At 50.1% G+C, this 71,596-nt stretch overlaps 2 protein-coding genes and 1 pseudogene across 4 annotated transcripts; all 3 read right to left on the bottom strand.

Moving 5' to 3' along the window:
• Positions 1-28,016: 28,016 nt before the first annotated feature.
• Positions 28,017-36,958, bottom strand: LOC136464128 (autophagy-related protein 13a-like; annotated as a pseudogene).
• A 20,213-nt stretch (positions 36,959-57,171) lies between these two features.
• On the bottom strand, positions 57,172-58,025 carry LOC136464126 (RING-H2 finger protein ATL79-like). The gene has a single exon (XM_066463086.1). The coding sequence runs from the start codon at positions 57,897-57,899 to the stop codon at positions 57,357-57,359; it is 543 nt and encodes a 180-aa protein (XP_066319183.1). The 5' UTR covers positions 57,900-58,025; the 3' UTR covers positions 57,172-57,356.
• A 4,094-nt stretch (positions 58,026-62,119) lies between these two features.
• LOC136467480 (kinesin-like protein KIN-7C) lies at positions 62,120-68,181 on the bottom strand. Of its 3 annotated transcripts, none has more exons than XM_066466196.1 (15): positions 67,903-68,181; positions 67,125-67,425; positions 66,477-66,566; positions 66,290-66,390; positions 66,024-66,149; positions 65,869-65,950; positions 65,702-65,769; positions 65,556-65,621; positions 65,153-65,277; positions 64,739-65,066; positions 64,409-64,507; positions 63,668-64,321; positions 63,039-63,355; positions 62,604-62,947; positions 62,120-62,527 (listed from the first exon to the last, which is right to left on the bottom strand). In XM_066466196.1, the coding sequence occupies exons 2-14, from the start codon at positions 67,369-67,371 to the stop codon at positions 62,614-62,616; spliced, it is 2,637 nt and encodes an 878-aa protein (XP_066322293.1). In that variant the 5' UTR covers positions 67,372-67,425; positions 67,903-68,181; the 3' UTR covers positions 62,120-62,527; positions 62,604-62,613. The 3 variants fall into 3 exon arrangements, with proteins under 3 accessions (XP_066322293.1, XP_066322294.1, XP_066322295.1); XM_066466197.1 differs by having other exon boundaries at positions 66,036-66,149; XM_066466198.1 differs by lacking the exons at positions 66,290-66,390; positions 66,477-66,566; positions 67,903-68,181 and adding an exon at positions 67,522-67,669.
• Between the last annotated feature and the right edge of the window lie 3,415 nt (positions 68,182-71,596).

Genomic DNA, 71,596 nt, shown 5'->3' with positions numbered 1-71,596 from the left:
GCGTTTGGTTCCCTTTCGAGGGCAGCCCGGATTGCACGAGCCAGCCAGGCCCCTAGCAGCCAAGCTGAGCGCGTGCGTGCGGCCTTGTTTTTGGTTCGCCGTATACCGTGAGCTTGGTCGAGTAAGGCCGCGTTTAGATCTTTTTTTTTTTTTTGATTTTAGCTACTGTAGTACTTTCGTTTGTATTTGACAATTAATGTTTAATTATGGACTAATTAGGTTCGAAAGTTTTATCTCACGATTTCTCATCCAACTGTGTAATTAGTTTTTTTTCATCCACATTTAGTACTCCATGCATATGCCACAAGATTCGATACGATGGGTACTACGTAAAATTTTTTGGGAACTAAACAGGCCCCAAGGTTGTTGTTTGGTTCCCATGATGCACAGACGTCAGAGCGGTGTCAGCCTCGCAAACGGACGCCGCGCGCGCGTGCTTGCACCCCCGCGGCCAGGCTCGATTGGAACGGACGAAAATCTCGTACGTGGAGAGACAGGCCCGGCAGCTCTTTTGCACCGGACCAGCCTGGCTAGAACGCGCGTGCACCCAACCAATCACGTGTGGCTTGCATCAGGTGAGCCTGGCTGGCCCTCGTACATGGAACCAAACGCGCACGCGCCCTAGGAAAAGCGGCACTACTAGAGAACAGACTTTAGAATGATGTCTCAATTTAGTATTAGCTTCAGTATTTTTTTTTTGTCTCCGGGACTAAAGGTTCCTTTACTCCCGGTTGGAGCCACCAACTGGGACTAAAAAGTCCTCCAACTTTTAGTCCCGGTTGGTAATACCAACCCGGACTAAAGGTACACCCTTTAGTCCCGGTTGGTAACACCAACCCGGACTAAAGGACCCTTTAGTCCTGGTTGATAACACCAACCGGGACTAAAGGTCCCCCGATGGGTTAGTTCAAAAGGAAAGCATCCCATCCATTGTTAGATGTGTTGTGTAGGTGGGGTGGTAAGCTCCGCGCAAGGCAGTGCATGAGGCCTTGGGTTCGAATCTCACGGGACGCAGCGGTGGGAGACATTATTTTTTTTAAGCTGGAAGGATCTTTAGTCCCGATTGTAGTAAACCGGGACTAAAGGTCCCCACCTTTAGTCTCGGATTCATAGTCCCTGTTGAGAAACCGGGACAAAAGCCCTTTCCCAACCGGGACAAAAGCCACATTGTGTAGTAGTGCGGGCTCGAGCTGCTGCTATTGCACTGATGCTGAATGAAAACAGAGCTGGAGCTGCTACTGATACGGCGCTACTTCTCAGCCAACGCAAGCCTGCAAGCCAAGCTGCATCTGTTAGTTAGATCCAACGGTTTATTGGGTCCTTGGATTTGCGTCCTGATCGGGAAAGCCCAACCCTAATATGATTGGTGGACCTCTGTCGCACAGCACTATAAGAAGAGAGGTGGGGATCAGGGCTCGAATAACGAGGTTGACCGGAGCCGCCGTGACCCACCAACAGAAAATCTAACCCGATCTAAAGAGGGTGCTGCCAGCGACGGGAAGACCCACTGACTTCGCCGCCACCAACTGGACTCGCCTCTGCATCGCCACTGGACCTCGCCACCACTACGCTAGACTCCACTGCGCTGAGCTGCCACGACACCGGCGTCCACGCCGCTGCGGCGCCATGGACCGAATGATGACCTAGTGCGAGGTACATCAATAGTTTCCCCATCTAAGTAAGTTGCTTACCCCTGATCTACAGTTCAGAGGTACTATGTTTCTTACAATGGTATCAGAGACAAGGTTGCCAGTGTATAGATCAAGTATGGTGTAGAGCATTGAAAAGAAATCAAAGAAAGAACAAGGGTTCGATCCGTTTCGGATTGAAACCCTAACCCTAACCAGGTAAAAGAAAATAGAAAATAGACCGGGAGGTGGCGGGCGTCACTGACTGTCGGTCACCACCGCCACCGTGTGGGGAAAGGTGCCGCACCGCCATCTTCGTCGGCGCGCAGCAAGAAAAGAACAGAGCCCGTTCGGATCTTAGAAGAGAAGAGAAAGGGGTCTCGGCACTCCAAGCCAAACCCTAACCCACGAAGCACTCGCTGGGGAAGATGAATAGTGACTCCAGTGAGTCAAACCCTAACCTAATTGGGAAAAAAATCAAGATGCAGAGAGTTCAACCGAACCCTAACCCGTCGGTGAAGAAGAACAGTAATCCCTAACCATAACCCTAACTGGGTGAAGGAAAGAACAAAAGAGAGGGATTCGGCCTAGAAGAGAATCAAAGCCGAACCCTAAACCCGTGAAGACCCTCTGGGGAAGAAGAATAGTGGGTCGGATTCCGAACCCTATCCCTAGATCTAAACCCTAATCCCCAACACCGGTTCGAATAAGAGAAGTAGAATCCAAATCCAAAAGAAGAAGGGGACGGGGAAGAAGAGGAAAGGGACCTACCTCGCCGTGCGTCGGGCTGACCCTTCGTCGGCGCAGGAGAAGAAGGCCGAGTCAGGGGAGCTGTTTCGCTCAGGCTCAGCCAAGGGGGTGCTGCGGCCAGGCCGCTCGACGGCGGTGCGCTCACCCGCTGCGGAGCGCACATGCCGGCGAGGGGGCCGGCGACGGCGCCATGGCTGCCCGCTTTACCGCTTGGCTCGCTTGGTGCGCCGCGCGGCTAAGAGAGAAAGGCAGAGGAGAAAGAAAGGAATGGGGCTAGGGTTTTCCGGCAGACGTGGCCGAGCGGGTTTTTGATCCTCTCGAAGCCTGCGCTCGACCGTCGGATGAGATCCGACGGCGAGGTTTCAATGGGGCCGCTCTCGGCCCAGGCGGGCGAGCGCGCCAGGCTGCTTTGCCGGCCTAGGCCCAGGTTGCGACCTGGGTCAGCGCAGCGCACGCGCACGCGAGTGAAAGGGCAAAGCTGGGCCGGACCACTGTGCGAGTTCCAGCCCAAGATCATTTTTTCTTTTTTATTTTCCAGTAATTGCTTATTTCTGGAAAATGAAAAAAATATCTCAAAGAAAATAGAAAAAAGTAATTTTTCGCTGCTAAAGAAATTGTTTATTCTCCAGTTATTTAATTTTTCCTTATGGGTAAAATTCAAGAAATTGAGTATACATTTTCCGTTGCTAAAGAAATTATTTATTCTCCAGTTATTTTGAACCAACGTGATATTTAATTGGAGAAAAATAGATTTTGACATGATTATTATGATGTTGTTATTTTCTGACCAACGTTGTTAATAACAATTTCGTAATTTTAATGATTTTATGCATTAATTCTATTTCTGCCCAACGGTGAGGTAGAATTAGTGTATAAGAATAGTTGTACAGTTATTTTAAACCAGCGTGATATTTAATTGGAGAAAAAGAGATTTTGACATGATTATGATGTTATTATTTTCTAACCAATGTTGTTAATAACAATATCGTAATTTTAATGATTTTATGCATTAATTCTATTTCTTCCCAACGGTGATGTAGAATTAGTATATAAGAACAGTTGTGTGTTTTAATTTTGACCAACGTTAGAATCAAGGCATGCAATTGTTGTTATTTTTTTATATTAAGAAAAAGATTGACCTGGCCTTTATATTGGCTGAGGTGGACTGGGTAGTCACCTCACCGTGTCCCACTGAGCCTGTGGCACCGGTGAGGGAGACAAACGAGGCTGATGCCGCTTGGGCAACTAAAGAGAGGGATTTTGAATCTCAAAAGATGTCATATGACTTTGAGCATAGGAAGTGGGTCACTGCCAACAAAAAATGTTTGGCTGTGATAAAGAACACGATTAAGCCTGCAATTGTGGGCTCAATCCTAGAGTGTGACACGGTCATCGAGTACCTCGATAGAATAAAGAGTTAGGTCACTAGCTCTTCAAAGACATATGCTACCCAGCTGATAAAGCAGCTGGTGACAGAGAGTTACTCTGGAAATGGTGACATAAGAGAGCGCACGATGTGTCGTCGAAATTATAGCACTATCGTTTAGGCCATATTTTAAGGGGGGAATAGAAAGACTAGTTAAAAATACTATTCTTCTTCCATTAGAGCTCTCAGATTTAGAACAATGCAGAGAATGCATAAAAGGAAAGTATGTAAAGAAAATTAAAAGAGATGTCAAACTTAGCGCAGGAATTTTATAGATTATTCACACAGACATCTATGTTCCGTTTCCTGTAAAGAGTGTGGATGGTTATGATTCATTTATAACATTCACAGATGATTACTCCTATTATGGCTATATTTATCCAATCAAAGAAAGAACAGAAGCATTGATAAATTTAAGATATTTAAGGCAGAAGTTGAAAACCAACACAATTTTAAGATTAAGATAGTCAGGTCTGACCGTGGGGGGTACTACGGTCGGCATACCCCATATGACCAAGTTCCTGGACCTTTTGCAAGGTTTTTATAGGAGAATGACATAGTAGCCCAGTATTCTACACCGGACGAACCTCAGCAGAATGGAGTAGCTGAAAGACGCAATCATACCCTGATGGATATGGTGCGCAATATGATAAGTTACTCTACCTTATCGTTGAGCCTATGGATGGAGACGTTAAAAACCGCCATTCATATTCTCAATAGAGTACCAAGTAAGTCGGTGCCCAAAACACCGTATGAGTTGTGAACAGGAAGAGTAGCCTCACTATACCACTTACGTGTGTGGGGGAGTCCTGCTGAGGCTAAAGTATTTAACCCAAATATTGGGAAACTAGATCTCAAAACAGTAAGTTGCCATTTCATTGGCTACCCAAAAAAGTCAAAAGATTTTTGTTTTTAATGTACAGAGAGACATACAAAGTTTGTAAAAACGAGACACGCTGTCTTCCTAGAGGATGAAATGATGAGGGGAGTATGGTAGCTCGAGAAATTGACCTTGAAGAGAAGCGGATGTATGCGCCCACTCCGATAATTCATGAGCTATTTTTCTCACTACCTGCTATCGTTGCACCGACAGTGCAAGATACTGTGGTGCCAGCACCTGTTGTTATTCCTCCTATGGCAACAATGAATGACAATGAGGAACCTTTTCTTCAGGATCCTATAGAACCTTGTCGGGTACCTTAGAACGGGGTACCCCAAGCAAACATCAAAATAAAGCTTGAAGGTAAGCCGTGGGCCCCTCACCTGCCACGACCGAGCCCTCCTCCACCTCGCCTCGAGCCTCGAGCAGGAGGTCTCGGAATAAACTCCACCTCGCGCGAGGCTCCCCAGGGTAGGCCTCGGCAGGAGGCGCCGAGCCTCGGTAGGGGGCACCGTCTCCGTCTCGCCCGAGGCTCTCCAGGGAAGGCCTCGGCAGGGGTACATTCTCCGTATCACGCGAGGCGTCTCACGTGAGGCCTCGGCAAGGAACCCGATCTCCGTCTCGCGCGAGGCCCCAGCCTCCGTGTCGCTCGAGGCCGGGTCGCCCGCAGCCCGTCACCCCCCGCCTCGACCGGCCCTCCAGACAACATGTCATGTCCCATTAATGCTTCAACCACTCCTGCAATCTCAGCCGGACGACAACTCAACGCCACAGAATGGCCGACGCGACCCAAGGTCACGTCAGCGCCATACCGGCTGGGACAGGGTATGGCGGGGATTACCGGCCACTGTGTCCTAACGCTGTATCCACGATTAGCGCCATACCAGCTGGGACAGGGTACGGCGGGGATTACCGGCCACTGTGTCCTAACACTGTACCCACGATCAGCCGCCCACTCGAGGCCTCGGCACCATACACCAAGGTCTCGGCTATCTTGGGGATTGTGCCTGCCGAGACCCCTCCACCATGGCGCGTAGTCCGTCCACAGTGGCTTGCACGTCCACCACCGCACCCACTCCGAGGCAGTCCCGGGGCTCCCACGACGCGCAGGATCTGGTGGGACGGCCACGTCGCCCTAGTGCACCAAGGATGGACCACTCCGACGGCCACATCGCCATAGGAACAGGCTACAGGGCCCGGACACGCCGCCTCTGTTCACACGACGCCGTATAGTTAGCTCATGTACCGTCCTAGTCCTCCCTTCATGCTATAAAAGGAGAGGACCTGGGCTGTTTTAGGGGGGGACACCTTGTAACACCCACCCACACACACACACACACTCCTGCCGCCTGAGAGCAACGTCTCAAGCGGCCCGCACGACACCTTGCCGAGACCTGGGACCAGCTCCCTCTCTCCTTTAGCTTGTAACCCCCTACAACGAGCACCTCGGTGCAAGGAATACAAGATCGATCTCTCAGACTGGACGTAGGGCCTCGATTGCCTGAACCAGTATAAACCTTGTGTCTCTTTGCATCACCATCCGGAATCGGGAGCACGCAGAACAAATTCACTGGTTGGTTGAGGACCCCCCGATCCGAAACACCGATAGTTGGTGCGCCAGGTAGGGGACGCTGCGTGTCGATTTCGTCATCCCAGCAGGTTCCGGATGGCAGACCCCGTACGACCATTGCGTCTCGGCACCATGGTTTGGTTCGGGAGCCTAGAGTTCATGTCTCTAGGGCATGAGTACGACATGGTGCTCCTCACTCCTCGAGCCCCACCAACCAACGATGAAGTTATGCCCCGGCAGCCCAGGCGCAGGCGGCGTCCGGGCGGCCGCTCTCGCCGCGCTCGCCAAGCACGGCACGAACAAGGCCACCCCGACGCTACGTGAATCTAGGGCGACACACCACCCCCCGCCGATATCCTACGACCAGCTGTTGGCACAGGGTCCCTGGCTGGGGACCTGTCTAGCCTGAGCTTGGACAAAGGAAACTCGCCTGTGGCATGCGGCGATGCCCAGTCGTCAAGCTCCGCTCCACCACTCCCTAAAGAGCCAACCCCGGCGGGGCAGAATCTGGAGACAGCACCGTCCCCATACCCCTTTGGGTTGAGAGATGCCGCCGCCTCTTACGCCTACGCTTACTCTGCCGCTCACGAGCACCCCTCGGAACGCCGCCAGCGCTTCGCTCTCGACCTGAGCACCCGCTCCGACTCCTCGGACGAGGACGAGGCATGGCCTGGGGTGGATTTTTCCGGATTCCACAACCCTGTGGCTTTGCGCTAGTTCTTGGCTGCAAGCGACTACTGCTTCGGCTACTCCGACTCCGACGACGAAGGCACCTACAACCCCACTCGCGAATGTTTTCATGTCAGGGTCGGGATGCCGAGAGCAGGCGAAGAGGACGAGGGGGCATCGCTACACCTCCACGCGCCGTCCTGCTGGCCGCACGAAATCAGAACGTCGCTCTTGCGCGACCTCAGCGACCAGACCTAGAACAGCTCCGTGAGCTCCAGGCCAAGGTCGAGCAAGACCAACTCCTTCTACAGCAGCTTCGAGACTCTCTCGAATAGGAACAGCGAGGTCGCGGCGAAGGCAGGGGAGCCCGACGGAGGGCCCTCGACGTGCATCACCGCATCCATAACGACGAAGGGAGTGAGCAACCCCCGATCTTCAATCGCGCTAGCCAGAACGTCGCGGCTGCGGCGATGCTGGTTCATGTAATGCCCGAGCCTTCTACCGCGGAGGGGTGGCGGGTCCGTGGTGAGCTCCGAGATCTCCTAGAGACCGCCGCGGTTCAGTAAGCCGAGAGTTCTGCCTCCCGACGGCACAGGGGCATCTCGAACCTGCCCGTGGCACCACCTCGGCAGGACAGGGAAGCCTCGGCTCGTCCCGAACCTGCTCGAGCGCCGATAGCTCACAGGGTCCCCATGCTCCTTGACCGCCTCGACAATCGACACGAGGGGCAGGGAGACCACGAGGTGGTCGGTCGACGACGACGCCACGACGGTGAGGGGCCCGCCCGAGGCTACCATGTGCACCGAAGTGGCCGCTACGACAGCGAGGAAGACCGTAGCCCTTCTCCTGAGCCACCTGGCCCTCGAGTCTTCAGCAGAGCTATCCGTGTCGCCCAGTTCCTGGCCCGTTTTCGGCAACCAGCCAACCTCGCGAAATACAGCGGTGAGACCAACCCCGAACTCTGGCTTGCCGACTACCACCTGGCCTGCCAGCTAGGTGGCACGGATGATGAACTGCTCATCATCCGTAACCTCCCCTTGCTCTTGTCAGGCTCGGCGCGAGCCTAGCTCGAGCACCTCCCTCCCTCATAGATCCACGACTAGCGCGACTTGGTTAGGGTCTTCGTTGGGAATTTCCAGGGCACGTACGTATGTCCTGGAAACTCCTAGGACCTTAAGAATTGCCGTCAGAAACCAGGCGGGTCTCTCCGAGATTTCATCCGGCGCTTCTCCAAGCAGTGCACCGAGCTGCCCAGCGTCGGCGACTCGGAGATCGTCCAGGCTTTCCTCTTCGGCACCACCTGCCGGGACCTGGTGCGGGAGCTAGGTCGGAACGTGCCACGCATCGCTGCTGCGCTCCTCGACATCGCCACCAACTTCGCCTCGGGCGAGGAGGCCGTCGGGGCCATCTTCCCCGACAGCGACGCCAAGGGAAAACAGAGGGACGAGGCCCCCGACGCCTCGGCCTCCCACCTCCCTAAGAGAAAGAAAAAGGGGCACCTAGGGAAGCAGGAGGTCATGGGGGCCGATCTGGTTGGGGCCATAGAGCGCAAGAATCCCCGAGGCCCCAAAGGCCCTAGGCCTTTCGACGACATGCTCAAGAAACCATGCCCTTATCACCAAGGCCTGGTCAAGCACGCCCTCGAGGATTGCTCCATGCTGCGACGTTACTACGCCAGGCTCGGGCTCCCCGACGATGACGCCAAGCAGAAGGGCACCGGTGATCGGGACAAGGACAAGGACGATGGGTTCCCCGAAGTACGCAACGCCTTCATGATCTTCGGCGGACCCTCGGCATGCCTTACGGCGCGGCAGCGCAAGAGGGAACGCCGAGAAGTCTTCTCGGTCAAGGTAGCCACCCCCCAGTACCTTGACTGGTCTCGAGAGGCGATCACCTTCGATCGAGATGACCACCCTAACCATGTTCCGAATCCCGGGCAGTACCCGCTGGTTGTCGACCCAATCATCGGCAACACCCGACTCTCCAAGGTGTTGATGGACGGAGGCAGCGGCCTCAACATCCTCTACGCCAACACCCTGGAGCTCTTGGAGATCGATCGGTCGAGGCTCCGAGGTGACGTCGCACCCTTCCATGGCATCATGCTAGGGAGGCGCACGCGACCCCTCGGGCGCATCGACCTTCCTATCTGCTTTGGCACCCCCTCCAACTACCGCAAGGAAGTCCTCACCTTTGAGGTAGTCGGATTCGGGGGAGCCTACCACGCCATTCTGGGGCGGCCGTGCTACGCCAAGTTCATGGCAGTGCCCAACTATACCTACCACAAGCTCAAGATGCCAGGCCCTGGCGGTGTCATCACGATTGAGTCCACGTACGAACATGCATACGACTGCGATGTTGAATGCATCGAGTACGCCGAGGCTCTTGCAGAGGCCGAGACCCTCATCGCCCACCTCGACCAACTCAGTGGCGAGGTGCCTAACTCCAAGCGTCGCACGGGGGCGTTCAAGCCCGCGGAAAACATCAAACTCATCCCGGTCGACCCCGTCTGCCCCGACGACCGGGCGCTGAGGATCAGCGCCACCCTCGACATCAAATAGGAAGCCGTGCTCGTCGACTTCCTCCGTGCGAATGCCGACATATTTGCATGGAGTCCCTCGGACATGCCGGGCATACCGAGGGAAGTCGCCGAGCATGCCCTGGACGTCCGTGCCGGCTCTAGACCGGTAAGGCAGCGCCTGCGCCGCTTCGACGAGGAAAAGCGCAGGGCCATCGGTGAGGAGGTGCAGAAACTACTGGCGGCCGGATTGATCAAGGAAGTATCCCACCCGGAGTGGTTGGCTAACCCCATGTTAGTTAGGAAGAAAAGTAGGAAATGGAGGATGTGTGTAGACTATACCGGTTTGAACAAAGCTTGTCCAAAAGTCCCTTTCCCGTTACCCCGAATCGATCAGATCGTTGACTCCACTACGGGATGTGAAACCTTGTCTTTCCTTGATGCGTATTCTGGTTACCATCAAATCAAGATGAAAGAGTCCGACCAGCTCACGACTTCTTTCGTCACACCATTCGGCATGTACTGCTACGTGACGATGCCCTTCGGCCTCAGAAACGCCGGTGCCACGTATCAGCGGTGCATGACCCAGGTCTTTGGCGACAACATTGGGCGGACCGTCGAGGCCTACGTAGATGACATCGTAGTCAAGACCAGAAAGGCCGACGGTCTCGTCGACGACTTGACAATAACCTTCAAATACCTTAGAGAGAAGGGCATCAAGCTCAACCCCGAGAAGTGTGTGTTTGGGGTTCCCCGAGGCATGCTCTTAGGATTCATAGTCTCGGAACGCGGCATCGAAGCCAACCCAGAGAAGGTCTCGGCCATAACCGGCATGGGACCAATCAGGGACCTCAAGGGAGTACAGAGGGTCATGGGATGCCTTGCGGCCCTGAGCCGATTCATCTCGCGCCTCGGCGAAAAAGGTTTGCCTCTGTACCGGCTCTTAAGAAAATCCGAGCGTTTTTCCTGGACTCCCGAGGCCGAAGAAGCCCTCGACAGACTCAAAGCACAGCTCACGAATCCTCCCGTCCTAATACCTCCGGCCATGGACGAGACCCTCTTGCTCTACATTGCCGCAATGACCCAAGTGGTCAGCGCCGCCGTAGTGGTAGAGAGGCAGGAAGGGGGGCACACTCTGCCCACCCAACGACCTGTTTATTTCATCAGCGAGGTGCTCTCCGAGACCAAAACACGCTACCCCCACGTCCAGAAGCTGGTCTATGCCGTGGTCCTGGCCCGGCGCAAACTACGTCACTACTTCAAGTCGCACCCAGTGACTGTGGTATCATCTTTCCCCCTGGGCGAAATAGTTCATAACCGGGAGGCCTCGGGCAGGATAGCCAAATGGGCTGTCGAGCTTATGGGGGAGACCTTGACCTTTGTGCCTCGAAAGGCGATCAAGTCTCAAGTCTTGGCCGATTTTGTGGCTGAATGGACAGATACCCAACTGCCACCACTCAAATTCAGACGGAATACTGGACCTTGTACTTCGATGGATCCCTGATGAAGACCGGGGAGGGCGCGGGTCTGCTCTTCATTTCGCCCCTCGGAGTACACATGCGCTACATGGTGCGGCTCCACTTCGCCGCCTCCAACAACGTGGCCGAATACGAGGCCCTCATCAACGGCTTACAAGTCGCCATCGAACTTGGGGCACAACGCCTCGACGTTCGAGGCGACTCGCGGCTCGTCATAGATCAAGTGATGAAGGAGTCAAACTACCTCGACCCCAAAATGGAGGCTTACTGCAAGCTGGTACGACGCCTAGAAGACAAGTTCAACGGTCTCGAGCTAAATCACGTCGCGCGGAAGTACAACGAAGCCGTCGACGAGCTGGCAAAGATGGCCTCAGCACGGGTCCCGGTCCCCCCAAACGTCTTCGCTAGAGACCTCTACAAACCTTCCATTGGATACACCTCGACAACAGAGGAGGGCCCACCTGTGGAACCCGCGGCGAAGCTCGGCGCCCTCTCTGCTGCCGAGACCCCCTCGACCAAGCCCGAGGTCATGGAAGTCAACGCCGAGCCTCCACGGACTGATCAGGACGCGGATTGGCGAGTCCCGTTCCTCGATTGGCTCGATCGGGGGGAGCTTCCTGACGACAAAACCGAAGCACGACGGCTTGCACGGCGAGCCAAGACCTACGCCCTCTACAACGGCGAATTGTATAGGCAAAGTCCCTCAGGTGTCCTCCAACGGTGTATCAGCTCCGAAGCGGGCCAAGCCCTGCTTTGGGACTTACACGCGGGCGCCTGTGGGCACCATGCGGCGCCTAGGACGCTTGTAGGGAATGCTTTTCGCCAAGGGTATACTATGCCCGGCAGACACATCTCCCGGCCCTAGCCCTGCAAACCATCCCCATCACCTGGCCATTCGCCGTATGGGGTCTCGACATGGTCGGGCCTCTGCAAAAGGCCCCAGGGGGCTTCACCCATCTATTGGTATCAATCGACAAGTTCTCCAAATGGATCGAGGCTCGTCCGATCAATCGAATCAAATCCGAGCAGGCGGTGCTATTCTTCACTGACATCATCCACAGGTTTGGGGTCCCCAACACCATCATCACCGATAACGGGACGCAGTTCAGCGGCAAAAGGTTCCTGACGTTTTGCGACGACCACCACATCCGTGTGGCCTGGTCGGCCGTAGGACACCCAAGGACCAATGGCCAAGTAGAGCGTGCCAACGGCATGATCCTACAAGGCCTCAAGCCAAGGATTCACAACCGATTGAAAAAGTTTGGCAAAAAATGGCTCGCCGAGCTCCCGTCGGTCATCTGGAGCCTGAGGAACACTCCAAGCCGAGCCACGGGATTCACGCCTTTCTTCCTAGTCTATGGGGCCGAGGCCATCCTCCCCACCGACTTGGAATATGGTTCCCTGAGGCTGCAAGCCTATAACGAACAAAGTAACCGCACCACCCGAGAGGATGCCCTTGATCAACTGGAGGAAGCCCAAGACGTCGCGCTACTACACTCGGCCAAATACCAGCAGAGCCTGCAGCGCTATCAGGCCCGACGCGTCCGAGGCCGAGACTTGAAGGTAGGCGACCTGGTGTTGAGGCTAGCACAGAGCAACAAGGGTCGCCACAAGCTGACCCTGCCATGGGAAGGACCGTACATCATCGGCCAAGTGCTGAAGCCCGGGACCTACAAGCTGGCCAACGAGAAGGGCGAAGTCTTCACCAACGCTTGGAACATAGAACAGCTACATCGCTTTTATCCCTAAATTTCCAAGCATTGTATATGTCGTTCCTCGAAATACAATTAAAAAGCGTTCTTTAGCTGGTCTAATTTTTTGAGAAACCCCCCGAGCCCATCGTAGGCCTCGGCAATATGGTAACATGGCAAGGGAAACTCGGTTCTGCCTCGGCAGAACCAAGCCTCCCTCGGGGGCTAGATGGGGGACTCCCCCTAGGTCCCACGCAACATTCTTTAAGTTGCTTTTTCGCAAAAATTCCTACGCCAAGAACTCTAGCAGGCTCTGACGAATCATTTGTGAAGACTCCTCGGACCAAGGTCTGCTTCCTAAGCAAGAGGCCGGTAGAGTCGTGAGACGGCCTACGCCCCCGGGCTACGGCACTCCCTCACTACCTCTCGCTCAAGGAACGGCTTAGGCCCCAAAGGGGTGTTTCGCAAATGAAATCTGATCAGAAGCAACAAAGGGCAAAGGCTCAGAAACATGAGAAAAACAACTAAGAAACACAAGTACTTCAGAAATAAAGGCCTCGATGGCCACAAACGTTATGATACAAAAATAACCCCTATTCTATCTTTACATAGCCCCCGGAGCCCAGATCAAGGTTCAGGGCCTTCAGCACCAGCAGATGGTAGGGGGGGCACCACCTCCTCTTCGAAGAGTGTCGCCAGCGTCGCGCTAGGGCCTTCCGCCGCCACCATCAGCTTCGCGACCGCCGCGTCAGCCTCCTCCTCATCATCAGGCAGAACGTAGCCATCACTGATGGCTGGGAGGTCGACGCCAAGGTAGTGAGAGGAGATGATGGCCATCGCCCGCTTGACACCCATGTGCAACGCCCCTCGGAGCCGTTCGCGCATCTGGCTGCTCAGCGCAATCAAGCGGCTCCCAAGGGAGCTGCCTAATTGAACCCCCTCGACCTCCAAGGCCTCGCAGGCGGAAAGGGCAGCACGCTTCAGCGCCTCATGCTCCCCGATCTCGGTCTCGAGCACCGTTTGCACCGCGCTGGAAGCCTCGGTGGCCCGAAGGATCTCCGCCTCCGACTCTACACCGCGGAAAATGGAATGAAGTCGAGCGAGAGAAAGGACAACCTAAGTTGGGGATGGAAGCCCACGGAGCTCACCCTTGGCCTTCTGCTCCCAGCGACGGGTCTCGGCCTGACAGGCCTCGGCCTTCTCCCTCAACCGTTGGGCCTCGAACCTAGAGGCCTCGGCCGCCCTGGAGGCTTCACTTCCCAGCTCTGCGTCAGACAAGGAAGTCAGGGAGCAAACATAAGGAAAAGGAAACAAAACAAGGGGAACTCACCCTCGACCGCCCCCTTCAAAACCACAGCCTCGATCTGCGAGGCCTCAACCGCGACAAGGGCCTCGTTTAGAGCGCCTTTGGTCAGCCGGTGCGCACTCTCCTCTGCCCCCAGCTGCCCGGCGAGGGCCTTGCCTGAGGCCGTCGCCTCTTCGGCCCGGGACCTAAAGGCATCCCGATCGCCGACCACGCGGGTAAGCTCCTCCTCCAGCTCCTTGACCCGCGCCGCCAAGGGGGCAAGCTGCGCCTGGACCGCGGCCGCCTCGACCTTCGCGTCGGCACAGCGAAGGCGGAGGTCCTCCACCTCCACGCTTCGCGCCGACAGAAGCTCGTTAGCATTGGCAAGAAGGCCCTTCTGCCGGTGAAGCTGGTCCTAGACGCCCCTCTCCCACCGGAGAAACACCGACTTCCCAAGCGACCGGGTCTCGAGCTCCTGGGGAAGCAGAGCGAGGGTCATTGGTCGCAACAAAGTCAGGAAAGTAAACGTCGCACGAGAAAGAAAAGCACGAACCTGGGCGACTCCGGGCAGTTCGTCGGCCACCACAGATAGCGCCGTCCGTAGCGACCGCTCCGCCAGCTGGCGATACTGCTCAAAGGTGTTCCAGTGCCCACCCTCAGCCGTGTCCTCAAGGGCGAACAGAGGCTCCCCCTCAGGGTCATCCCGGCTCCACCACAATACCCGCGGGTGATCCCACCCGCGAGGCTCGGGCCGGACCCGCACGAGGGCTGAGCTTCCCTCGTCCAAGAACGGCGCTGGCTGCTCCACGGCATCGGTCTCCTCGGCGTCGACCACCTCCCGCGCCCAGGAAGTATCGTCGGAGGAGATCGGATAGACCAACGGCGGGCCCTGAACCAAGGGCACCACCGAGGCGGCCGCTGCCTACATCTCTGCCTCCTGCACAGACGGCCTCGACGCCATCACGACGGTCTTGGTGACCTCGGGGGCTCTGGTCTCTGCAACTACGGCCTCGGTGGTCTCGGGGGCTCTGGCCTCCGCCATCGTGGCCTCGGCAAACGCAGAGACGCCGACCACGGCCACCACGGTCTCAGCGGTCGCGGGCGCTGTAGCCTCCGTCACCTCAGCCTCGGAGACCCCAGGAGCCTCGACAACAAAGGGCACGACGGCCCCATCCGACTGTGTAGGGGCCACCTTGGCGACCCCTCCATGGGCGACCGGTCCCTTTGGGTCGTCCCTCGCCGACACCGCGCCGCGTTGGATAGCGGCTTGTGCCTCCGCCACCCAGTGGGCGGAGGACCCGGGGCTCGCCTTAAGCGCCTTAAGGGGCGCCAAGGGGAGGTCATCCGCAGGCCGCTTCCAACTAAAGGAAATTAACCTACAGGGTCAACGCAAGACCAAAAAAGCGAACGGAAGACACTACGACCCTACCAAAAATACACTTACTTAGAACGGGGCGGCCCCCGCTTCGCCACGGCAAACCGCATTCGCAACGGCGGAGGCGGCGGCAGTGGCGTCGCATCCGTATCCATCGGCGCCGGTCGGTCCTTAGCGGACCCCGGCGCCCCTTCGGTCCTCTGCGGGGGCGGTGGCGTCGCCTCCACCGCCACCTGCTTTGCCGCGGCCGTCGAGTCTACCAGGCTGACGGCGCGTTTGCCTAACGCCCGCGCCTCGGGCATGTCGGCCTCGGCCCCGGAGCGGGCAACCGCCGGCCCCGGGTCCGCTTCTCCTCCCCTTCCCGAGGGTGCCGGGCTGCTTGCCGATGCCCCGGGCGCCACCTCCACGACGTCAGGAAGGTGGTCTAGGGGACCTCGCCCTCCCTCGCCCTTGTCGTTCCCGTCCGAGGCCTCCGTCGACAACGACGTCGATGGGGATTCCTCCAACGGGAGACCATCCTTCCGTTGCTGACGGCGGCGCATATCCAATGCCTCATGCGCAAGGATGTGCTTCGTGCGCTTCGCCGCCTTAGCATCCTTTCACTTCTTCTGTGCGTCGGTGTGAGCGCGGTTGATCGCCCGCTGCCCCGCGTCCTCGGGAACGGGCGGCGGGGAGGAGCGTACGTCCCTAATCCCCTGAAGGAACGACAAACGCGTATAAGGAAACAAGGGATAAAGGGAGATTGAGGAGGCTCAGAGGCCCCAGCGGCACTCGACTTACCAGCGAAAGGAACCCCCGCGACGGTCGCATTGCGAAGGGGGTCAGGTTGCCGCCCCTCAACTTCGCGTCTACCGTCTCCCCCACCCGACGAAGAATTTCCTCATCGGAGAGGGTAGAGGAAGACATCCGGGTGCCTTCAACGGGCTCACCCGGCCTCATCTCGAACAGCCACCGCCGCCGAGCCATCAGTGGCAGCACCCTCCGGCGATGGAAGGCGGCCGCGACCACAGCGACCGTGAGGCCATGGCTCCGCAGCCTCGCCAGCCCCTCCAGGAGCGGCTCCAGCTTGGGCTGGTCGACCTTTGGGACACCCCACTTCCATTTCTCTGGGCAACTCCCCACAATCTGCCCGGTGTAGGGGGGAAGTCCTCCGTCGTCGTTGCGGAGGTAAAACCAACTCGTGTACCACCGGCGGTTGGAGGACGCGAGTTGGGCCGGGATGTAGAGGTGCAGGCGGTCCTGACGCACTTGGAGAGTGCAGCCTTCGGCCCTCGACGCCTTCCTCTTACCCGACATACCCGACGGCTTGGTAGTGTGCCCCGCCCGGAACAGGTGGAGCCACAACTCCCAATGGGGAGCGATCCCCAAATACCCCTCACAGACGGCAACAAAGATAGCCGCCTGAGCGATGGAGTTGGGATTAAAATTGTGGAGCTCCACGCCGTAGTAGTGCGGGAGCACCCGCATGAACCGGTCCGCCGGGACACCGAGGCCGCGCTCATGGAAAGAGACGAAGCTCACGACGTAGCCGTCACGGGGCCTTAGCTCCGGCTCGCCATACGGAGCAATCCACTCCGGCCTACTAGGGTCTGTCACCGGGCGGAGGAGTCCACCGTCGACAAGCGACTGGAGCATTTCCTCGGTGACGTCCGACGGATCCCAAGGGTCCGCCTCGACAACGACGACGTTGCCGGCCATGGGTGCGATGGAGGAATCGGGCATGGCGGTGAGTTTTTTCTCTCTCCCTCCCACGCTCTCGCTTTTTTCGCTTTCCACCTAGGCTCGCTCTTCTCTCCTCTTCTTCCCGGCACCCGCTGCTCTGGCGACGGCTCGACGGAGGTGGTGCTAATGCAGGCAAGGTAAGACGAGGAGGGGCGAGATTCCTCGGGTATTTATGCAGGGAGGAGGCGAAACGAACGGGCGACGAAATCAGGGAGGTTTTCCCCCGTCCGGCGCGGTTAACCATGAGCCAATTTCAGCGGCCCACGCACCCACGTCTCCTGCATTAAATGCGAGGACGGTTGCGTCCCATCCACCACACCACGCTCGGCCATTACGGCAGTAGGTACTGTTTCGACTCCCAATAAAACTGCCTCAAAAGGCGCGCCGCCCGAGCCAATAGGGAAGATATTCCCTGCGGCCTATTCCTTTCGTATGAAGGAATCCGGCTCTGAACCTATTACGATCTAGGGGTTCGAAGGCTGGACCCCAAAGGGTTTCGACAGCCGCCCCAGGATAACAGAGTCAGGGACGACCGCGGGCGAGCCCATACGGGGCCGAGGCCCAAGTAAGCGAAACGCTTGGGACGCCCAAAGTTGTGTCCGAGACCGGAGGAAAGTCTCCGAATGGGATCCCACCGTAGGGAGGCACCGAGCCACCGAGGCCTAGCGAACGGCCTCGGCACCCACTAGAGACATCCTCTGGTACTCTTGGAGTGTGTCTCTGGACCGCTAGCCATCCCCTAGCGAACGGGGTACGGGCCTCCACTCGGACTACCCGATAACAGCTCACCGGAAGTGCCACCGCTCGTGCCCATCGAGGGTAGCGAGGCACATTCCACCCCTCCTTCCGAGTGAAAAGGAAGCGTGAGGGTCGTATAAAAAGATAGGGGAGTCCCTGACGGCTCTCTCACCCTGTGCAGAGGCTAGGGGGCTCCTCCTGCAAATACGCCGAGACCCCACAACTCGGGCCCATGCCCAAAAGGGGCCTCGGCAAACAAACCCTCACGCACGAAGGGCGTATAAAAAGTCAGGGGAACTCCCGATGGCCCTCTCGCTCTGCGCAGAGGCTAGGGGCTCTTCCTACGGCCTTGCCGAGACCAGAATGGGCTCGGCAAACAAACCCTCCGTCCGAACGAAAAGGATATGTGAGGGGCGAATGAAAAAGTCAGGAGACCCCCGACCATCCTCTTGCTCCAGGCGGAGGCTCGGAGGCTCCTCTTGCACCCAAAAACCAAGACAAAAACACGATAAAGGGCACCGAGCCCAGTATGGTCCAGGGGTTCGAAGGCTGGGCCTCCAAGAGGTTTCGACAGCCGCCCTAGGGCAACAGAGTCAGGGACGACTTTAGGGCGAGCCTACGAATGGCCTAGGCCCGAACGAACAGTCGCTCGGGGCGTCCTAAGTCGTGTCCGAGACCAACAGGAAAGTATCCGAATGGGATCCCACCGTAGGGAGGCACCGAGCCACCGAGGCCCAGCGAACGGCCTCGGCACCCACTAGAGAAATCCTCCGGTACTTTTGGAGTGCGTCTCTGGACCGCTAGCCGTCCCCTAGCGAACGGGGCTCGGACCTCCACTCGGACTACCCGATAACAGCTCACCGAAAGTGTCCACGCTCGTGCCCATCGAGGGTAGCATGGCACATTCCACCCCTCCTTCCGAGCGAAAGGAAGCGTGAGGGACATACCCAAAGTCAGGGGGACCCCTGACGAACCTCTCGCTCCGTGCGGAGGCTAGAGGACCTTTTTTTGCAACCTCGCCGAGACCCCCGCAACCCGAACTTGCGCTTATGGGCTCGGCAAATGCAATAAGAACTGATCACTCAAACGCGAAAGTGAAGAAAGCCCCTGGAGGAGTAACTCCACTCCTCTAGGGGCTCGGGGGCTACACCCGGCGGGTGCGCTCGCGCGCACCCACCGGAACCTCAGAAAACAAACCAATTCCTACGGAGCAGGCATAAACCCAGCCTCGACGAACCCTCAGGGAGAGTGCACGCACTCACCCTGAGGCTCGGGGGCTACTGTCGGGTACCTTAGAACAGGGTACCCCAAGCAAACATCAAAATAAAGCTTGAAGGTAAGACGTGGGCCCCTCACCTGCCACGACCGAGCCCTCCTCCACCTCGCCTCGAGCCTCGAGCAGGAGGTCTCGGAATAAACTCCGCCTCGCGCGAGGCTCCCTAGGGTAGGCCTCGGCAGGAGGCGCCGAGCCTCGGCAGAAGGCGCCGAGCCTCGGCAGGGGGCACCGTCTCCGTCTCGCCCGAGGCTCTCCAGGGAAGGCCTCGGCAGGGGTACATTCTCCGTATCACGCGAGGCGTCTCGCGTGAGGCCTCGACAAGGAACCCGATCTCCGTCTCGCGCGAGGCCCCAGCCTCCGTGTCGCTCGAGGCCGGGTCGCCCGCAGCCCGTCACCCCCCGCCTCGACCGGCCCTCCAAACAACGTGTCATGTCCTATTAATGCTTCAACCACTCCCGCAATCTCAGCCGGACGACGGCTCAATGCCACAGAATGGCCGACGCGACCCAAGGTCACGTCAGCGCCATACCGGCTGGGACAGGGTATGGCGGGGATTACCGGTCACTGTGTCCTAACGCTGTATCCACGATCAGCGCCATACCGGCTGGGACAGGGTACGGCGGGGATTACCGGCCACTGTGTCCTAACACTGTACCCACGATCAGCCGCCCACTCGAGGCCTCGGCACCGTACACCAAGGTCTCGGCTATCTTGGGGATTGTGCCTGCCGAGACCCCTCCACCATGGTGCAGCCTCGACACCGACCGAGTCTCGGCCTCACGCGCAGTCCATCCACAATGGCTTGCACGTCCACTGCCGCACCCACTCCGAGGCAGTCCCGGGGCTCCCACGACGCGCAGGATCTGGTGGGACGGCCACGTTGCCCCAGTGCACCAAGGACGGACCACTCCGATGGCCACACTGCCACAGGAACAGGCTACAGGGCCCGGACACGCCGTCTCTGTTCACACGACGCCGTATAGTTAGCTCATGTACCGTCCTAGTCCTCCCTTCATGCTATAAAAGGAGAGGACCTGGGCTGTTTTTGGGGGGGACACCTTGTAACACCCACACACACACACACTCCTGCCGCCTGAGAGCAACGTCTCAAGCGGCCCGCACGACACCTTGCCGAGACCTGGGACCAGCTCCCTCTCTCCTTTAGCTTGTAACCCCCTACTACGAGCACCTCGGTGCAAGGAATACAAGATCGATCTCTCAGACTGGACGTAGGGTCTCGATTGCCTGAACCAGTATAAACCTTGTGTCTCTTTGCATCACCATCCGGAATCGGGAGCACGCAGAACAAATTCACTGGTTGGTTGAGGACCCCCCGGTCCGAAACAACGACAAACCTATTGCCACACATGAGGGAGAGCAACAACAGCCTCAAATAGAAGATGTGCCAAATATGGAGACCCCTAGAATGTCTCAAAGAGTTAGAAAATCAGCTATTCCTGCTGACTATAAAGTATACAACACTGAGGAATTTCAAATGAAGGATGATTCCACCTCATTTAAAGAAGCCATGAGAAGTGATCATTCATCAAAGTGGCTTGAGGCCATGGAAGATGAAATGAAATCTATGAATGCCAATAAAGTTTAGGACTTGAAAATAATTCCTAAAGGAGCCAAAACAGTAGGCTGTAAATGGGTCTACAAAAACAAAACTTGACTCTCAAGGGAATATAGAGAGATATAAAGCGTGACTTGTGGCAAAAGATTTTACGTAAAAAGAAGGAATTGATTACAATGAGATATTTTTTCCAGTCTCATGTAAGGATTCGTTCAGAATCATAATGATATTAGTGGCACATTACGATTTAGAATTATATCAGATGGATGTAAAGACGACATTTCTCAATGGGGACTTAAAGGAAAATGTTTACATGGCACAACCGAAATGTTTTGTCATAGAAGGAAAAGAACGAATGAAATGCCGCCTAAAGAAATCCATTTATGGATTAAAACAAACTTCAAGACAGTGGTACTTGAAGTTTGATCAGACAATAAGAAATTTTGGGTTTAAAGAGAATGTAGAGGACAATTGTGTCTACAAAGTTTAAGAATGAGAAGTTTATCTTCCTTGTCCTGTATGTGGATGATATCTTACTTGCTAGTAGTGATGTCAGTCTACTACTAGAGACAAAGAAATTTTTGTCCTTAAAATTTGATATGAAAGATCTTGGTGAAGCTTCGTTCGTTCTAGGGATCGAGATTCACCGAGATAGAAGTAAAGGGGTGTTAGGACTATCATAAAAGGCATACATAGAAAAGATCTTTAAGAAATTCAGTATACACAAATGTAGTCCCTCACATACTCCTATAGTCAAGGGCGACAGATATGGAAATTTTCAATGTCCTAGGAACCAGTATGAGATCGATCAAATAAAAACGATTCCATATACTTTAGCTGTCGGAAACTTGCAATATGCTCAAGTATGTACACGCCCTGACTTGGCATTTGTTAGCGGGTTACTTGACAGATTCTAAAGCAATCCTGGAACAGAACACAGGAAAATGATAAAAGAAAGTCTTGTATTATTTGCAAGGAACGAAAAGCCTCATGATGACATATAGATGATCAGATTCACTCTATATAGTGGTATATTTTGATTCTGATTATGCGGGAGATGATAGAAAATCCATGTCTGGATATGTATTCACTCTCGCAGGAGGAGCTATTTCATGAAAAAGCTCAAAACAAACCGTCACTATATCGTCCATAATGTATGTCGAGTTTGTAGCATGTTATGAGGCAACGGGGCAGGTGAACTGGCTAAAGAAGTTCATACCCAGTTTGAGGATGGTTGACGACATCTATAGGCCACTTAAGTTATATTACAATAATAATCCGACAGTACAGTACGCTCACAACAATAAGTCAAGTGGTGCTGCCAAACACATTGACATAAAGTATTATGTTGTGAAAGATAAAGTCTGGGATCATGTCTTAAATCTTGAGCATATAAGTACCGAAAAGATGCTCGCGGATCCGCTTACAAAAGGCTTATCACCCAACGTGTTCAAAAAACATGTAGCTAGCATAGGTTTAAGGAAAAGCCTAAAATTCCTGGACAAAAGAAGGCCCAAAGTTAAGTATCTATTTCAGAACAGAGTGGTGTGTTGTAGCTGTTAAATCTATCGGCAATTGACCGTGACAATGAAACATGCTCTATGGGCTAATCTGTAATGGAATGAACAAAAGTAAATTATATGAAATTAAAAGATGACAGTGAGATCAAGGGGGAGAATGTTAGTTGATCTCCACCAACTCTTGGATCTGCGCCCTGATCGGGGGCGTCCAACCCTAATATGAATGGTGGGCCCCTGTCGCACAACATTATAAGAAGAGAGGTGAGGATCAGGGCTCGAATAATGAGGTTGACCGGAGCCGTCGTGACCCACCAACAGAAAACCTAACCTGATCTAAAGAGGGTGCTGCCAGCAACGGGAAGACCCATTGACTTCGCCGCCACCAACCGTACTCGCCTCTGTATCGCCACTGGACCTCGCCACCACTACGCTGGACTCCATTGTGCCGAGCTGCCACGACACCGGCGTCAAGCTGCTACGGCGCCATGGACCGAATGATGACCTAGTGCGAAATACATCAACAGTTTTCTATCTAAGTAAGATGCTTTATGTTTCTTACAGCACCTGCATATTGAAGTTGCCACAAAAATAGCTGCTGTCCCTCTGCTCCTGCTGCTGCTGGATTCCACCCGCTAGCGCCACCACACAACGAGCAGCGAAGCTGCAAAGCACGAACGGAACACAGGAGAGGCCCGGGCTGTGGTGCTGCACGCCGCCGAGCAGAAAACACGGACGAGCAGGCCACCTAGGCCCCACGGGCAGGCACCGCTCTGGCTGGCTACGACTGTGCTCGAGCAGGCAGGCCAGGCCGCTGGGCGACTGGCGCCGCGGCTCTGCCTGGGAGCGGATGGGGCCCGAGGACCAAGGGCGAGCGCCGCTCTTGAGACTTGAGAGCGCGCACGGCGTCTGAGTACGGCGTGGGTCTGCTCAGTGCTCACGCACCCGATCCGCAAACAACGAACAGGGATCAAGCGCTCCTGACTGCCACGAACAGAGAAAGGCCGGCACCAAAAATTGAATGAAACTCGATCAAAACCGCATGGTTCGTTCCCAAACTTTGCATAGATAATCACAACGAAGTTGTCGAGCTGCTCCTACAAGATCATGGCCCGATTCAACCTCAAACTCTGGGAAATTCAGATCACATGCAAGAACACAAGTTCTCTCCGCAAAAACGAAATTTGGATCGATTTTCGAGCTCGTGCAAAAATAGTTCGATTTATTAGAAACTTTAGAGCTAAAGCTCTCAACAAGTGGTCTAAAATTACTTGTAAATTTTAGCCTGCTTTATATTAGAACTTTAGAGCTCACAAGTGAACTAAAGTGTCCTGAAACTTTTAGAGCTCTAAAGTTTAAAGGAGGGATAAACAGGCTCTAATCCTCGTACTAATCCTAATTACAACAAGTTATCATTTTGCAAAAGCTTGTAGCGCCATCCCACTTCATGCGCCTCACAAGTCACGTCAGCAGTTCCGTGCCAATGGTTGAATTCCGTTAACACGGTTGGCCTTGGCTCTAACAGATAATGATGCCAACACACAATTGGCACCTCGCCGCCTGGATCATAAAGCAAGTTGTTAGAGAAATACCAGACCTATTTCGCGTTTAGGTAACGCTATAAGCAAATGGTTTAATATTTAATTTTTGTCTTCTCTACCAACAAGACCTAAAAGAAAATTATTTCTGCAAATAGATCTTCAGAAGAGAGAGGATACTTAGATTTAGGTTATACCTCTCGTGATACCTAAAATAGGTCTTTCATATAGCTATTCTGTTAAGATAGGTCTACTGTTAGCGACAGCTTTACTCTCGCCTCTCACTTAGGAACGGTCGTGAAACTTGTGGGAGCTGATCGCACTGCTTTTCTCAGCAACGATGTGTTCTGTCGTAACGAAGTCATAACAAGCAAACATGGTACGAGTAGAAAATTTCGGGATATGGATTGCAAAAGGTGCATGGCGTCGCTTTATTCTGATTGCCGTTTCTTCGAAGGAAGGCACAAGAACAGAAGAGAATGCTGAGAAGATGAGAGGTGATCTCCTGGTTGGATCTCGAACAGTCGGCATCGAAATATGGAACGAAAAAGAACATGCAAAAACCGGGACAGATCACAAGACATATTAATGTAGGAGAAGCTAAACGAAGCAACAACGTTCCAAGAATTCATATTTAAGTTGATGCATTTCGGTTCCAGGGCATAAAAATTACTAGGCAGGCAGGCGCGCTAATCCGCGCCCGTATTGGCTGCATAGGCCTATAGCTGTTTGTGCTTTGTGAAGTCTGAAGTGATACTCTTGCATCTCAAGGGAAGGTAAACAACAACGACGGGATGGTATTCGTTAATTTAGATATGTACAGCAGAGTGAACTCAAATATACATTAGTAATTCGTTATGGGTACATAAATGTATATGCTTTCAGAAAAAAAACAGAAAACAGTTTGCAAATATTCGAAATGGTTACAAAAAGTACAGATGCTTGGTATGTTGTGTGGATTGTAAGAAAACAATGGCCCCGTTCGCTTCGCTGAAAAAAGCCGAAACACTGTTCCGGCTGATTTGTTGTGAGAGAAAAACATTGTTCCGACTGAAAAAACAAGCTGAAAAGCACGGATTATAAGACAAGCGAATAGCAGCTGGACCCTCGTCTCCAAATTAGTTCAGCAAGAATGAAGCCACTGTTGATGCATGACCTTTGTGCTCTCCGAATGTTCTCCCTTCAATCTCTTCGTCCAACTGTATTTTAGATACACTTGTGAATAGGCTTGTAAAGCAATTAAAATTGTTGGTCAATGAAAATTTGGGATGAGCATTTCAAGCCAATTAGAAATAATTTCAACATCAGTAAGGTTGCCACTGACAACACAGATAATCTAAACATCAGAGGGGATGATCTCAAAATAGGGCATAATAGTCTTTGAATGATAGAACCAAGAGTGACGCCTTCTGCAAATTAGAGGCATTTCATTCTTTCTCCTATAACAGATGGACTGAGCCTCAACTGACAGAATTAAAGTACTCACCTGCAAGTATTTAGAGTTGATCTCACTGCTACTGAATATGAATCTCTGTTGAACAGGGAGAGGTCGTAGTTAGGAGGGAAGCAACATAGGGGTCAACACGGACTCACCAATTCTGCTCATATAGAAGAATATAACAGCATTAACAAACAAAAACATGCAGTACCTTGAGAAGGAATTTTTCTTGTTAAAAGAGACTTATCAAGTCTGTTGTGCCATGTGCACAAGGTAAACAAAGATATGGTGCAAAAAACTGAACTACAAAAAAAATGAAGGTCAGAACAACGCTAATAAGAATATATATGGTGTGTGAAAGTAGCGCTACTCACGCATATTTGGTGTGTGAAAGTACACATAAAGGTATTGTGACACAGTATAACTTGAAAACAAAAATAAACTTTTGCCATAAATTAGTCATTTCATTGTTAGAAAAATTATCCAAGATACAATCGACGCAAGAAAAAGAGTGTAAGGGCCTGTTTGGATCCTATCAATTGAAACCAATGTCTAAAGAATGTTTTCCATTTCATTATTAGATTCCTAATTTCTCTCAATTCCTTGGAAGCAAACAGACCTTAAGTAGTAATATTTGAAGAACATCTCTCTCCTTGGCATCCAATCTCTGTTGGGCGGAATACCAATTACAGACATGCAGGAAACATAATCAAGGATGCATAGAATGCAGATCCAATTAACATCCTAAGGTAACTAGTTGGCAATTCCAAAGCTAAACTCAAAGGATGCACTGAAAATCCATTCACTTAAAGAACGATGGTAAGGTATGAGGTATGACAGTGAGCAATAAAACGAATTGAATCGTAGCAGAGTACATGTTGTCCAGAATGGCAGGTCAGTGTCATGTGCGATCAACACGCATTACAACACCCTTTCCACAATCTGAAAAGGAAATGACCTGAAATCAAAGGGAAAAAACATCTCAGTTGAGATTGGATCAGTCATGAAATAGCAATTGTATGAAGACATGGGACTAATATACAAAGCAGGTTGTTTGTCCCAACTTCACAGGTGAATGTAAATAATATTGCTTTGCGCTGTAACTGTTTGTAAATATCAAGAACATGGAGGCTGGCATAAGAAACATTAAGAACCAAAGGTCACACTGAGTCTGTTTCATATAAATTGTAATCTGCACAAAGAAAGAAAAAGACAGTAAATGTTAATGGGTACATAAAATTTTCAGTTAACAGAAGCAAAGTTATAAGACATAGCTTCAGTGTTACCTAATAAGAGGCTGGCAAGTGGCAACAACAAAGAACAGTTCATTGCCCTCACCAATTAGTTTGTATGAACTCTGCAAATACCTATTCTATCATATTTTGGCAATAGGATTTAGCTAGCTATTGGCCAATGTATATGAAAGGAAAAATGATGTAAAGTCATTAAGGTAATAAACTAATCTATCATCTATTATGCTCAATAGAAATTGAACGCTATTTACAAACTCTCAATCTCTAAACATTTGTCACTAAAAATCTCACAGCCAGAATCTAAAAATGGCAGGCAACACAGGGAGCAAGACGACAAATGCCGACACAGATGTGAGATCTCTGAATGTTTTGTAGATTGGGGGGGGGGGGGGGGGGGGGGGGGGGGGGGGATCAAACAGGAAGAGGAATACATCTGAAAGAGTACTTCGTATAGACTTATCTTAGGCAAGTTTCATCTAAATACACTACACTGCTACAATGGTGCAAATGAAATCTAGATAATATACAAAATAGCTAAATATATACAATACCTTAACATGTCGAAGAAATCACATATGCTTTCACCTGTCAGCGCTTAATAGGACATTTCTTTGTCAATTAACAGGCAGGGTATCCTAGGTGCAGCAAAACATCAGGAAAGCACCATAGATCAGAGAAAGCACAATAATTGTGTCACCGTTGAAGATCAGAGCACGGTGATGGCGCCTGCACATGCTGGAGAGCTGCCGACTGAAGAAGGAGAGCAACTGACTGAAGAAAACAGAGAAGATGGCATTCAGGCTGGAAGGTATCACGGCCCTCATCGTATAAGGAAGCCCAACACCAGGCTGGCTGGACCGGAATGGGCCAAGTGAACTGGGACCCTGCGTGGCCCAAGATGGGAGGCGGTCTTGGACCCCTTCTTGTATCGTTGAGAGAGGAGAGGAGAAGACGAACATGAACATTTACCTGAACCGTACCTGTGGGCGACGGCGGCGGCGAACACGGCGAGTTGCCGGAGTTCGAGTTCGTGTATCCACTGAATCCTACCTTGATTATCTACAGATATCTCGCTATGGTTACATCTGGTACCAGAGCCGTTCCGATCCACCCAATTTTTCCCTCTTCCCCACTGCTTCGATCTGGAGCTGTGATCCCCGACGGCAGGCTCTCCTCTGTGATTCGCTCTAGCAGCGTCAATCGCGAGGATCCATAGGTCCGTGCCGAAGTTGACTTGATCAGTAGCGGCGGTAGAGTACATCTGATATCCTGGCCACCCACCCCTATCTCACGCGTCGGCAGATGGCTATGGCGACGCCTGAAGAACAGCTCGGCCAAATCCTCGCGTTGCTGAGCGAAAACTCCAAAGGTATCAACGAACTCAAGAGCTCCATGTCCGAGATGAGGACTTTGAGGACGGAGATCCTCACTTGGAAGCCCGATGTCGACCACCGTGTTCACGAGCTGGAGCACGCGGTGCTGGATCTCGGCGAGCGCATCGATCAGGCATTGGGGGCTCTCCATCCTCCAGCGCAGCTGACCGATCAGTCCGAGGGCGAGCCGCCGAACGCGGTCGTTGCTTCACCAACACCACTCATGGACGCGATTCGAGAGGACCACTTCGCCTCTCCCAGTGTCAAGGTGCCGAGCTCCGCCCATCTGGAGCTTCTCCCACCACGGGCGGCATTTGGGTCGTTAGACCACGGCAAGCGATCTACTCACCGGGGTCCTGGTTTCAGGGCGGTGTACACCATATGATCTACTCTACAGTTTGGACCCTTGACCTTTCACCTGTTAAGCAACGGAACCACAGGCTGCATCTACACTAGGGTTTATCCAATGAATCTTGCAGCCTAGATCTACTACGCGCTAGCAGGTTCTCCCTTATTTCTCTGAAAGATTCGAACTCCTCCAGTGCGTCGGATGTCCTGCGGGACATGAAAGAGCTGGTGCTTCCTGCTTCGATAGATTCACCCCTTGATGTATGGGATGAGTAGCTAGAATCTCGCAGTGGACGTGCAGATTTCAGCAGGTGGACAAGATACCCAACAGCAGCATCTTGGGATTTGTGGGATGACGAACCAGCCTGATCCCCCTGTGTCTTTTCCACCACTACTCCTGTAAAGTTGCATGGTTTAATCAGCAAAGATTTACTAATGAATGTTGCAGTTTCCAAGCTATGAGACTGCCAATGTTGCTTAACAAATTCAACAACCAAGTCAAAAAAAAATGAGTTGACATATACAGAACTATTGCACAGAATGATCAACCAAAGATGAAGTAGGAGCAGAACATACCCTGGCCGTGAATCTGGATCAACATCATCCACAGCAAAAGGAAAATCTGCATCATCAGTATCATCCTGCATGGACAATCTGCTTGAACTTCTTGAGAAACCAGGTCGTGGTGAACCAGTAGAAGAGAAGACACAGAGAACCTGCCAGATTCATCCCTACTGTCCTTAATCTGCACATATATACCAAGAAGGTTACAACCAACAACAACAACAACATAGCCTTTCGGTCCCAAGCAAGTTGTGATAGTGTAGAATTGAAACCCAATAAGAGCCCTAAGTCACTGTTCAGACACTTCAATAGCTGCTTTCCAAGTACTCCTATTTAAACATAGATCTCTAAATATATCCCAAGCTTTCAAATATTTTTTTATTGCCTCTCTCATGTCAATTTCGGTCTTCCTCTACCCCTCCTCATATTATTAGTTTGGCTTAGGACTCTATAATGCACTGGTGCCTCTAGAGATCTTCTTTGGACATGGTCAAACCACCTCAACCGATTTTGATCAAGCTTTTTTTCAATTGGTGCTACCTCGGCGATCACATATATCATCGTTCCGAACTCGGTCTATTCTTGTGTGACCGCAAATCTATCGCAACATACGCATTTCTGCAACAATCAGTTGTTGAACATGTCGAATCTTTGTAGGCCAACATTCTGCTCCATACAACATAGCCGGTCTAATCGCCGTTCTATAGAACTTGCCTTTTAGCTTTTGTGGTACCCTCTTGTCACAGAGAATGTAGAAGCTTGTCGCCACTTGATTCACCCTGCTTTGATTCTATGGCTAACGTCCGCATCAATATCTCCATCCCTCTATAGCATAGATCCCAGATACCGAAAGATATCCTTCTTAGGCACTACTTGACCTTTCAAACTCACATCTCCCTCCTCTTGTACAACTCCGCCAAAGTCACATCTCATGTATTCGGTTTTAGTTCTGCTCAATCTAAAACCTTTAGACTCAAGGGTCTGCCGTCATAACTCTAGTTTCCTATTTACTCTCGCCTAGCTTTCGTCCACTAACACTACATCATCAGCGAACAACATACACCAAGGGATACCCCCTTGTATGTTCCTGGTAACCTCATCCATTGCCAAGGCAAAGAGATACGGGCTTAAGGCTGACCCTTGATGAAGTCCAATTTTAATCGGAAAATAATCTGTGTTACCATCGTTTGTTCGAATACTAGTCACAACATTGTTGTACATGTCCTTGATGAGGGTCACGTACTTTGATAGGACTTTATGTTTGTCCAAAGACCACCACATAACATTTCTTGGTATCTTGTCATAAGCCTTCTCCAAGTTAATGAAAACCAAGTGGAGGTGCTTCTTCTGCTCTCTAAACCGCTCCATAACCTGTCTTATTAAGAAGATTGCTTCTGTGGTTGACCTTCCGAGCATGAAACCAAATTGGTTTGTTGATATATGCGTCATTCCTCACAGGCGTTGCTCGATGACTCTCTCCCATAACTTCATAGTGTGACTCATCAACTTAACTCCCCGATAATTAGTACAACTGTGGATATCTCCCTTGTTCTTGTAGATTTGTACCAATATGCTTCTTCTCCACTCCTCAGGCATCTTGTTCGATCGAAAGATATTGTTGAACATATTGGTTAGTCATACTATAGCTATATCTCCGAGACATTTCCACACCTTGATTGAAATACCATCGGGACCCATCGCTTTGCCCCTTTCATCCTTTTCAAGGCTTCTCTAATCTCCGATTCTTGAATCCTCCACACAAAACGCCTGTTAGTGTCATCAAACGAGTCATCCAGCTGAACGGTGGTGTTCTCGTTCTCACCATTGAACAATTTATCAAAATACTCTTGCCATCTATGTCTGATCTCATCCTCCTTCACCAAGAGCTGCTCCCTCTCATCCTTTATGCGCTTGAATTGGTTGAAGCCCCTTGTCTTTCTATCGCGAGCCCTAATCATCCTATAAATGTCCTTCTCTTCTTCCTTCGTACTCAAACGTCGGTAAAGGTCCTCATAGGCCCGCCCCTTTGCCTCACTCACCGCTCGTTTTGTAGTCTTCTTTGCCACCTTGTACTTCTCTATGTTGTTTGCACACCTGTCATGATACAAGCGCTTATAGCACTTCTTCTTTTCCTTAATAGCCTTTTGCACATCTTCATTCCACCACCAAGTGTCTTTCGAGTCGCATCCGTTCCCTTTGTCACTCCAAGCACCTCTGAAGCAACCTTCCGAACGCATGTTGACACCTTCTCCCACATGCTGTTTGCATCGCCTTCATCATTCCAAGGGCCCTCTTCAATGACCTTTTCCTTAAAGACCTTTGATGCCTCCCCTTCTAATTTCCACCACTTCGTTCTAGCAACCCTAACTTGTTTGTTCCCACGAGCTTGCACCAGAAAGCGGAAGTCAGCCACCACCGGCTTGTGTTGAGCGACCACACATTCTCTAGGTATCACCTTACAGTCCACGCATGTTCGTTTATCCCTCCTTCTTGTAAGGACAAAGTCGATTTCTTGTAAGGTTACAACCAACAAACTCAGTGAAAATGTAATACATTCCAAATTCAAGCAATCAACCTTGTTGTGTAATAAAATGCAAAGAACAATTGCCTAATACAAGAAATTTATGGAGCAAAGTGTAAAACCCATAGATATACAAAGAACAGGAAACCGGGTTACACACAAGCACAGGGGCAGGTTGTGAAGCTCGCAAGAAAAACCAGGAGTTAGGCCCCGTTCGCTTGGAGGAATTCTGGAGGAATCTGTGAGAGGAAAACATTGTTCCGGATGAAAAAAGAAGCGGATCAAGCCGGGTTTAAGGGCACGCGAACAGGCATGTTCAAATTCATTTATTCCCACACCTCCCGCAATAATTGAAGAGTACACATGCATGTTCATTTAATGGAAAGCTTTCCTTGGTAGGCCTCCCATGGAGTCAGGGACCTTTCCCTTTTATAATCCCTATATATAGGGTCTTGTTTAGATCACCTCCAAGTTTCAAGTTTTTTCACTCTCTCTCCATCACATCAATGTTTGGACGCATGCATGGAGTATTAAATGTAGATAAAAAAATAACTAATTGCACAGTTTGGTTGTAAATCACGAGACGAATCTTTTAAGCCTAGTTAATCCATAATCGGACAAAGTTTGTCAAATACAAACGAAACGTGCTACAGTATCCAGATTGTAAAAATTTGCGATCTAAACTAGGCCTAGGTTTTCGTTGCTTCAAGCTTCCTCTGTTTCTGTGGAAGGAAAGGATCCAGGATGTTTTTCATTTACCCAAGCCTATCAGCTCCTCACCCTTCCTTTCCTTTATGCCCCCCCCCCCCCCCCCCCCACACACACACACACACAGGCGTCACTAGGCTCTTTTCGATGACGACATCCCCCACGCTAAAAACCATCAAGGTTTCTAGAACCTTTCACAAGTATTATTATGATAATCTCATGGTATTTTTAGGATGCAAGATTTGACAACCAGTGACAAAAAAAGGTATTCAGGTACCAAACTACCAAGGAAAGACAAATATATGGAAAAGCAAAGGTTATGGAGAGAAAGACACACACTCAACCTATTGTTTCTTTAGTGTGGCATCTGTGAAGGATAGGCATCAGCTTAGTTTGGCAACAATTTCAAGCCGTTTCTGATATCAGTGCATCTTTGTAATCACTATTCCCGAATACAAGTCCACCAAACTTTCCTTAATATTCTAGAAATACAAATGCAACAATTTCAGTGTGTTTTCTAATGTTTCCTATTATTCCCTTCGCCTGACCCATAGGCTAACATGCAAATCACCTATCTCGTGATGTTGATTGATTAGGTGATACTATGTACAACATTATAATTCCTGTCCATGAGTACAAATGGACTTTCATTTGGAGTCAAAGGGAGCAGCAAAGTACATGGCAAATGAAACATCCAATGGCAAAAGAATACTGCCACTTTATCAAATTTGGCAGTTCAAATTCATTGTCTCTCCAGTCTCCAGACCTTACAAGCCAAAGGGAAGCCTGACTAAGCACTCAAATTAAGCAAATGCATCTTGTCCGTAGCCGTCTGTTGAGTTTAAGATATTCCTAAATAAAATACATAGATAACAAACTTACTGAGTTCACATTAATAGTTGATTTCAACACTGACATTTTATTCCTGGGTGTGTCTGAAACATGCCACTAATTATTTAACCACACCATCAGCTAGAGAAAAACAAAGCAGCCCATTTACAAGTGACAAAAAGAGAGACCTTAAAAGGAAAACAACACCACTGCGCTAGCCAACACAACACAAGTTGATGGTCCAAGCAATAGATTATAACCATGACAGGGGGGACTTAATTATGCATCATGAGCTTGATGGAGGAACTGATTGTGAGTTGGCTTCCAGTACGAGACATGAATATCATACTAAATGGTCAACACACCAAATTGCCAGCTAAACTTCAAAACAATTGGCACTTATTTTAAAAGATAGTTTCACTAGACATTTAAAGAATAAAATGCTCAAATTATTCATGACGACAGACCAAGCTACGGTGAGTGATAATAAGATGCAATCACAACATGTTAATAAAAACAATGCACAATATGTGGCCACACCATCTTAGAAATTCATGGCTATATATAGTATATGTTACATGCTGAAGATAAGTTAGACAGGTAGTGGAAATCAACAAAAGAGCAAATTTGGTGGAGGTAGACGGACAGGGAATAGCCAGTACACAGTAAGATTGGTGTATCTAGGTTATCCTACTACACTAATGCAGATACTACAAATCTGTGGAAGGAGAATATGGTGAACTCTAGGGGGGAGAACACCATCCAATCCCCATGGGGATGGGTTTATTTGAACAAACCCTTGCATGGATCAAACTGCATAACAGCTAACAGGACAGTAACTTCGGACAGTCTCATAACCAAGGGATGATGGCCAAATTATCATGTGTACTGTGTTGACAAGTAACAACACAAATTTGAACTTTACAGGAAATTAGCTTGGTTTCAAGCATATTAGCCATCCTCTCAGAGTTCTACAGGCTGAAAGACTGCTAGTTCATGGTGGATAAATATCTAAAAAAAGGATTGCAAGAATTTGGTGGGGCTATCATCTAATCTTGGTGGAACATTTGGAAAGGAAGAAATAAAAAGATTTTCCATAATGAGGCACTGAGTATATCCTCGAAATCACAAAACCAATTCCAAGAAGATAAGATAAGACAACAGAGGCTTATGTTGTTATAGTTCAGTTGTTAGGCACCTAGATGCTGCTACAAGTTTAGATGACTATCTTTGACCTATTGCCGTTTTTTTTTAAACAAAAGGCAGGAGCTCTGCCGCTCAATTAAGACGAAAGAAAGTAATAATGTACAAGAAGGTTAGCCAACCGAGTAGCCAAAATGGCACCCGAGGGGCTAACCACCCCACGCGACGCGATTGAGCACAAACACGACACACCGCCATGGATCATCGTTGCCGAGCATGGAAGCAAAGCTGCCAGCAGCTTGGACTTCCCATGGCAGGCCACCCACTGGTCACCTCCCGACGGGTCCAAAGGAACGACCGCCACCGGTCATCGTTGCCAAGCTCAACCCACGAAGAGCAACTCCGACTTCCAGTTGCAAACTCATGCCTCGCATCGAGGCCGTGGCGATAATCCAGATGCGACGCCTTCAGGAAGGGAGCGACGCCGATGGCGCCACCGTCGCACGTCCAAAGTGGACCAGGTTTTCACCCTTGGATGACATGCTAGAGGGGAACAGACGCCCCCAACAGGGAAGCGGCGCCCAGTGGCGTCGCCGTCGCCAAGGCTTTCGCCCAAGAACCCTCTAGCACGAACGCCAGGTCGCGAAGCCGGACCCCCTGCCAGCCAACACCGCCATCGTCGCTGTCCCGCCGCCCCCACGGAAGCCCCTTCAGAGGAGCATCGACGCGCCGGCTGCACGCAGCAGCCGCACAGCTGCGTCGGCCGTCACCCCCTCCGTTCGAGCCACGCATAGCCGGACCTGGCTCCGCCGCTCGCGTCCCAGTGCCGCACGACGAGGCCGCCACTGACCATCTTCGTCGGCCCAGGCACCCGCCGATGTCGCAGCCGACCTCGCCGCCAGCCGCAACAGGTCGTGTGCCCCACCATCTCGGGCGTCGCCCCCTGCCCTGGGACCGCTGGATCCGGACACCAGGCCCCGAACCCGGCGCCCCATGCCGCCGCCGCCTCCGTCTTGACCACAACCGCAGGCACCGCCCGCCGCCGGCCCCAAAGCCGAACTGGCCACCTGAAGTCCAGATCCGGCCCCCCGGGCATCGGATCTGACCTCACGTGGCCCGGACCGGCGGCCCCAGCAGTCGCCGCCGTCGCCGTCAAGGGAGGAGGAGGGGAACGCGCGGAGGAGAAGGAGCGCCCGCCGCCGTCCCCTGCGCCTGCTCGGGCACTAGCCGGCGCCGCCGTAGCCACGACAGCCCTCCCTGCTGAGCTCCACGCAGCTCACGCGAGGGGAGGGGCCGTCGGCCTGCTGCCGCAAGCGCCGCCGAGAGAGGAGAAAGGCCCCGCCGCCGCCATCCCTACCGGCCGGGCGGCCATGCCGGCGGCCAGCTCCGGCGGCGGCACGGCGGGGGGAGGGGAGGGGAGGGGCTGCTAGGGTTTGGAGGGAGGAGCCGCTCGCGTGGGAGCGACGCGGGGGAGAGGAGCGTACCAGTCGATAACATACCTATTGCCGTTTTGGCAACAATAGTCAGCCTCAGCTGTTTCTCTGTTGTTGTGGTGGGTTTGTGTCTCTTTCATTTCTAAAATTAGCACTGACTATTGAATTCTTTTCTTCATCTAAACGAATTGGAAATCCCTATCAACCTTTCCAGGTAAAGAAAAATACTGAAATATTATCTTCCAACAAAAAGTACCTGCCCTTAAATTGAAGCTTCAATGGTTGACCACACTAACTAAATCTTAAGGTTCATAATTCCCAAACAAGCTAATAGAGAGAACAAAATGAACAGTATGCCAGCTTGTTTAACACAAGTATTTTATCCACGAGTCTTTCATTGAGGACAAAAAAACAGTCATCCTTCACTACTCAATGCACTATCATATAAACTGCTAGAAGGTCTTACTAAGTTGTTCGGATATGATATGATACTTCTGCATAGCTCTATGCTTTCATCTGAGCACACAGACATCATCACCTAGTTTTAATAAGGGCAAAAGGAAGTAAAATCACCTTAGAACCAGACGGCAAGTTTGCATAGAGATCTCCCATGCGGATGTCATCAGTGGTCTCTGTAGGTGACTCCTGCATCCCTGATTCCCCTCGCACATTCTTTGGCGAAGGTGGAGAAAACATGAAGGCCCTACTGGGTTCCGACATGTTCCGATGGTGCCCAGTGCCCCTGCCACCGCCCGCCTGTGGTATGCTCATTGGTGCAGTCTCACCGCTAAACCGTGAGTGCAGATAGCCAAACGTCGGCGGCGAGGGCGTGGGCGATGCGTAATGGGCCGGCGGAGGCGAGAATTTGGCCGGTTGCCCCAGCGTGTGCGGCCAGGGCGCTGGCGACGCCCAGCTGTTGGGGCGCCGCGAGGGCTGCGGAAAGGGCGGCCCGGCGGCCTCCGTGAGCGAAGCTGGGAAGGCACGCATATGCTCGGCCGCCGGGCTGCCGACATAATTCGTGATGATCGCGGCGGACGCGAGGGAAGTGACCTCGAAATTGAAGGCGGCGAGGCTGTCAGGCTGGGGAGGTACTGGACGGAGACGACGAGGCGGCCGAGCTGGGTCTCGACGGGGGCGAGGCGTTTGGTGCGCATGGCCGCCTCCTCGGCGCGGGAGAAGGGCGTGGCGAAGGAGCCGACGCGGTGGCCCATCTCGTAGTTGTACACCTGGCCAGACGCGCAGAGCGTGCGAAAGGCGCGGTACGCCGGGATGAAGCGGAGCGCGGCGTAGAGTGACCTGAGCAGCGTGATGCAGCGCTTGTACGCCCTGTTGACCGCCAGCCCCTCCCCGACTGCGGCGGCCGAGGGCCAGGGCTCGCACGCCACGGTCCACCTCTCGAGCACCTCCTCTGGTCCGCCGCCCGACGGGGCCAGGTACACGTCCACCACGAGCGGCTCCCCGGGGGACGGCTCCGGCAGGTGCTCCGCCGCGGGCGGCGGCGGCGGCGCGTGGAGCGGCAGGTGGAACCAGCGGTCCCGCCTCCGGAACGCCGCCGACGCCGCCGGGGGCGGGGGCGCGTGCGGGCGCGGCGACCGCACGGCGAGAATGGCGTGCAGCGCCTTGAGTAGGAACTGTGGCACCATCAGCTCCGCGCCGGCGCGGCCGCTGCCGCCGCCGCCGCCTGCACCCGCCGAGTACGACAGGCTCGCCATTGCGGATCCCGAAACCGATCCCTCCTCAGCCCCGTAGCAGCGGCGGCAGCAGCAGTAGTCAAACTGTACCGAAACCCGCCGCTCTGCATGGCTGCATAAGAGGAGGGGTGTTTGGTTGCTCCTATATGTCTGAGTGTGCTGTCCTATCGGATATTTATTAGACAGATGGAGTATTAAATATAGACTAATTACAAAACTAATTTTATGGTTTATGACTAATTTATGAGATGAATCTTTTAAACCTATCTAATTCATAATTTGACATTGTGGTGCTACAGTAAACATAGGCTAATGATGAATTAATTATGTTTAATAAATTCATATCGTGAAGTATTGACGGATTATGTAATTTATTTTTTTATTCCCCGTGCGACACCTTCACCTTACACCTCCTAAATTTTACCGGATCCAAACAACCCCTGAATCTGGCCGGCGCGGAAGACCGGGGAGCGATCGAATTCGAATTGTTCGGGAAAGAGAAACAGATCTGCGAGACGACGGGGGAGTTGGCTTCGTGCGAGTTGGCTTCGTGCAAGGCCTGATGGGACGATGGAATTGGGGGATGGATTCCTCTCCGGTTTTGAAATCCGGCTAACGGGTCGCTGTTGGTGCCGTCACGGCAGCACGGATTTAATTATCTGGGGCGTTCTAATGATTTGGTGTCTTGCTACGAGTGGCGAGGGATTTGTAGCTTCGCCTTCGCTGTCGCGGACCCAACAACCGCTGCGATCGCGGCGCGGGTTTGCACGTGGTTTCTCCGATTTGAGAACGTTTCGGTTTGGGGTTGGTGAAATTGCAACGGGGCTTCGATCGAACCTAAAAAATGTTGGTCACCGGAGGATGCAAATAATGTTGATCGGCGCCTGTGGATGCACTGTCGTGCACGTAGTACGTTTGTTTGTGATCTTGGACTTGGTTTTGCCGGGATGGGATGGGAGGAAGGATGCTTCAAGGGAGTGCACCATCGTCGATTCGCTTGTTATCCGCGGCTGGCCGGCGGCTGCGCTTGCTTTGGCGTGTGAAGAATCGCAAGACGGCGGAAGTGCTTGTCTGTACAGCGCACAGTGTACTAGCCTTGGACCTTTGGCAATTAGCATGGACTAGGGTCTGGGGCGCAGGTCGGCAAGGATGAAACGGACGGACGGTCGGAATATGCCTACTCCAAATGTTTAGAGATGAGGGTAACGCTGAACCGGGCGTCCATCCGTCCGCTGAACGCTCGTTTGCTCGGCTGCGACATCAGTCCAACAACCCACGCACTTTCTTCTAAAAAAACTCATTCGCTTATTTCTGGACATATTCGTTTGAACTTATCAGCTGGCTTATCAGCTAGAATCTATAGTATTTTTCTCTCACAACAAAACAGCTTCAGTCTGCTTATCAGTCGGCTTTAATACCAGCCTATCCACTCGTTTCTCTTTCTATCGCTCTAATCTGCTCGCCTGCCACCTTTGAGCGCACGGCCGTTGGCCCTCTGAGGCACACCGCTCGGCTGCTGGCCTTGCCAGGCACGGGGCGGCCGCCTTCAAGTCACGGCGCTCGGCTACCGGTCCTGCCAGGCGCGGCACGCTGTTGTCCTCTCCAAGTTGCGCGGCCGCGGCCTCCTCACCGCTCGTGCGCCCGATGCCTCGTCCCTTCCGCGACCAGCAACCACTGCTGCCGGCGTGCCGCCTACAAGCGCCGCCCCCTCCGGTGAACACCACACACCGATGAGCCTCCATTCTGAGGAGCAACAAGGAGATGCTGCGTTGAAAGCGCATGTTACAAGAGTATGTTTTAATTGTTTCAGATGTTTCAGAGTTGTGTTGCAAATATTTCATATGGATGTTGCAAAACTAGATCGTGATGTTGCACATGTTGCAATGGTTGTACACGTATATTGCAAGTGTTCGTTCCAAATGTTTCATTTGCTTTTTTCAAACGCGTATTTGTAGGGTTAAGGTGGCGGACTAGAGGGGATGAATATTCCTTTCTAAAATTAAATGTACCGGCTAACCGAAACAAATGCAGAAATAAGACTATCGGTCTAACCAAGACTACACCCCTCTATCTACGTTCACAAGCACCTAATGAAGATCTTAATTAGGTAACAAAGGTGCCGGGCTAGCTAGAGCTCACCTAGACAATTCTAGAGCAATGTCACACAAACCTATACACTAGTACTTTGCACAACCGAGGGAGCTCCTACACAATCTAGCTTATTTCAATTCCACTGTTTAAATTCCACACTCTGAACTTGGTATTGTAATAATGTATTTTTGTGAACTTTTATTGTATGAAATGGACTAGGTATTATAAACTCGTTCTCATTATTGGATTCTAGATAAAAAATATGGATCGTTCGAGTTCTCCTTTGGGGTGTGCTCGACGGAATCGCCTGGTGTAGCTTACTTTCGGGATGCTTAGTGTCTAGTGGAAGACGAGCGCCTCCGAAGGTGTGTTATTGCGGACGGTTCTGCCACAGAAGCACATGAAATGAGCTTTTCTTGTTCTTGCTTCTTCATTTCTCTTTCATATCTTTTCTTGCCTTTGATCTTGTTCTTGTTGAAGCCAATATCACTCATATCACCATAGCTTCTTTTGTTGCTCAACATATGCTCGAATGTGATTTTGGTGTTGTAGCACCTCTCTAGCTTGTTGCTCAAATTCTTCACTTCATTTTTGAGCTCATTGTTCTCCTTCAACAGGTTAGTCTCACAAGACAAAGAAGTAGAACAAGCATGTATATGTGAAAGAACATGGCATAGCTAATAATTCATCACAAGATATAGATACATTCTTCTTGCCTATATCACAAGGGTTAGCAACAATATGCGATTGATCAATTGACCCATGTGATGAGCTCTCACTAGTTTTAGATTTTTCATTTGAAAGCTCTTTAGTAAGAAAAGCATGGTCTTGTACCAAATTATCATGAGCAACACTAAGTTCCTCATGAGCTAATTTTAGCTCCTCATGTGAACAAGTAGTACCATAAAGTAGAAGTTTTTGTTGTTCACATGTTTTCTTTAGAAAAGAGTTTTCATTTTTCAATTTCTCAGTTTTAGCCATCTCTTTTTCTAAAGCTTTGATCATGCTACCATATTTATCTAAAAGTTCTTCATATGAATCAAGATCGATCACATTTGCATTAGATATCTTAGTGTGACCTTGTGATATGAAGCAATGTGATGTAGTTGGAGAGCTTGAAGAAACATCACTCTCATATCCCGAGCATGATCCATCAACATCACCAAAAATCTTGTCAAGTGATCTTGTGGTAGAATCATCATCATCATCATCATCACTTGACCATGAGGTGGAGCTATCTTCTGCAATCACCAAATCATGGTCATGCTCAACACACTCAAGCGCCTCCTCCTTGGGCTCATCCTCATCGTCGAAAAGCATCCCATATTTCTCATTGAGATAACTTCAAATCTCATGGGCGGTCTTCATGTCAATTATCTCTCCAAATATGCTATCATCTAAAGATCTATACATGATGTCAATAGCTTAGGTGTCGAGATCTAGGCATTTCTCTTGTGCTTGAGTTAGATCATTTTCATCCAACAATGAGAAAAGTCGACATCTACCATCCACCATATTTGAGGGCAAATAAACTTAAAATTGCATATCATCCAATTTTTCCATTGTGTAAAGTGTGTGCCATAAAAAATGTGTGAACACTCAACGTCTAGCCCATAAGTCGCCATCCTCTCGGGTCGGTGAAGACCACAAATAAAAGACATAGGCTCTGATACCACTTGTAGGGTCAAGATGACAGACTAGAGGGGATGAATAGTCCTTTCTAAAATTAAATGCACTGGCTAACCAAAACAAATGCGAAAAGAAGACTATCGATCTAGCCAAGACTATACCCCTCTATCTAAGTTCACAAGCACCTTATTAAGATCTTAATTAGGCAACAAAGGTGCTGGGTTAGCTAGAGCTCACCTAGACAATTTTAGAGCAAGATCACATAAACATATGCACTAGTACTTTACACAACCGAGGGAGCTCCTACACAATCTAGTATGCAAAAGCACAAAGCTCCTAAGCTCATTAGCAATGCTCAATAACAAGGCTACACAAGCTAAATTATAGAACATAAATTACTTAGCTACACAAACCAAGCAATGTGACTAACAAGGTTACTCAAACCAAATTAACCACGTAAGGGAGCTACTTCTATGCTACACAAGCAAGAAGGTAACTAGCAAACTACACAAGTCAACTAATTATAAGAGCAACTACACAAGTACAATATATATGAGGGTAATTTTAAGCTTGTGTAAAGAGGATACAAACCAACTGGAAGACAAGGATGACACGGCGATTTTATCCTGAGGTTCACGTGCTTGCCAACACGCTAGTCCTCGTTGTGTCGACCACTCACTTGGTGGTTCTATAGTTAATTGGCATCACCCATCAAGCCCGCATGTCGAGCACCGCAAGAACTAACCCCAAAAGTGAGGGTAGCTCAATGACACGCTCTACTAGAGTTGCTCTTCGCGATCCCCGCAGGATGAGCACAATCCCCCTCACAAATTCTCCTTTGGAGCACCGCAAAATCTTCTCGCGTGCTTCAATGGAGTCACAAGCCACCAAGACATTTAGGAGATGGCAACCTCTAAGAGTAACAAGCACCATCGGCTTGCAACTCGATCATCTAGTGCCACATTATGCAATCGCACTAGAATCGTTCACTCACACGATCGAATGATCACTATCAATCTCAAGTGACTTAAAGGGCTCCCAAGCAATCCCCAAGCATGGGGACTCAGTCCCAAGGGTGCTCAACAAGCCAAATGTCCGAGCTCTAGCTCTATTTATAGCCCCCAAGCCAAATAGAGCCGTTGGAGTAAAGATCCCTTTTCTATGAGGGCACCGAACTAAGCGGTGCCAGGCACCGGACATGGCGGTGCCCCTCTCAATGGTCTAATTCCAACGGCTAGAAACTAGCCATTGGTCACCGGACAGGGGTGGCGGTGACCACCCAGGCCAACCCCGTGAAGTCCCCACCCTCTGAAATTTTAGGGCGGTGCACCGCCGTCACCATGGCAGTGACCAAGGCGGTGACCCCCTCGCTCAACCACCGAAACAGCCAGCCTTAGGAAAACCATGGCGGTGGCACCGGACAGCACCCGGCAGTGCACCGCCCTACACATGGCGGTGTACACCGTCACCAGCGGTGACCACCTCCACTGCTGCTGCTCTAAACTGGGGCCAGGTGGGCACCGCCATAGGGGTGGCGGTGCCATCGGACAAGGCACATTGGTGCCAGCCTCGACACTCCTTCCTGGTCGAGACTAGCCGGGGGGTGGCCGTGCCACCCAGGCAACACCCCGAGCCCGATTTCGCCTTCTTTTCTTCGCCAACTTCTTCACCCTTGTAAATGTGCTACACCTCCAAGTGATCACCAACTTGTGCACGTGTATTAGCTTTTCACAAACACTTCCCAAAGGATTAGTCACTCAATTCACTATGCCACTCAATCCTAACACGTATGCAAGGTTAGATCGCTCAAGTGGCACTAGATGACCGATATACAAACAAGTTTGCTCCTCTTAATAGTACGACCATCTAAATTTGGCAAGCTAAGAGCAAGATTAATAAGGTTGGTTGTAAGCCAAGACAAGTCAGCAAAGGGCCAACTCAACAGACAAGTTGCACAACAATCCAATCTCTTTTCCTCTAACAAATATAATTCTTTGTTATGCATGGGCCCCACCTACCTTTTTCCTCTCTTCCTTTACTGCTGCATGCACGTGGAGATGTGAGAGCAGTGGAGAGAGAAAAGGCAAACGGGCCCACAAAAGTCTTGGAGGGTGTTCATCCCCAAGCTGCTTGTCTCTTTGGCTTTCTCTCTCTTTCACCTCATATTTTGCTGAGTTGTCGTGGCTATAGCCTATAGGTCAAGATGACATGGTTTAGTGTACCTGCTCTAAATGTGAGAGTTTGATAAGTTTTAATAGCAAATCAAATACTAGTCAAAATTATGGCTTGCCAAATCTTTGGCAATGGCAAATTTTAGAAGCAAACCAATCAAGCCCCAAAATAGAAACGATATACAGAGTATATAGGAATACAAATATTTTAAAAAAGAAACAGGAGTCAAAAACTTAACCTAGGATAAGGATAATGCCTAGTGCGCCTACATAGCATGTTAGAATTTTTGTTAAAATACCTCACGAGCATTCTTAAGGATAACTTCACAAATTACTAGCAAATGTGTTTGTACATTGTAACGAAACTCAATATGTCTTGGAATTGAACTCTATATCATTATTGAACGTGAGTTGATTTAACTCATATGAGCATGTGGCATAAGTCTAGGTCACATACGAGGCACAAAAGGAGCAAGAACACTTTAGGAAGGAAAAAAGACAAAAGAAAGAATCCCTTCTCTCTTTATTAAACTAATGTTTGACATGAAAACCTAATTATTCATTTTGAAAATGTTGATAGAATAACAATTGATCAAACTTAATTCAGATTTGTAAATATGGATTTATCCCTTTTAAAAGTGGGATCTCGTAATCTCGCAAAAAAAGTGGGATCTCGTGAAAATGGACATGAAGCACCTCTTCTTGCTTCTCTTCTCATTGTTTTGTATTTTTTTAGCAGATACGAAACGAACAAGATAAATGTAGAAAACAAATTGGGAACAAGACATGATTTATCCCATGTTTACAACGTTATAGGGGTGAGAGTTGGTAAAGGGCGCATGGACTAGGGGCAGGCACTTGTGGTGTTTTGAGTACCAATTTGTTACAATTCTTCCATCCTTGCATCCTTTTTTGACAAACCATCCTTGCATCCTTGGGTGTCGCATAGTTGTGGACTTGTGGTGCTGACTTACTACTTCCACCCAAGAAACGAACATAGTTTTAGCATAGCACAGAGTCAAGTATTTTTGAATTCAATTAAATTTATAAAATATCAATATTTATGGTACTAAATAAGTGTCATTAGATTCATCATTAGATATATTTTTAATATACTACTTATTTGTGTTATAAATATTGATACTATTTTTTAAAAGTTTGATCAAATTTTAGAAAGTTTGATTAAGGACAGAGGAAGACGGTGAGAGTGCGTTATTTAGCTTCAGGCAATCAGCTTGCCAATTGCCAGGCTTTTAACACTTGTTCAGCCACAAATTCTCCATTGTGTTCCAGCTCTTGCAGGCAATACAAATGTAGTTTCTTTTTTTAAAAACTTCACTTCATTACTTAATACGAGGCATTACAACCACGAAAATGCTATGGTGTAGGTGTCTGATCGTCCGAACGCCACGCTTCCTGTGGGCATGTGCACTACCAGCCCAATAGGCTTGTTCCCCTTTATCTTCATTTTTTCACCGTTTCTCAAAATAAAAAAAGACGGCGACATTCCCAACCAGCATGACCATCATGGCGTTCCCTACCACTTGCCCGCCGCTCGCCTTCTCCAACAGCGATCAACCACCTCTGCTTCCTCCACCCCGGGGCCTCGCTAGCCTCCACGACGCCAGGCTGTGCCGCTGGAGCCGCTCCTGCCGCTCACCCCTGCCCTCATCGCTGGAGCCGGCGTCCTCCTCGTCACCTCTTCCTGCGGCCGAAGACCGTGAGGGCGTTGCTGCTGTGCCATACTTCACACTCGCATCGAGGCTCTGCACGCCTCGGTGCCCCCAGTGAAAGAAGCTCGCAGCAGCCAAGCCCATGGTGCTCTTCGCTCCGCCACCTCCCAGCCTCGATCTACCCAACGAGGAGGTTATCGAGTTCCTCAATGCGCTTGACATGGTGGCCACCTCCTACTAGAGTGTCGCGCCTGACGTGTTGCAAGCGTATGTTTCAAGTGTTTCAGATGTTCCAGAGGTACGTTACAAGTGTTCATGTGGATGTTGCAAAGGTAAATCGGGATATTGCATATATTGCAAAGTGTTCCACAGGCATGCTGCAAGTTTTTCAAAGGCATGTTGCAAGCGTTTGTTCAAAATGTTTCATCTATTTCAGACGTATATTGTAAGCGGTTTTTATCTGGATGTTGCATATGTTTCACACAAAGAGTATGTTCTAAATGTTTCAGTTGTTTCAATCTTACGTTGCAATAAGTGTTTTCATGTTGCAAGTTGCAAGTGTTTTATCTAAAAGTTGCATATGTTTCACACACATGTTGCAAGTGTATGTTTTAAATGTTTCATCTGCTTTAGACGTATGTTGCATTCAAGCGTTTTGTATTTTAGAGGTATTGTCGGTGTTTCGAGTAAACACCAACAAGTAAATTTGTATTATTGCGCGTCTGGCCCGGATGGTGTGCTAAAAAGATACAAGGTTTATACTGGTTCAGGCAGAATGTCCCTACGTCTAGTTCATGACTGCTGCTCATGTTATTAGCACTAAAAAGTTCGTAGTAGGGGTTACAAACGGGCGAGAGAGGGACAGGTCCCAAGTCTCTGATGGAAAGATCGAATGGGCACCGAGAGCTCGGTCGCTGCTCAGCTACGTGTTCGAGGTTCGATGCTAGTGGTTCTGCTGTGATGCGGTGTGAGATGCGATGTGGTGAACCGATGCCTTTAGAGGGGTGCCCTGTTTTCCCTTTTATAGGCCAAGGGAGAGCACGGGATATAGATGGGAGAAAAAAAGAAAACTAGAGGCAAAGGAAGTCCTTCAGGGTCGCCGAGACTTCCTTTTTCCTCCGTGCGGGCCCCGCTGACATGGTAGGCGGTGATAGGGATAGCCCCATGCGGGGCGCATGTCCGTTGACCATGACAAGGCCACGCGCGAGCGCCTGTTCGCTGATGATGACATGTCCTAGCATTGTTAGTGGGTTGTTACGTCTCATTCCGCCCCGGCGGGCGGCACGGCGAACCATCGTGCTGATCAGCGGCCGTAGAGGGAGTAAGCAGCACAATGACCGTACGTTCATTACTGTGGGCGATGCGAGTTCCCTAGAACGACATGTCGTGGGGACGGGTCGTGTTGAGATGTGACCGCTCCCTGCACGATGCCAGAAGTTTGACCTTGGGTCACACCTTATGGACCGTAGTGGTTGTTGTGAGCTTCCGTAAAGATCCATGCCCGAGGGATCGGGCGAGGCGGAGCCAGCCCTCGGACGTCGGGCGAGGTGGAGCTAGCCTAAGGGTGCTAGGAGCGGTTGTCAAACCCATTGATGAGCCTGGCCTTTGAACTCCTAGGCCCGGATAGGCCATAGAGGTGTCTTTTGATCTGTATTCGCTTTACTAGTGATGAGTCATGGCCCGCCCGGTGAGGCGAAACGTCTGACGAGTCTTCCGAGGGAAAGGATAGAGATTGCGTGCGCATATCCCAAGGCATGACATTGTGATAGATCATGGTAGGCATGGAGATCTAGGTGGGCGGTTGGTTTCCTAGCATCCATCGCCCCTATAAAACCAAAGGGTTCGCCCCTAGGGTTCGATACCTCGCCTCCTTGCCTTCACATCTGCAAACCTCCGTCACCAATCGCCTAGGCTCCCCACATCCATGTCTCAGCCACCGTCAAGCTCGCATCCACCTGCCCCCATCTTCCAATGGATACGTGGTGCTGCTCTGACATCACCTTCTAGCACATGGAGGGCCTTGTCCGTCGTGGTCTTCTCTACGTGCGGACCGTGGTCGAGGAGTGGTTGCTGCCTGGCAAGGAAGACGTGTTGTCACCGCTCGACGGCTATGTGGTGTCATTCACGCACCTCCATGAGCGCGGGTTCACCACCCTCGCCCACAAATTCCTTTGAGGGCTGCTGCACTACTATAAGATGGAGCTGCAGCACCTCAATCCCAATGGGATCCAACACATGGCAGCGTTCATCGCCCTATGTGAGGGAGTCCTGGAGATCAGCCCCCACTTTGATCTGTGGTGACACTTCTTCGCCGTCACCCTCTAGAAGAAGAGGGAGAAGAAGCAGGAGCTGAATACGTCGTTGGGATGCGCCAGCATCCACCTCCAGAATAACTAGGTCAGCGAATACCCGTCAATGTGGCTGTCGACCTCCAACAAGGGGTGGCATTCTAAAAGCTCTAGTTTGGTTTTGGTGAATTGATGGAACCCTAAGTGCTAACCTAGTTTATCAAGTAATCATGATATAGGTAGCACACTCCAAGTGGTGAAGCAAATGAAGATCATGACATGATGATGGTAATGCCATGATGATGATCAAGCGCTTGGACTTGAAAAGAAGAAAGAGAAAAACAAAAGGCTCAAGGCAAAGGTATAAATGATAGGAGCCATTTTGTTTTGGTGATCGAGACACTTAGTGAGTGTGATCACATTTAGGATCGATAGTCGTACTATTAAGAGGGGTGAAAGTCATATCGAAATGCGGTTATCAAAGTGCCACTAGATGCTCTAACTCATTGCATATGCATTTAGGATCTAGTGGAGTGCTAACACCTTTGAAAATGTTTGTGAAAATATGCTAACACATGTGCACAAGGTGATACACTTGGTGGTTGACACATTTGAGCAAGGGTTAGAAACTTCACCGGCGGAGTGTTCGCCCGTAGAGTACGAACAGTCCGACGGTGCCACCGGTGCCCTAAACTCAGGTGAACATGGTCACTGTAAGTGACCGGACGCTAGTCTCTGAAGGACCGGCGCGTCCGGTCAGTAGCAGCAGAAGGAGCACAGCATCTGTCGTCGACCGGACGCTGGCGCTGAAACGACCAGACGCTGGCTGGCTGCGTCCAGTCACTCTGACATGGTCATGCATAGGGGAAACGCCAAGTGATCGGATGCTAGGTGAGTCCGATCGAGCATGACCAGACGTGTCCGGTCGTGAAAAATCATCTCTGGATGCTTACTAGAAACGACCGGACGCTGAGGTCCAGCATTCGGTCACTTCGCAGCAGCGTGTCCGGTCATCACTTGACCGTTGAGATCGAGCACTCAGTATTTGAAGAGAGGGGACACGTGGCACGCATCGCGTGACTAGACGCTGAGGTCCAGCGTCTGGTCAATATGACCAGAGTGTCCGGTCACCCCGTGTTGTGCCCAGTGAAGGGGTACAACGACTCTATTTCGTGAGGGCTTCTATTTAAGCCCCATGGCTGGCTTAAGCTCACTCTCTTGGCCATTTATATTGACATAGCAACCTTGTGAGCTTAGCCAAAGCCCTCCCACTCATCTCCATCATTGATTCATCATCTTTGTGAGATTGGGAGAGAATCCAAGTGCATTGCTTGAGTGTTTGCATCTAGAGGCACTTGGTGTTCGTGTTTCGCTACGGGATTCGTTTGTTACTCTTGGTGGTTGCCGCCACCTAGATAGCTTAGAGCAGCGAGGATCATCGAGCGGAGAGTGGTTATTGTCTCCGGCTCCGATCGTGGTGATTGTGAGGGGTTCTTGACCTTTCTCCGGCGGAGAGCCAAAAGGTACTATAGTGGATTGCTCATGGCTTGTGTGATCCTCATTTTGTGTTGGTTGTGCGGCACCCTATTGAGGGTTTGGCATATGATGCCAATTAGCTCGTGAACCTCCAAGTGAGTGAATCGCCACAACGAGGACTAGCTTACTAGCAAGCAAGTGAACCTCGGTAAAAAATCATTGTGTCATTATTTGATTCCGAGGTAATTGGTCTTCATTGGTATTCATTCTTGTGATTGATTGGCTCCTTCCTCGATACGACGGTATAAACAAATTGCTCACTCTCTTTACATTACCGCAAACTAGTTGTCAAGCTCTTTAGTGTAGCTAGTTGTGAGAGCTTGTTAGTTTGGTTAGTGTGGCTCTTTAGTTAGCCTTTGAGAGCATACTAACTTAGTGTTGTGACATAGCTATTGTGTGGATAGAAACTATATAAACTAGAATTGTGGTAGGTGACTTTCTATTTTAGTAGGCTAGCGCAACACTTGCTTCGCCTTATATTTGTCTAACCGATTTGTTAAGTGTTGTTGTAGAATTTTTAATAGGCTATTCATCCCCTCTAGCCATTAGGACCTTTCACATTCGCATTGGTTTTATCTCAAGAACAACGCCCCTGCCCCCTTACCGGAGTTCACCGGGCGCCTAATCGAAGAGGCCCTAGATTCATGGAGGAAGTGGGGTGTCCCAGAGAAGGACAAGATGAAAATCTAGGACCACCTCGCCGCCATCTGCATCCTGAAGGAGAAGGGGCTGAAGGGGTCAGGCATCATTGGCGCCCACCACACGAGGAGGGTGGCGCCACTGATAAGGCACGCGCTTCCCCTATACACGATGGCGCCTGAGGTGTCATTCGATGGGACGGCGCTTACCGAGGGGGCACTCTCCCCCTCTGAAGTCACGTAGCGCATCAAGGAGGCGATGGAGCCTTCTTGGGATGACGCGGGCACCCCCCCTTGATTTTGGGCGTGATTGGTTGCAGAGCGAGCCTTGAGCCAGGATGGCTAGGCTGTGCAGGACCAAAGAAGTCAGGTTGAGCTCATGTAGGTGGTCATGTTTGGTTGTCTTGGCTGTTGGTTCAGTACGAGATGGGGTTGTGTTTGGTTGCATGCATGCATTAGTTTTTTGGGTGTCTGATGCATGGGTCCCTGTATCCTGGGTGAATCAAGTCATCCTGCACCATGAGGAAAGGAGAAATCTAGAAGATAGAGCCGTGCGGGATGGAGGAGGGAATCTACACGAGAGGAAGCAGGAGAAAGATGCGAGTAGAGCAACCAAACACAGACGAATGCACCAAAGGATACGGGATGGGCCAAATGACGGTCCAATTCAGGCAACCAATCACACCCTTTGTGTACCCGGTGCTAGGGCATCCCCGATGCGTCCAGAATCAGGATACATCGTCTTTGTAAGTTTTCCCTTCCTCATGCCTCCTCTTAAATTGAACTCCCGCCCCCTTGATACTAACATTGAGATTGGGGGACCAGCTGAGGGACCTTGTCCTCATGGATCACCCGACTCCATTGCCGAGGGATTTGTCCGTGAGGGCGGCAAATCATGTTGTGGGCGAGCGGCTCAGGAAGGCGAAGGAGGACAAGAGGAAGAAGAGGCAGCGGAAGCTGCAGGTGCAGGAGCGAAGGGAGGACACTAACTGCGACGATGACGATGATGAGAAGGACGACAACGCGGTAGTTGCCGACACGAAGTGGGATGACCTAAAGAGCGAGGATATGCTGACAGGTTTTGCTCATCCTTGCAGGGGTAGGGATCCTTCCCATTTCATGGAGGGGAAGGCGCGTCCATGAGGCCGACGGAGATGTGTCGAACCGTCGGCCTACCCTAGGAGCTAGTAGGGGCTGGTGGATCTTAATGTTGCGCCCGAGGTGCTAGCAGAGGATGGTGGCTCCACCGCCACACCCCCAGATGCAAGGGGAGCGAGCCCCTCTGCCCGGGAGCAGGGGATGGGCTAAAAATGGCCCCGCCCCAATGAGGCGGAGCAGGGGTCCAGCGGGTCACCCCCTAAACGTGTCTACCGCCCAACAGCGCCGATGTAAGTCACTAGCTCCTTTGTTTTTCTCTATTTTTATCGTGACTTACGCTTTTCTTTCTTGCAGCGTCTTGAGGCGGCGTAATCTTTTGGCGCTGGCGCCAAAGAAGAGTGTTGCCCTCTGATCGAGGTAGCAACTGTCAGTTAGCGTTGTGCCTGTTTCGGGCAAGAGCGATGCCGGTGCGATTGCCCTACCGACCGGTCATATGCCGCCCATGGTGGCGCCTATGCCCTCGCCGGGACAAGCGGGCGCTGGGGCTCAAGGGATGCCCGTGAAGGTCACTGAGCAGCCAATGATGGAGGTCATACAGCTACTGACGATGGGGTGGACGGAGCTGCCGGCTGCGCTTGTGGCACCAACCGTGGTGGGCGCGCCGTCGCTGGTCGAGGCCCCACCGACGCAGGCGGATGCAGCCATGACGGTGCCCAAGGCAGCAGCGTGACCCGCACCACCGGCGGCCCAAGAGACGACGCCTAAGGTAGTGGCGTGACCCACGCCACTAGTGGCCCAAGTGACGGCGCTTGACATGGGCTAGACGGAGGGAGACACGGCCGAGGGGTCCCCGAACGTCATGGTGGTGGCAGAGAGGATTAGTGGGGAATCATCCCTAGCCCTGACGTCGAGGGGCAGCCACTCGCCCATGTGGGATGAGCCCCTGCTCCGGTGGATGAATCAACAGGACCCAACATCGACACTCTTCACCCTCGATGATGCCTCTAAGAGCATAGAGCGGGAGAGTCTTGACGAGGGCATTGCGGCCACGCTGGAAGCCTTGGACCATGCCAGGGGTGCCCTGTGTGAAGTCATCATTCCCACTGGCTGGGTATTCACTTGATCTTGTCTCTCGCCCTCTTCTTTCTTCATGTATTTTTGTGTTCTGGCCATCATCTTTCTCAGTCCCTTATCGCTCACAGCCAGGAGAAATCCTGATTCCTTCGCAAGTAGAAGGAGAACTGGGACCGCCTCATTGAAGAGGCATGGCTGCACGGGGATGTGACCACCTAGCTCATTGCTGCCAAGCAGAGGGTGGTCGAGCTAACTCCCCTTGTCGAGGAGGTGGACAATCTCTGACTGTGGGAGGCCAAGGCCTGTCGGCATGCGAACGAGGTCGAGAGGGCGTTCGAGGCCCTATTGGCGAGGTCATGATAGGATGATGAGGAGATCGCCAAAGTCAGGAGGGAGCAAGACGAGCTGCTCCAGAAGGACACCGAGACCCGCTAGTAGATCCTCGACCTTCTGGCCAAGGCTAAGAGGGAGCGGGAGCTGAGGCTGGGAGCCGAGGAGAAGCTCACGGCCCTAGAGCGGAGGGTGAGTCAGGATGTCGAGGTGGTCGCCCGGCTATGCAAGGACCAGGATGAGCTACTCCAAACTATGGAGAGGCTCCGCTTGGAGCATGGCGCGGCCCACGAGGAGCACGACCAAGCCATCCGAGAGCACGATGACGCGTAGCAGAAGATTGGCTCCCTCTAGGTCGAGCTTGGAACTGTGATAACCCAGAGGCTAGAGGCCGAGGGCATCTTTGCTGGGCTGGCTGCAGAGCTTGCCGAGGTGAGGAGGAACCTTCAAGCGGAGAGCAACGAGCTCGGTATCCTGAGCGTCACCCTCGAAGTGGTCTGTGATGACCTAGAGGTGGTGCGGTCGAAGGGGACTAGTTCGCTCGTGGCCCGTGTGAAAGCTCTAGTTTGGTTTTGATTAATTGATGAAACCCTAAGTGCTAACCTAGTTTATCAAAGTGATTATGAGATAGGTAGCACTACTCCAAGTGATGAAGCAATGGCGAAGATCATGATGATGGTGATGGCATGGTGATGATCAAATGCTTGAACTTGGAAAAGAAGAAAGAGAAAAACAAAAGGCTCAAGACAAAGGTATAAATAGTAGGAGCCATTTTGTTTTGGTGATCAAGACACTTAGCGAGTGTGATCACATTTAGGTTAGATAGCCATACTATAAAGAGGGGTGAAACTCGTATTGAAATACGGTTATCAAAATGCCACTAGATGCTCTAACTCATTGCATATGCATTTAGGATCTAGTGGAGTGCTAACACCCTTGAAAGTATTTATGAAAATATGCTAACACATGTGCACAAGGTGATACACTTGGTGGTTGGCATATTTGAGCAAGGGTTGGAAACTTCACTGGCGGAGTGAGTCCGACGATGCCACCGGCGCCCTATACAGAAAAGACAGGGGTTCACAGAGTGACTGGACGCTGGTGGTGCAGTGACCAGATGCTAGGGTCCTACGTCCAGTCAGTAGCAGCCGTAAGCACATGTCTCGGTCTTGTGACCGGACGCTGGCGCGAAGAGTGACCGGACGCTGGCAGGGTGCGTCCGGTCAATGCTGACGTCTGACGGAATCCTATCTCATCACGGTTGCGGCTGAGACGCTGATGCACCGGGACCACGGTGCGCTGCCTACCACCTTGTGGCGCCTGGTGGACCGATGCGTCCCTGCCGGGGTGCTCCGAGGGTGTGCGCTAGCTGGTGTCAAGCTCGCATCACCGAGACAATGAGCTCTCGACCTGCTACGTCGCTGCATGGACGAGCAGCGTGCAAATCTCATGGTGGGCCCGACGATCCTCGGGCGCCACGGCCTCTGGAAGACCACGGAGCAAAGCCTCTACAGCGGTGATGTTCTAGCTCACCCAGGTGAAGCGAGGGAGGGCTTCATCGTTTGCGATGATCATCCGGTTCATGTCGTGGGGCGTGACGCATGCGCGCCCACCGTCTCCGTGGCGCTCGATCTCCCGATCGAGCTCCACGCGTTTCTGCTCGAGTTGGAGTCGTGCTTCCTCGAGCTCTTGGTGTCGGGCTTTTAGCTGCTCCACCCGCATGCGAGGTGGGGCCGCTATCTCCCCCCTCGGCCTCATCGTTGAGGTCATTCGTCGGGGTAGCCTCCTCTTCGTGGATGCTTTTGATGTGTCCCTCGGGGGTACCTGTCATGAAGCATTCACGAGAAGGGTGATGGCTCCCCCTGTTGGAGTCAAAGCCAGAGGGCGACTCCAGCTCCTGTGCGAGGAGGTTATGGAAAGATTCTGCGACGTGTTCGATCATCCCCACGAACTCATCGTTTACGGGGGATAGGATCATACGCTGCGCCATAAGGTGGCCAATGGTCTCTGCGGCATTGCAGAGACCGAACGGGAGCACTATCGAGGCGCTCTGGATGAGGTATTCCAGGGAGAACGGCTCTCCCCCAGTAAGCTACACCATGATATTGGTGAACGAGAAGGTGAGGTAGCGTAGTTCCTCCTAGGACGGTTGGGGTCCTAGGAAGACATCTAGCTGACGCCCCAACCTTCCATAGTCAAAGTCGGGGAGCTGGCCGCCTTCGGGGGCGCGGGCCTTCGACGCATGTAGCCGTAGCTCCTCGAGCATCTCGGTGATAGCGTCGAGGGCGGTGGAGTAGAAGGGTTGAACGACGACGGGCGCCCGCACCAACTCTCCCTCCGCCGTGACGATGAAGTCTAGGTCCCCGAAGCGCACATGTGTGCCCGGGACCCAGCTAATGCCGTGACTAGCCATCCGTGGCCTGATGTTAACGTCAGGACGCATGAAGCCCCCTACCTAACGCGCCAACTGTTAGTGTTTTGAGTAAACACCAACGAGTAAATTTGTATTATTGCACGTCTAGCCGGATGGTGTGCTAAAAAAACATAAGGTTTATACAGGTTCGGGCAGAATATCCCTACGTCCAGTTCGTGGCTACCATTTCGTGTTATTAGCACTAAAAAGTTCGTAGTAGGGGTTACAAATGGGCGAGAGAGGGATAGGTCCCAAGTCTCTGATGGAAAGATCAAACGAGTGCTAAGAGCTCAGTCGCTGCTCAGCTATGTGTCTGAGGTTCGATGCTAGTGGTTCTGCTGTGATGCGGTGTGAGGTGTGATGTGGTGAACCGATGCCTTTAGAGGGGTGCCCTGCTTTCCCTTTTATAAACCAAGGGAGAGCATAGGTTACAGATGGGAGAAAAAGGAAAACAAGAGGCAAAGGAAGTCCTTCAGAGTCATCGGGCCTTCTTTTTCCTCCGTGCGGGCCTCGATGACACGGCAGGCGGTGATAGGGATAGCCCTATGCTGGGCGCATGTCCGCTGACCATGACAGGGCCACGTCGGGTGCCTGTCCGCTGATGATGCCATGTCCTAGCATTGTCAACAGGTTGTCACATCCCATTCCACCCCGGTGGACGGCGCGTCCGTTACTGTGGGCAATGCGAGTTCCCTAGAATGACATGTCGTGGGGACGGGTCGTGTTGAGATGTGACCACTCTCTGCACGATGCTAGAAGTTTGACCTTGGGTCACACCTTCTAGACCGTAGTGGTTGTTGTGAGCTTTCGTAAAGATCCATGCCTGAGGGATCGGGCGAGGCGGAGCCAGCCCTCAGACATCGAGCGAGGCGGAGCTAGCCCTCGAACATCAGGCGAGGTGGAGCCATCCCTCAGACGTCGAGCGAGGCAGAGGCAGCCCTCGGACGTCGGGCGAGGCGGAGCCAACCCTTAGGGGTAGGCCGAGGCGGAGCCAACCCTCAGACGTCGGGCGAGGTGGAGCCAGCCCTGGGACATCGGGCGAGGCGGAGCCAACCCTTGGGGGTCGGGTGAGACAGAGCCCGCGGCCGCAGCGTCCATCGAGGCGGTCAACCCTCGGGGGTCGGATGAGGCAGAGCCACTGGCCTCGGTGGCCGGACGAGGCGGAGCCCAGCAAGAGGTGTAGTCGCGCTCTTGATCGCACGGATGACTCAATGTTGATGGTCATTAGCTCCTCCTCTTATGGTACCCTAGTATTGGTCCCCGACAGGTATGTTCAGAGAGTCATTGGGGCATGGTTCGGGCGCCGTGGAAAGGGGCGTGGCGAGGCGGGACCGGCGGATGGGGCGCGCGGCGTGCCTAGGGTTCTGTGGATGGGGCGTGCTTGTCCTCATCTCGGCTCCTGGGTCCTGCCCGCGCGAAGAGAGAGGAGGGGGTCATGGGGAAGGAGCGGTGGGCATGGGGCGTGGCGAGGCAAATGGGGGCGGGGCACACGTGCGGGGTAGGATGAGGCAGATGAGAAAGGACTACAACGATACGGTGGTAGTGTGACGTGTTTCTAATGGGCCGTTCGGTACCGTCCGACGGAATCCTATCTCATCAAACGTCCGGGCGCTAACAATTCTCCCTTACAATCAAGATGCAAGTAACTCTACAAGAAGCTAGGTGGTCGAAGCTAAACAAAATTTCACCTATTATCCAGCGTGTAATGTTTTGGGGTGTCACATTGGGTGTCATATGGGGGTGTCGCATGGGTGTTCGGATACCAATAAAAAACAAATTAAAGAATTCATCAGTAATCCGCAAGACGAATTTATTAAGCCTAATTAATCCGGTCACTATTACGTGTGTTACTGTAGCACCACATTGTCCATGATTTGTGGCAAGGCCGTCCCGGCGAGCATGAAACATGACTTGCACTTTTGATTTTGAAAACTATTATTTTTTTTTGCTCCTTTAACTTTTCTTTTATCTATAAAAAACTACTCCATGTTTTTTTCCTGCTTTAACGTGTTTTTTCGAATCAGTCGAGTTTGGTCCATGGACCGATTGGACCGAAACAACACGCTCATGGACCAATCTACCGTATGGGCCTCGTTGTTGGACGCGCGTCAACTCCCACTTTGTCCAGTCCATTGTCGGCCCTGGTCCGGTTCAGTCCGGCCCCCCTAAGACGGTCTCCAACAACCGTTATCCAAAATATAAGGCCCATTCCACGTTTGGGTAGCGTTATAGGTAAATAGTTCAATACCTATTTTTAGTCTTCTTCAATAAAAAGAGAATCTTTTTTTTGCAAATGGGTCTACACGAGAGAGGATACTCAGATTTGAATTATATATCTCCTAACACCTAAAATGGATCTTTTATATAAATACTCGGTTGGAGGCTATAGGTATTCTGTTGGGATTCAATTTGGGTTTGGGTCTCTTGGTCAGACAGCCTAACGGCACAGGGGCCTAACGCGCGGCGCGATTGCCAGGATTTCAGAAGCTCAGGACGGGGTGTTTCCTATCGAAATGAAAAGAGCACAGGCAGAACAGACAAAAAAAAAGGTCTCAGGAGAAGGAATTCAAGCTCAGGAAATGGACGGGAACGGCGACAAAGGAGCATACTCGTACTCTAGCGGTTAGTTTTGCTTTGCAGCTCCAGCAGTGGAATCGGTTGAGTTCCAAGCTTCCCCGTCCCGTCCAACAACAACAGTGTCCTGTCTGTACGAGCTGCAGATGTGGTGCTTGGCGCCAGTGATAAGCGCCGCGCCCGATGCGAGCTGCTGGCTGCTGCTACGCCGGGGCGGGGCCGGACCGGCGGCCCCCCTGCCCAAGCGGCCAAGCCTGACTCCCCTGCGACACCAACGCCGGACTACGATGCTTCCTGCCGCGCCATGACCCAACCAAGCCCACATCTCTGGTCGTAAAGCAGGGTGCGGGTGGCCCACTAATATTCCCGCAGCGGCAGCCTACGGGACGACACGACGGTAGCCTATTCTCTGCTTTTGTCATCTTTCCATGCTTTCGTCGTCACTCACGCTCCTGTCTCCAGGGAATCCGCAGCATGGCATGCAATGCAGTGTCAGTATTGAGCACAGCACTGCAATGACCAGCCTAATCGGCGTGCATGATTCCAGACTTGCAGTCAATTTCTACGTGACCACGCGACCAACCTGATTGCAAGAATAGTACTAAGAATCGAATTCAAGAGACGCAGGCTTGACATGAACCATGATAATGGAAGGGAAACGATCGAGCCGTGTAATTCTATGCGAACTACTAGTAGCCACCATTCAATTTGCATTTACATACATACTACACCAACGCCATAAAAATTGAAACAAGCGCCATGGACCGGGAGGCATGGAGCCATGGAGGACGAGAGCAGAGCTTGCTCCAGAGTAATGTGGGCGCTCGCCGTGGCTTCTCGTACGTGCCAGAGGCAGAGCTCACCGACGACGGCACGGCAGCAACCTCGCTCCGGGCGGGCGCCGCTACGGCTCTCCCGCCCGCGACGGCCGGGACGGCGCGCGGCAGGTGGGGCAGGACGCGCGCGCCGCGAGCCACCCGTCCACGCAGGCGCCGTGGAACCCGTGGCCGCACGCCGGGAGCACGCGGACGCGCTCGCCGCCTTCCAGCTCGGACAGGCAGATGGCGCACTCCGCCTCCGCCCACACGCGGGCGCTGGCGGCGGCGCCGGAGGGGAGCTTGGGCTCCTGCGCATGCGCCTGTGCCGCCTCCTCCTCCTGCTGCTGCTCCCGCGCGGCGCGGCGGCGCGCGAGGCAGCGGAGGAGGAAGCGCGCGGCGGCGTGGAGGGAGAAGGCGAGCAGGGAGACGCAGGCCAGGATGATGAGGATGGTGGCCACGTTAGAGAAGAAGGCGCGGGAGCTGGCGTAGGGGCCCCACGCTCCCGCGCCGGCGCCAGCGGGAGGCGCAGGCGGCGGCCGCGGGGGAGACGGCGAGGAGGCGATCATTGTCGTCGCTGACGCCGCCGCTGCCGTGGCGTTCATGGAGGTGTGGTTGGTCCGGCGCGCCATGACTGGCTGCCTGGAGGAGGTCTTGGTGTGGAGGCTGGCAGTGTGACAAGGCGACTGAGGCCCGCGACTGCGATCGCGAGCGGCTGCCGTTGTCTCGGCTTGCCTAGCGCCTACTAGTGGAGTTGTTCCTTTGGCTTTTATGCCCGCCGCGGCACGCGCACAGTAGCTATGCTACGGCTCTCAACTGGGAAGCATTGCCGCCGCGGCTGTGCCGGTGCCGGAGAGGAAAGCAGCAATGCTTTCAGAATACGTGCCTTTTATTTTGCCTCCAAAATCGAACTGTCGTTTGAGCAGCGCCGAATCGGCTGACAAATTGGCAATCACTTGGGCGCGCCGGTTTACAAAGCTGACCTGGGAACGTTGCGTAGCAGCTGCGAAATTCTACTAGGATCTCTACTCTCTACATATACAATCCTACTGTTTCATCATCTCACTTCCCTAAACCAGCACATTGGCAGTAGATAACTCCGGTCAATGTTTCGTCCTCCTGCACCGAGAAGGTCCTATGGGCCAATAGGTCTCTCCAACTCCTCTAGTAACTTTTAGGGCCTCGTCCTCATCGCCTTATCGAACGCATCAAAAGAGAAGGGCAGGCCCATTGGCGCAGTTCCCTAGTATATAGGCTTTAAGGGTGTGTTCGCTTGAACTGATAGTGCGTCTTATCGGTTAGAATCTACAGTATTTATCTCTAACAATAAAACAGCTGCAGCTGAGGCTGGTTAGCTGACTTTAATACCAGCCGAACAGACCCTAAAGTCGCAAGTATTTGGTGCACCTAGCGAACATTTTGCGGACTGATCTCTTTGTCACGAAATGCTGGAGGGAAAGACTCGCCGACACGCATTCATCCACTACCGTCCCATGCACATGTAAGGTGGTGTTTGGTTACCCCTCCTAAATTTTAGTCGTTGTCCCATCAAATGTTTGGACACATGCATGGAGTATTAAATATAGACTAATTACGAAATTAATTGCATAGTTTGCGACTAATTTGCGAGATGAATCTTTTAAACCTAATTAGTCTATGATTTGACAATGTGGTGCTACAATAAACATGTGCTAATGACGAATTAATTAGGCTTAAAAAATTCGTCTCGTGGAGTACTAACGGATTATGTAATTTGTTTTTTTTATTATTATCCGAACACCCCATACAACATCCTCTCGACACACCTCCTAAATTTTAATCACTGAATCCAAACACCACCTAAGTCCCGCCATGTGATAGACGAAAAACATAAGTTGGATCACTGAGATTAAAATCCATTTTAATAATTACAATTTAGACACAGATTAAGTTAACATGTATGGATGCTTACGTAATATACTTATATACATGTGTACTATCGTTGGCCACACGGGGGAGGTACTTGTCTTCACTGCTTGTGAACGATGCAAAGAATATCGATCGATCTAAAAAGCATGTTACAAGTTGCAGAGTAAAAACACACTCTACGGGTCAATGGAATACATTTCTATCTTCCACCATGTGAATTTAAGACACGTCTATAAATAAACTTTGAAAAGTCCTTAAGTATCCAATACCAAACTAAATAGCTTAGTCCATAAAGTATATTTCAATTGCTTCATAATAAAAGTGACGAAATGGACCGTATGAGTTTGGAATGATTCAATTCCTATAGGAAAACTCCTATGAAGCCCTTTGGAAAACTCCTATGGCTCCGTTCACTGGTCTGAAACTTGGCTGAAACTGACCGAAAACACTGTTTCGGCTAAATTGTTGTGAGAGAAAAACACTGTTCCGGCTGAAAAAAGAAGCCGAGCAAGCTGAATATGGGGTAAGCCGAATAGGGCCATATTCTTTTGAGATTCCTATGGTCTGGATCATTCTAAAGGAATTTTAGAGAAAACTAAATATGAGCTCAAATCTCATTGTTTTGTTTCTATGTTTTTTCTACATTTTTTTAAAGCCATCTTCCTTAGCTTTCTTTTGTTCTGAAATGCTTTGTGTAAATTCTTTGTTCTAAAGGGGGCCTAATAGACACTAGAGAAACATTCGACTTCCTCATCATGCTACTCAAGAGTGTCCTCTCATCAATTCTCTCGGTCATCTGCCTCCCCGCATCGTGCTAAGATAAATACGGCATCAACCCTCTGAAGGCGAGCAATGACCCCGAGCAAACTATTGTCCTGTACGTTTGGCTGATAAGCCATGGTTGAAAATACCGTTGGTTGATTTGTTGTGAAAGAAAAAAATTATTCGTTGATTGAAAAAGTACAGCTTATAAGCCAAAAGAACATGACGTATTAAAGTTAGGGTTCATATTTTGTGATTATGGATTTCGGGCTTTGGGCTGGGGATAGGGACAAGAGAAATGGTGACAGTGGTGGCGTTTAGAAGGCAACAACAGCAATAACGTTATGATCATACGGTGCAGGATGGTCGACAATGGGAGCGATAATATGTCATGGTTAAAATGGGGCGAGGTGGACGGTACGATGATAGAGATAACATATCGAAGCGCACTAGGTTCAATGTATTTAGGGTGTGTTTAGTTGAGCCATGAGTCATGGATAGAGATGGCAACATAGGCCCATATCCAATTCACCGCGGAAAATTCGGATGGGGATGAAAAAAGCTTGTTCCTGTAGACAAATGAAATGCGGAAAAGCTCTCTCCCTCGGATTTCGTGGGACGGGGACGAACCAATCCACGTCTCTGCTCCCCGCGTCCCTGCACCACGAAGCTATTTCTCGTAGCAATCTTGTACCAACGGTGAACTAAGATGTTCTGTAGACTCGTGACTCCTGCTCGCGAGAGCACGCCCAGGCACAGCCACGCCCAAACAGCACAAGTGCACATCAGACGGTGAAAAACTGGAAATGCATGGCCATACGCGCATGCGGCTTTTAAATAACTTTGGGCGCAGCAAAGGCGTGACAGCGTGAGCTCATTATCACCGCGGCGGCCGGGGCTCATGGCTGCCGCCTGCCGGCCGTGGGGGACCAGCAAACGAACCAGGCCATGCATGGGCCCGGGCAGCACCGCATTGGGCACCGGCGGGGATGGAAAGCGGCTGCCGGCCTGCCGCTCCTGCGCGTGCTTCTCCTCGTCCTCGACCTGGAGGCTGGAGTTGTTCCCTCTCTGGCCGCCGACGCTTTCCCGCAGTGCGCCAGTGCCGCTTCTACGACGTCCGGCTTCCTGCTTCTGGGGTCTGAGCCATGCTCTGCGGTTGCGTGTCTGTGTTAGGAACAGAATGCTTCAATTTTCATATATGCGTACAATGTTCCATGTTTCATTCATGGCTCAGTCACTAATTCTGAAGTATGAATTGTTGATAATGCTCACGAAATATGAGCACAAAGACGGAAAGCCCGCATTGAGCGTCTCGGTGAACCCTTTATCAGCCACTTTCCTTGAACGACAGGACAAGAAGCATGGTATGGTATTTTTTAGAAAGTTTTTTTTTTTAGAACTGTAATTGGTCTCGGAACAAGGAACGAAATTGTACAAGGAACAATCTCAAGAGAGAGAGAGAGAGAGAGAGAGAGAGAGAGAGAAATTGTTCCTAGATCGCAGTACTGCGGAGCCGCCCCACACTATAGGCCCTGTTCGCTTATCTTATAATCCGTCTTTTTCAGCTTGTCCAGGCGGAACAGTGTTTTCCTCTCACAACAAATCAGCCGGAACAGTGTTTCGGCTTGTTTTTTCAGCGAAGCGAACGGGGGCTATGCACCCCATCTGCCTCCATCTCAATTTTCCTATGTGATCCAATTTGCTAGAAGTTTTTTTTGTAGTGGTTGAGACAAGCATAAACTATATAACGGGACGGATCAAATAGTGAAAAAATAGGAGGTATGAATTTTTATAGTAGTTGATAAAAACATAGACCATATATCAGAAGAGATTGAATATTGAAAAAATAGGAGGTGCTAAGGAAAAGACACTGAAAAATACTAAATAGGTAAAGATAGTATCAAAATGCGTGGGATGAGTAACTATCTTTCTTATTTGTAGCTTGTGCAATAAATATTAACCATATATCAGGAGAATGCGATAAATATGGACCGTACATCGTGAGAGTGCAACAAATATAGACAGATGTATTGAATAGTGAAAAAAATTGAAGGTACCAAGGGAAAGGCGGTGAAAAGTACTAAATAGGTAAAATAGTATCAAAACGCATGATCTAGTTCCTATATTTTTTCTAATATATCTTTCTTATTTGCAGCTTGTGCGACAATGGCGAGGTCCAAAGTTTTCCCGTCATGAGACAATTGCAGATACTATATCATGAATCCGGCATATACACATATCATTTGAAACTCGTAAAATAGATAGGTTCCAACTATTACTTCTAAATTTATGCAATAATTCAATATGCGGATAGACGCATATCATGAGTTCACAGTAGATGACCATGGTTAGCCATAGGGACTGTCCCAGTGATTTTTTTTTTCATGATGGCATGGAACATCAGATTACTATTACTATTGCACTATTGAAGCGCACGTCAATGATAACACAAAGAGTCAGGAATTGCAATTACGGTCGTAGCCATAGGATAGGACGATGTCATCAGCAATTGAGGCCTAACCGGCGGCGGCTAGGCAGAAAGGCATGCACGAAGCCAACCGCACAAACAAATGGCCCGATGGATATCTTCCTAAAAAAATACAGAAATCAGAACCAAGGTACACCACACAACACCAAGATGAAAAAAAAGGGGGGAGGGTAGTTACATCTCTTTGGTCAGCCGAACGAAGGGATCCCATATCTCCAGCCGTTGGAGGATCGCCTGCGAGGGGGCGGCTGCTGCTGCGGCGCAAAGCTGAGTCCGAACATCTCCCTGAGGACTTGCCCTGGCTCCTGGAGCCCGATCAGCTTGGCAACAAGGGAGGCGCTCTCCCTGACGTGTTCCAGGTCCTCGGTCTTGGTCCAGAGCCGGCGAGCAACCTGGAGCTTCCTCTTCTTGGAGTCCAGTGAAATGCCCCATTTGGTGTACAGGTGCTCCCTTTCCTCTGCTGTGAGCTGCTTCTGCATCTGCCTCGCAAGCATCTCCCGTTCACGTTGCAGCTTCTTGGCACTGCATGATAAATAATCATTTCTTATTCTAATACGAGGCATTGCCAAAATGGTCGTTATAATACAGGAAAGTGTATAGTATATTCACTTACCTCGCAACAGGGGAAGAGTTCAAGCTGCCTACTACTGCATTGCTAGGGGTGCTCCCCCGAGAATAGGTATCTCTGAGGAATGATAACCTCCGGAGCTCCACTTCCATGTAGATTGAATCAGCCTGATCTCCCTTGAATAGCAAGAAAAAGTAGGTCCTGTGGACTAAGGAAATACTGCAAGCATGCCAAAGCCCGATGATCTCTTGCTGTTTCTTCTCAAATTCTAATGGCCAGCGAGAAGGTGATTGTGAAGCATCAGCAATCGGGTCCAAACCAATGCTCTTTAGGGTGCAGTCTCCAAATTCCTCATTTGTATCCTGAAACAAGGATTAACAAATTATTAATATGGTGAGTTGATAGAGGAAGAAAAATCAGCAGATTATTACTAGTTTTAAATTAGTCTAGACTTTACAGTATAGTTGAAAACACAAGCAAACAGTCTTCAAAGAGAACATCTAGAAGCAACTCATGGTCAAAACTGGCGTAACATGTAGTTTTTCCTACTCCTAATGGGCAACTGGGCAAAAAGTGCATTTGCATAAAACTTGCAACAAAAGTTTGCCATACACATTCTATTTTAAATGAGCTTCAGTGATGAGCATAAAAGTCCTATGATACTCAGTTTGTACCTGATTGCCTAACTGTTTCTGGTAATGAACCTGAGCCATCTCTTTCAGTTCAGCAACAAATTCACCTATTCCAGTAAACTCTGTATCGCATGCACCATTTGTCTTGGTTGAAACTATGGATCCTGCTCTTGAAAGAGTCTCACTTTCTGCATCATAGTTCGGTGCAGATCTTCCAGGGAAACCAACCAAACTTCTATGCAGCGGGGTGCCATCATCCATCTCCATGCCATCAAACATGGTAGAACCCATAAGTGATCTACAACTCCTGCTTCTACCAAGTATTCTGGAGCCTGATGGGTTATGTGTCGACGATCCTAGATCTCTGCCAAGACTAACAAAAGGCCTTCTAATGTTCTCCAAATGCTGCTCCAACGTGATAGGAGATTCACTAAGGAGCCTTGAACGCCTGGAATTCACCGATGCATTTGAACCATTACCATGCAAACTAGAATTCATGTTTGAACCTTGAGGGCTACTGCTTTCACCAGCTGACAGGTCCAACTGTTCATTTCTTCCAGTTCCACTGGTCTCAATGCATCGCACTTCCTTGTAAAGATCTGAATCATCATGAGAGATCAGAGAACTATCATCCCTGCTGATGCCTGAGGGTATTCCAATTGATGGAGGACTGCGGGCAGAGCGCGTCCCTGAGCCCTAAGTACATAACAAAAGTAAATGTATCTATGAAGAAATAAGAAGATGAATAGTGCTAATAAGTAGAAATCAAGGAAGCAAGTTTACCGAGTAATTCGCATGGTCCCCAACAGTCTGCAGCAAATTCTGCAACCTAGACTGAGCCAAATCACGCTGTGACTTGAGTTCTTTAATTTCTTTCTCCATCTGCAAGTTAAAGGACACAGATATCATTGATATTGAAAGAAAGTGGGTTTTCATAAAATTGGAACTATGCTGACTGTAAAGAATATGTCATAGATAAGAAGCAAAGAAAGTGACTCAATAAAAATAGAAACAAAACTCATGAACAAAAACAACAGTTTTAAGTAAATTTCAATGCGTCAATTGTGACAGAAGAGCATAAATGTGTTGACAAAAGGTTGGCAGCAGATGTACCTTTCTAATTTGGTTGTCCTTTTCCTTCACTAATGCTTCAAGACTGGAATTTGAAGCTGGTTGCCGCAACTCACTCTCCAATCTAGCAACTTCCTTTTGCAAATGCTTTACTAGTGCTTTATCAGACATGACCACATTTACCTGAGCATTTGTAACTACTTCCTTTGCACAACTTCCAAATAACAGAGTATTTCTCGATTGCTCAATATGGCTAGTGGCAGGGCTCAGTGTACAGATAATGGCAGTTCTTGCATTACCTCCTAAAGATGGTTGCAATATGCGTGTGAGCTTTGAATCTCTGTATGGTATGTGTGCATTACTCCCCATGCTGCATAAAGAAAACGATAAAACTTAAGTTTTATCAACCAACAAAGCATCTAATTGAATAAATGTACTGTGAGTTAAGGTAATAACCTTAGTTTTCTAATGACAGTGCCAAGGGCAAGCAAACTTCTGTTAATATGACAGCCTTCTTTTAGCCTTGTGCCAGCAGACAACGCCTGAGATGCACGTTCACTTCCTGCTAGATCAACGAAGTTCTGCATGGGAAGATTATAGCTTACAATTTTTTTCCATACGTATAAAAAAAGGGGCGTACCCAGTGCAGAGAGCTCCCGCTCTGTGAGGGGTCTACGGAAGGGTGTTAGTGGCAAGCCTTACCCTCGCCTGTGCAATGCGAGGAGACCGCGACTCGAACCCGGGACCTTCCGGTCACAGGCGATAAGACTCTACCGCTTGCACCAGGCCCGCCCTTCAATTTTTTTTCCATACGTATAGATATAGAAAAACCCATCACATATTTGCTGGATGTACTTACAGCACTAGCAACAAGTGTAGTTGACTTGTCCTTCCCTAGGAACTCCCGTGCAGAACTTTCAACGGTCTGCATTAATTAATAAATAAAGATTTCAGGAAAAAAAAACCATACTTCCAAGCAATTTTTTAATGTAAACAAGGACAAACCAATCTTAGTATCTGATGAGATCTGGAGCTTTTTTCATTTAAGAAAGTCTCCCCTGTCCTTCTTTGAGCTGTTGCAATCACATAGTGCAACCATGAGACTACATCTAACATCTAAGCACCAGCACCAGCAACAAATAATGTAAGACACAGCAAGATCAATATTGCACCTTCACATACAGAAATAAGCCCCTTGAGGTGGTTCCAGTCCCTTAACACAACCTCTGTAAGGTTCTCCACATAGGTGCCCTTCTGTATAAAGAATAACACCAGACCATCAACAGATGCAAATCTAGCAGAATTACAGTTTACAGTGCTTACGAACCGTATTTTTCACCTCTGCGTCATCCCAGAGTCTAAGAGGAGTATTTTCTGCACTGAGAAGATCCCTTACAACTTCATTGTATATTTCAATTGCTGAGAATTTCAGAACAAATGCTCTCTCTTCATGCTGAAAAAGAAAAGGCGCACTTATTGGGCAGTATTTCCACAAGAAGTATTTTTTTTTTAGATTAGTTATAGCCGCAACCAAAGAAAAATAAAAAAAAAGGAAAAAAAAAGACCATGGGACCTGACAATGGATGCTTATACCTTATTAATGTAATCATATATGTCTGCTACTGTATATTCTGTTACTCCAGTCATGGTATAAGTCTTTCCACTACTCGTTTGTCCATATGCAAAAATACTTGCTGTCAGAGAAAAAAAGCTCTAATTCAGGGAAAATGCTTTGTCATTTTACAAATAGAAATATGTTCGTTGAATGGCCGATGCTCACAGTTAATGCCGCTAACTACAGAGAGGGCAACTTTCCTAACCCCTTCCTCGTAGACTTCTTTCGTACTGCAGTCAGAATGAAAAACCCGATCTGCAATTAGAGCATTTCTGTTAACAGTGACACATGTGAGCAAAAAGCAATGGGAAATGTGCTGTCAAATTATAATATTTATAGTTTCTAGGCTAAGCTTATCTGTTGAGAAGAAAAGATGCAAGGATCTAGTATGTGCATCTGAGATGTAGGTTGGTGCCGCCACACGAAATTTATACAGTAATATCGTGGGGTGGCTTGGGAAGACTTAAATCCACTGGAGCTACAGAAGTCATTGATAAAATCATCTGAGCCTCTAAGTTACTCTCACAGAATTGAGTGCATAAAAATGCAGTGGTGGTCTAATACCTGTTATCTGGTGATAACCAACATCAGCTCTAAGGACCTAAAATGTAATACAACACATAATATTCTTGAAGAGAATTATACTTTTTTTATTATTAGGCTTTGGGTGTTGTTCCTACAACAACTGGGTTACAGTAAAAGGGATTAAAGATTTCCTGAAATACAGTACAGATTAGTTAAACATACAGAAGCACAAAAGAATGATCAAGTGCACAGGTGTAGCATCAAATGAGGAGGGAAAGATGCACTGACCAAATGTGTATGCTGTCGGAGCGGTGGGTCGATCAGGGAATGTGCTCCGGAACATGATGGTGGTGTCATTGATGCACTCCCATTCTGCAGGCTCCCCCCTCGCAACCTCCTTCTCGCTCAGCGGCCTCAGCCTGATCAGCACCTGTATCCTGTCCATCCTCCCCACACTTCCTCCGCCGCCATTAACAGCATCAGGTCCAGCCACTTTATCCCACTGCACCGACTCATCGCCTCCAATAGCCCCCATTGTTCTAACACTAACTCCTTCCCTCCTCCTAGCTTTCCTCTCCTTTTAAACAGCCTGCCAAAATCACGCCATCATAAGACACAAGTAGCAAGCAAAGCATATAAAACCCAGACGAAGAGCAACCAGAGAAGCTAGACAGCTGAAACGCACGAATCTGTCCTGTTTCCTTGAGTTAGTGCAGGGCAAGGCTGTGCAGGGAGCAGGCAGCAGGTGGCGGAGGAGAAGGCAAGGCATGAATTGCAGTGGACCCTCAACTCCGAACGTAATTAGAGCGGTGGTTAGAACGTCGATACTAACGGAGAACCGCCGATTAGTCCAAATCTACCACCACCCCGACCCCGCAGCTGGTCATTACAATGGGAATTGCTAGTTAACAGATCTGTGTCGTGCAAAGGCAAACCAAATCCCCAAACCTAACAACCAATTTGGCCCAGGATCACATCAGTAAGCACAAGGAAACATATCGACCTCTCTCCGGTAAACCAGAGACGCTCAAGCAATAGCAGCAAGGGGGCAGGGGCAGGCGATTACCAGGACCACACGAAGACGGTTGTTCTCGGAGGGCGAAAGGTCGACTTGTCTGCGGACGGTGCAGCGGCGGCTGAGCCCGCCCGCCGCGGCCATGGTTGCAGGCCTACCTGTGGGGGAGACGTGGGGGTTGGGGGCGGAGTCCGCTCTGACAGCGCCGCCTCACCGCCTGCGAGAGCGAGCGGCGAGTGCTGCCCACGACGATTTCGTTCGGTGACTTGGGGAGGGTCTTCGACTGTGGAGTGCACTCCAGCCCCAGGAGACCGTTGCGATGATACTGTTTCCTTCGGCTTCGCCTGCGGGCGAGAGAATTGTTTTATGCCTTTAGCCATTCCGCAGTCGGTGGGTGTTTTTGCGTGCCGGCCCTATCGTCCTTGCTTGTTTCAAGAAGAGCCCTTCCATTTGTAAATTGAGGTGTGTTTTAGTACACTTTGTTCCCTCCTCGCCTCATCGAGGGAGGTGGTCTTGCTAAAGGCACTCTCCAATCTACAAGTTAGAATGACTTTTATATTCACGAATTAAGATGTCAACTATGTAAAATAAGGATGTGATATTAGAATTTAACTAGTAAACACAAACGTGTGTTACAACGGAAGAGGTTGTTGTGCGGTTCATTAGATGATTTGTGGCTCAAAGATTTATTCAACAATCATCATCTATTGAATACATCTTAGAATTGAGCTCCATATCGTCACTTGATGCATCTTGTAATCAAACACCGTAACGTTATTGGACATGTGTTGTTCTTACTCGTACGAGCATAGACTGCAAGTCTATATCATATACAGAACAATGAGAAGCGTGAATGTATTACGGGGAATTAAAAATGGTTTGTAAGAATATTCTCTCTTTAATATTATACGTGACGTGGTTTAGAAATATACATATAGATATAGTACCTAGTATCACATAGCATGGATATATATTATATATTCTTATTAGTTATTTTGATCTGTACAAATAATATGCGGAACTTATATGCCACATGTATCTTTTGCCCCAAAAATCTGCCATCCATAATATTGTAGGTGATGACATAAACATATGATGAGTTGAATCATTATGAAAAAAATAATAAGGGGTTATTTATAAGATTTAAAGGCACAAATAAAGAAGATAGTGGTAGATTTTGACATTTGGATGGGTTCAAAGACAAGTTCCATAAGGAACCTTATCATTTCAAGAGGCAAGAACCGGTTGTGTCCATCCATCCGTCATCCCTCATTCATTCGTGCGAAGTGCAAGCTCTCATCTCTCAAAGGAGGAGGGAAGGTTAGGAGTCTCTGTTGCAGACGGGGTTGGAGGCAGAAGCGGACCACAGGAGGCGAACCGGAAAACGAACTGCAGTCGGCGTGCAGCACGAGGACTCGAGGAGCCCATCCAAGGCAGGACGAAAACCACGAGAAAAGTTTGGCTTTTTAATATTAGGTATATAGATAGATATAGACATAGAAGAAGAGAAAATAATAGCATTTTTTTATGCAAAACTATATCTACACAAAAACCAAGGCATGCATTAAAAGATGGGGTAGACACGTAGATAGATAATAGAAAAAAAAGATGTGTTAGAAAAAAGGTTGTTTTTGCAAAAACTACCAATTGACAATATAAATTTTACGTGCAATATCTACACAATTTAATAGGTATAGGAATTATCTATGGTATCTAGTATTAGAATTAGCCTAAGGGGGTGTTTGGATCCAGTGACTAAAATTTAGGAGGTATGTCGGGAGGATGTTGCATGGGGTATTCGGATACTAATAAAAAATAAATTACATAATCCGTCAGTACTCCACGAGACGAATTTTTAAGCCTAATTAATCCGTCGTTAGCACATGTTGACTGTAGCAAAACATTGTCAAATCATGGACTAATTAGGTTTAAAAGATTCTTCTCGTAAATTAGTCGCAAACCATGTAATTAGTTTCGTAATTAGTCTATATTTAATACTCCATACATGTGTCTAAACATTCGATGGGACAACGACTAAAATTTAGGAGGGGTAACCAAACACCCCCTAAGTCGAGTGAGCTGATTTGCCTCTCACTTGGCAGTAAAGCAAAACATTGCTGACATAGACCCCGAAGTAATTGGTTTTCTTTGATTTCTTGCTCGGTGATTTTTTTTTTGAGAATTACAAAGTACAATGCAGATGCCCACAACATATACACACACTCACCCCATATGAACACATGTATATAAACTCTACCTTTATGAGCACCTCCAAAGGACCGAGCTGGTAGCTCTTGAGATTCACGAAGTCACCACTAGCGTCTCGCTGTCGACGGGGACGTCACCACTGACGTCGCCTACCACTGAAATACATAGCGTCATTAAATCTTGAAATAAATCCAGAAAAATACGAGTACCCGTACAAAGTCGAAGACTTTGAACCCGAGTGGACATGTTTTGCTCGGTGAGGCAAAATTCTAACAAAGAAATCAAAACCCCCTTGGACACTGAGCCATGGTGCTATATATATCTAAACAAAGGTCAACATAATCCGTCCAATGATAAACCTGACAGATCAAATTTACCTCTATGATGCAGTACAACATTTAACTGTAAAAAAAATATACAACACCAATAAAATCTGGACCCTTCACTTCTGATCTTGTAGTGCTGATATATAAAAAGGATCCTTGCGAACATTATTAGCTGCATTCCTAACGAGACTGTGCGAAGAACGAAAGAAATATCGATGATGGGACGAGAAGGATGTGTTAGAGAAGTACATGATGATGCTTCCGTGTGAATGTGTGACGATACATGTGACTGGCACATCATGATTTCATCCACGTTTGTCCAAAATTCGAATTTGGCATTTGCATTCTGCGTTGTACATACGGTCAAGTTTAATAGTACGATAACGATGTGCTACCACCGGTGACGTCTGTCCGTATTCCGAAGTGTGAGGACGACTTGCCTTGGAATTGATTCGGTGGCATGCATGGTAATGCCTCACAAGATACGTACAAAGAAATTGGAGGAAACGAAAACGCAATGCGCCATAGGTACAAGGGTACAAGAACATTAGTTGCCGGTGAAGTAAAGAGAGACAGACACCTCCTTAATCAGATTCAATGCACAGAATTAGTACGATAGGAGATCCGAAGCAGGGGAAAACTAACCGTAGGAAAAGAGCCACTCGGGGGCCTGTTTGCCAAATTCCTCCGAAGCCGATCGCTTCACTCTTTCAGTAAGCACATACAGTAGCCTAGGAAAAATGTAAAGCAAATTCAAATGACTTTTTGTCACCTGCAGTACTAAAAGTGCAGTTCAGCCACCGACGAATGCTTGTTTCGCAACTCGCGGTTTCAAAACATGCTGTGTACAGTACTACAGTACTCATTCCGGTTCTTAAAACAAGTCGTTTTGACATTGACACGGTCTTTAAGAAATGACTTTGACTGTAACTTTTTTTTCTATAAAATATTTATAAAATATAGTCACTATATACTTTTATAAAACTACATTTCAAGATGAATCTACTTACATCACTTTTATATTTTTAAACTCAACCAAAAAAAATTTATTTATAATCAAAGTTTAAAATATTTAACTTAAAACAACCTACTTTACAAAAACCGGAGGAAGTACGTGCTTGTTACGGACCTCCTCCCGAGTCCCGACAACACCCTGCCAACGGCTATAATCTGGCGCAGCAGCAGCGCTGCTCTGGATATTTTAGGCCCCC

The sequence above is a fragment of the Miscanthus floridulus genome, chromosome 7 (genome assembly GCF_019320115.1).
Source record: "Miscanthus floridulus cultivar M001 chromosome 7, ASM1932011v1, whole genome shotgun sequence".
In the NCBI taxonomy this organism is placed as follows: domain Eukaryota; kingdom Viridiplantae; phylum Streptophyta; class Magnoliopsida; order Poales; family Poaceae; genus Miscanthus; species Miscanthus floridulus.
The sequence above is the reverse complement of the archived record's forward strand: the minus strand, read 5'-3'. Positions and strand labels throughout refer to the sequence as shown.

Coding starts and splice junctions, on each gene's coding strand:
- LOC136464126 (XM_066463086.1), bottom strand. CDS start 57,899: ATGGCGCGCCGGACCAACCACACCTCCATGAACGCCACGGCAGCGGCG.
- LOC136467480 (XM_066466196.1), bottom strand. CDS start 67,371: ATGGGGGCTATTGGAGGCGATGAGTCGGTGCAGTGGGATAAAGTGGCT. Junction 66,567..67,124: donor TCCGACAGCATACACATTTG/GTCAGTGCATCT, acceptor CTCTAATTGCAG/ATCGGGTTTTTCATTCTGAC. Junction 63,356..63,667: donor AGAAACAGTTAGGCAATCAG/GTACAAACTGAG, acceptor TCCTTGTTTCAG/GATACAAATGAGGAATTTGG.